Source organism: Oncorhynchus gorbuscha, unplaced genomic scaffold (assembly GCF_021184085.1).
Source record: "Oncorhynchus gorbuscha isolate QuinsamMale2020 ecotype Even-year unplaced genomic scaffold, OgorEven_v1.0 Un_scaffold_579, whole genome shotgun sequence".
NCBI classification, from domain to species: Eukaryota; Metazoa; Chordata; class Actinopteri; order Salmoniformes; family Salmonidae; genus Oncorhynchus; species Oncorhynchus gorbuscha.
Window position 1 is genome coordinate 182244 of NW_025745413.1, and position 72089 is coordinate 254332.

The 72089-nt window shown below is 42.8% G+C and overlaps 2 protein-coding genes across 9 annotated transcripts; both read right to left on the reverse strand.

The window, feature by feature from the left end:
* Positions 1–3137: 3137 nt before the first annotated feature.
* On the reverse strand, positions 3138–7407 carry LOC124018765. Its single transcript, XM_046334117.1, has 2 exons — positions 4649–7407; positions 3138–3283 (listed from the first exon to the last, which is right to left on the reverse strand). Exon 1 carries the CDS (start codon positions 6858–6860, stop codon positions 4824–4826), a length of 2037 nt encoding a protein of 678 aa, XP_046190073.1. The 5' UTR covers positions 6861–7407; the 3' UTR covers positions 3138–3283; positions 4649–4823.
* Positions 7408–25403: 17996 nt separating this feature from the next.
* On the reverse strand, positions 25404–39939 carry LOC124018767 (TOG array regulator of axonemal microtubules protein 1-like). 8 transcript variants are annotated; one of them, XR_006835680.1, is made up of 8 exons: positions 32761–32894; positions 32313–32436; positions 32009–32114; positions 31608–31843; positions 30525–30683; positions 29351–29482; positions 27720–28609; positions 27262–27456 (listed from the first exon to the last, which is right to left on the reverse strand). XR_006835680.1 is itself a non-coding variant. In XM_046334121.1 (7 exons), exons 2-7 carry the CDS (start codon positions 32429–32431, stop codon positions 25970–25972), a joined length of 813 nt encoding a protein of 270 aa, XP_046190077.1. In that variant the 5' UTR covers positions 32432–32436; positions 32761–32894; the 3' UTR covers positions 25404–25969. The 8 variants fall into 8 exon arrangements, 7 of the variants coding, with proteins under 7 accessions (XP_046190077.1, XP_046190080.1, XP_046190079.1 ...); XM_046334121.1 differs by lacking the exons at positions 27262–27456; positions 27720–28609 and adding an exon at positions 25404–26030; XM_046334123.1 differs by lacking the exon at positions 27720–28609 and having other exon boundaries at positions 27319–27456.
* Positions 39940–72089: the final 32150 nt, after the last annotated feature.

Genomic DNA, 72089 nt, shown 5'->3' on the forward strand with positions numbered 1-72089 from the left:
GAGTATGGTAGAAGTTTGTGTCAAGAACTGCCATGCTTTTGGGATTTTCACGCTCAACACTTTTCTCTGAGTACCAACAATGGTCCACCCCCAAGGGGGGGAACTCAATAGGAAGGTGTTCTTAATGTTTTGTTCACTCAGTGTAGATCAATCCCTAGCATATACTTTCATTTGTATGCGTACTGATACTGTAAATACACAAATTATATAAATGTTATCGACAATATATTATAATACCGTAAGCCTCCCTGCTGCAGGGGCATTTCCTCCTACAATTTTGAGCTGATTTTCTTCACTTTAGCAATATTTTGTAACTTTGTTCATTTTCACATTTATTGTGTTTGGAATGGCACTGTTACTACAGGAGATGATGCTATCATAAAGTATTTGATGTAAGTATGTAGGATAATTACCCATAATGTTCACTTACCAGAGCAATTATTGACGCATTCACATGCCATCGGAAACTTGGAACCTCAGAGTTAAAATGAATGTACGTTTTTAGCGTAGATCTTCCTACTGGTTGATGCAAATCAAATCAAATCAAATCAAATTGTATTTGTCACATACACATGGTTAGCAGATGTTAATGCGAGTGTAGCGAAATGCTTGTGCTTCTAGTTCCGACAATGCAGTGATAACCAACAAGTAATCTAACTAACAATTCCAAAACTACTGTCTTATACACAGTGTAAGGGGATAAGGAACATGTACATAAGGATATATGAATGAGTGATGGTACAGAGCAGCATACAGTAGATGGTATCGAGTACAGTATATACATATGAGATGAGTGTGTAGACAAAGTAAACAAAGTGGCAGAGTTAAAGTGGCTAGTGATACATGTGTTACATAAGGATGCAGTCGATGTTGTAGAGTACAGTATATACATATGCATATGAGATGAATAATGTAGGGTAAGTAACATTATATAAGGTAGCATTGTTTAAAGTGGCTAGTGATATATTTACATCATTTCCATCAATTCCCATTATTAAAATGGCTGGAGTTGGGTCAGTGTCAATGACAGTGTGTTGGCAGCAGCCACTCAATGTTAGTGGTGGCTATTTAACAGTCTGATGGCCTTGAGATAGAAGCTGTTTTTGAGTCTCTCGGTCCCAGCTTTGATGCACCTGTACTGACCTCGCCTTCTGGATGATAGCGGGGTGAACAGGCAGTGGTTCGGGTGGTTGATGTCCTTGATGATCTTTATGGCCTTCCTGTAACAATGGGTGGTGTAGGTGTCCTGGAGGGCAGGTAGTTTGCCCCCGGTGATGCGTTGTGCAGTCCTCACTACCCTCTGGAGAGCCTTACGGTTGAGGGCGGAGCAGTTGCCGTACCAGGCGGTGATACAGCCCGCCAGGATGCTCTCGGTTGTGCATCTGTAGAAGTTTGTGAGTGCTTTTGGTGACAAGCCGAATTTTTTCAGCCTCCTGAGGTTGAATAGGCGCTGCTGCGCCTTCTTCACGACGCTGTCAGTGTGAGTGGACCAATTCAGTTTGTCTGTGATGTGTATGCCGAGGAACTTAAAACTAGCTACCCTCTCCACTACTGTTCCATCGATGTGGATAGGGGGTGTTCCCTCTGCTGTTTCCTGAAGTCCACAATCATCTCCTTAGTTTTGTTGACGTTGAGTGTGAGGTTATTTTCCTGACACCACACTCCAAGGGCCCTCACCTCCTCCCTGTAGGCCGTCTCGTCGTTGTTGGTAATCAAGCCTACCACTGTTGTGTCGTCCGCAAACTTGATGATTGAGTTGGAGGCGTGCGTGGCCACGCAGTCGTGGGTGAACAGGGAGTACAGGAGAGGGCTCAGAACGCACCCTTGTGGGGCCCCCGTGTTGAGGATCAGCGGGGAGGAGATGTTGTTGCCTACCCTCACCACCTGGGGGCGGCCCGTCAGGAAGTCCAGTACCCAGTTGCACAGGGCGGGGTCGAGACCCAGGGTCTCGAGCTTGATGACGAGCTTGGAGGGTACTATGGTGTTGAATGCCGAGCTGTAGTCGATGAACAGCATTCTCACATAGGTATTCCTCTTGTCCAGGTGGGTTAGGGCAGTGTGCAGTGTGGTTGAGATTCTGATACTTCACAAGTGGGAAACTTGAAATCATCATTCCATAACGAGTTGAAGGGCCTTCTATGATGTAGGGCAGGTCAATAACCAAATTATTTTACTGTGCCAAGTCGCACACAGACTTTTATGGTCACACAAGTTGCCACCGGTGGATTCAAAACGAGTAGCCTAACAATTATTTACATGGCCCCAGGTACATTTGCAACCAAATTATTTTTCTGTGGAAATCAATAATAGTTGCACACATAGGGTAACAGTCAGCAATTGACAGTGAGCAATGAGCAAGATAAGCATAGACGGGAAGTTGACAATAGCTTATTATTAGTGTATATAAATTGTATTTCTATGGTTGCAGCCCTCAAAGAATTGCATTGAATTGAATTAATCAGATGGAATGATTTAGGGTAGGGTGGGGTACCGCTAGTCATCATTATTTTAATCACCATCTCAATCATTATCATACCATCATAGACTTATTCTTCTGTATCTGAAACGTTTGACCCAAGTTAAACAATTTAAAGGCAATGCTACCAAATACTAATTGAGTGTATGTAAACATCTGACCCATGATGAAGGATATCAAAGCTGAAATAAATATGTTAAACTAGGCAAGTCAGTTAAGAACAAATTCTTATTTTCAATGACGGCCTAGGAACAGTAGGATAACTGCCTGTTCAGGGGCAGAACGACAGATTTGTACATTGTCAGCTCAGGGATATGAACTTGCAACCATTTCGGTTACTAGTCCAACACTCTAAGTGATGATTCTAACTGACCTAAGACAGGGATTTTTTACGAGGATTACATGTCAGGATCTGTGAAAAACTGAGTTTAAATGTATTTGGCTAAGGTGTATGTAAACATCAGACATCAACTGTACCGAGAAGTGCACACTATTCTTATTTTTTTTAATGTATCTTAAAAGTAATATAGTCAACTATACAACTTCTACTACTACTACACTTTATATCATCCAATAATATATAATGAAAAACACTCAACATGTAGAATTAATGCAATTATGTTCATTTCAAATATTTATTTTGAAATATAGATTAGGTGCTCTTCTTTTTATAGCAGGAAGTAAAGGGACTGGAAAAGGCTTTGCCTATAGCTGAAAACATCCTGGAAATGAGCGAACGCTTCCTTGGTTTCTTCTTGGTGGAGCATATACTCTCTGTTCGGCAGGATTCTTGATCATTGACAATTGCTGGAGAAAAAAAATGTAAACATAACATTTTCTTTAACTGACCCTAGTTAGTGTGAAGAATTAGTATTGCATTATTATTATTTAAATTGTAATATTCTACATAATTTACAAATGTAGGGCGGCAGGTAGCCTAGCAGTCTCAATCCGCCTATTTAACGCAGAAGTGTTACATAGGCCCCCCCAGGGCTTAGACTGTTTAGTGCCAAAAAGAGGTGGATAAAAACATGAAAAAATATATATACATATATATAAATATATATATATTCATCAACTAATATCTCTCAGATTTAGGACAGACACTTCAGTTCCATGTTGTGAATCTGTTATTCAATGCGTTTGTATGGGCTAATAGCAGTAAGGCCTTACAAAACCCCTCGACCCAGACAGGGCGTAGACTCTTGTGGGTTAAAAAGCATGATCATTACAAAGGTGCAACTCGTGCTGGAGACAATAAAAGGCCACGCTAAAATGTGCAGTTTTGTCACACCACACAATGCCACAGATGTCTTAGAGACAGAGACTGAGAAAAATAGGAGCAAGGAAAAACGCTGGTTGACTTGTTTCGAGGGAGCGTGCAATTGGCATGCTGACTGCAGGAATGTCCACCAGAGCTGTGGCCAGAGAATTGGATGTTTATTTCTTTACCATAAGCCACCTTCAATGTCGTTTTAGAGAATTTGGCGGTATGTCCAACCGGCCTCACAACCACAGACCACGTATATGGCGTCGTGTTGGCTGTAGGGTTATGGTGTGGGCAGGCATAAGCTACGGACAACGAACACAATTGTATTTATTTTATCAATGGCAATTTGAATGCACTGAGATAACGTCACGAGATCCTTAGGCCCATTGTCGTGCCATTCATCCGCCGCCATCACCTCATGTTTCGGCATGATAATGCATTGCCCCATGTCGGAAGGCCTGCATACTCACCAGACATGTCACCCATTTAGCATGTTTGTGATGCTCTGGATTGACGTGTACAACAGCGTGTTCCAGTTCCCGCCAATATTCAACAGCTTTGCACAGCTATTGAAGAGGAGTGGGACAACATTCCATAGGCCACAATCAACAGCCTGATCAACTCTATGCGAAGGAGAAGTGTCACGCTGCATGAGGCAAATGGTGGTCACACCAGATACTGACTGGTTTTCTGATCCACGCCCCTACCTTTTTTTAAGGTATCTGTGACGAACAGATGCATATCTATATACCCAGTCATGTGAAATCCATAGATAAGGGCCTAATGAATGTATTTCAATTGACTGATTTCCATATATGAACTGTAACTCAATAAAATCTTTGAAATTGTTGCATTTTGTGTTTATATTTTTGTTCAGTACACATTTGAGTGTATTGACTTACCTGTTTCACTGACGGCAGGGGTCTGGTTCTGGGAAGGTGTTGGAGTGCAGTGGTTCTTCTTGTTGACCTTCTTTGTACACTGGGTAACAAACAGTCATTTATACAGTAGGAGAAATTGCACACAAAGGGTATCAGTGTTTACCATCATACTGTATGTAATTAATAAAAATAATCTTTACAATTTGTATTTTGATGACATATGTACCTTTAGATTGAGTCCACAGAGAGCGCTGAATCTTCCTCTCTTCTTTTCCTTTATACCAGTTGTTGGAAGCCCAGAATTACCTACCTCGTCACTGCCAAGTGCATTGTGTGATGACAACTGTGTTATGGAGGGAGGTGAAGAGCTAGCCTCATTGCATTTAGTTAGTAGTTCCCTCGTTAATGATTTGACCAGGGCATCGTCAACTGCAAAATCCGTTGACTTCATTGCAACCTGGAGCATCTTCTCTGACCCGAATTCTTGAAGAAGCCCCATGTAGACAGCCTTGAAAATCTTTTTGATTTTCAGATTCTGGGGGTAGGCTTGAGTTGGTTCAAGGCCTGAGGCGCCACAGAACTCAGACAGAATCCTCTTTGTGAGAACTCTTGATGTTTCACCAATGTCAGAGGATTCCAGTAATGTGATAGGGGTGATCATTGACAGCAATCTAACAATCAGTAAAAGTACCAAAGAGGTGTAGTCATTGCTAGTGGAGTCAAATGATGCATGTGTATCAGAGTCCATGGCTGATGGAGTTGGTGGATGCACAGAGACACTAGACATCTCCAGATCTTTGTTGTCCATCTTGGATTCCACCTCTCCTAAAACTTGAATATCCACAGTTCCACCGTTGTGTGTGCTGCTGCCAGACTGAGAGGGTCTAGGCAATGATTTGGAACTAGACTGACGGCTAGTGGTCATGAGAGCCGGTCTGTCAGAGTCAAGTGTTCCAGCATCAGTTGGGGACAACCCATTGATTATGTTCATCAACTCTGATAATTCTTCTGATGAATTGGAGGCCACAGAACAGGTATCCATGACCTGATTGACCATTATATTGGTGAAAAGGCTCTTTGTGTCACAGAAAACCTGTGAGGAACTAATGGAGATGGAAGAAGAGCTCGGCATAAGCCGACTTGTTTCCTGCAGAGAACCATCAGAGATGATAGTTTGGCAGAAATCGGATCCTTGTGATGGTGGAGGAAGCCAGAAGACAATCTGCTGTAGCAGACGTTTTATTGACTCCGTAGTAAAGGAGTACACAAGGTCAGATGGAAACTCCCTGGATTCTTCAGAAGCATTCAATCCTGTCTTCAGCTTCAAAAGAATAGAGTCAGACACGCTCTTGCCAGCTGGCACAAAAAGAGCCTGGGGGGTGTTGTGACTTTTTATGAGCTCATAAACTTTGTCAGTGAGCTCATGTGAGAAGTTCTGAAGACCGTCCCTGGGGCTGAGTCTCGCAAGTCTTCTTGTAAAAGAAGTGACATCATCTGCAGTGGCTATGTGTTCTGTATCTTCTCTTGGAATGACCTCCATAACAGTGTCAACTATGGCAGAGATGGTTTGCCTTGTGTAATTTGTTGACCCTTGTGAATGAGTTGAGGAGTCACTCATATCAATGACCGAACTCCTAATGATAGGACAATAGATTTCAACAGGCCAGTCATTGGAGACTGGAGTGCCTGGAAGAGAATTTGTAAAATCACTCTGAGACCCTCTGGTCATGGCAGAGGTGATGGACAGGGAGGACTTTGAGGAGGATGGCCGGTGTATCTCGTGTCCATCAGTTCTCACCATGTCAACATCCTCCAACATGGAGCCCACAATGGAACGAGTCAAGAGGCCTTTCTCTGAAGTGCTCATCCTCACTGACATAGACACTCTCCTCTGGATTGTCATCAGAGTCTGACTAATTAAGGCTTTGGAATAATTTACCATGCTGGTCTGGCTGCCTTCATGTTCACTGTAAGTCATTTGTGTAGAAGTAGCTGTTCTGCATATGGATTCGGCATGTTTGGGGGCCTCAACCACATTGTCTAGGAGGACTGGTTGTTGCTGGACAAAAAAATCCTTGACCTTGGTGAACACATTGTTGAACAGGTTAACAGTGCCTGGCCAAATGATCTTTCCTTTCACATTGGCCCCGTTGTGAACACTGACAGGAAGGGTTGAAGCTGACAGGGAGGTCTCTAACTGGCCAGACACTGAAGCATCAGACATTTTGGTCATCTGGGTGAAGCTATTAAGGTCTTTAGTGATGCTTATGACGATGTTGGATGCTGCAGAATTGGTGTGCAGAGAAGAGGTGAACAAAGGTGGAGTTCCACTCTTCTGAAGGATTTTGACATCTCTATCATCACCATCATTTCTGGACTCTGCACAAATGTCTGCACTTCTACCATCAAGGCTGGTATTTACAATGCCAATTCTGATTGAAGGATCCCACCAGCCATATGTGAGGCCTTAGTTTGAAACTCCTCAGTACATAGTTTGTCAAAGGCTGTGGATTTAAGACTTCTAGAGGATGCCTCCTCCTCATCATTGTTGATCTCACCATGCAAATTGTCCTGTGTGTTGACAGCATAGTCATCAACAGATAAATATGATTTGGAGGCGGCAAGGACGTCAATCTGAGAAACAACGGCATCCAAAAGCTTGGACAGGTCTTCTGTATCTCCTTTTAGGCTAGAGAAGCATTCCTCCATGGATTCCTCAGAGTGATACACAGTGAGGATTTGACTAATGACCTCCTTGGTACAGGCTTGAAGGTCCGCTTGGATTTCAAGAGAATCACTATTACAAGTCACCTGAGAATCTAAACTTTCACTAGGAGCCTGTTTGAGAGTGTCATCATGTATTGGTGTAACACCATCGATGACCTTTACATTGTCTTGGCAGGGAATGAGAAACCGCCTCAGCATTTCTCGAAATCTATGATATATAATAGGAGCAGCAGAAAGGGTGCTCACTTTTGAAATTTGGAAATTTTCAGATTCATGTGCCTGCATGGACCGAACAAGAGTCTCCACATCTGTTACAAAAGTGTCCAGCAATTTAGATGCTTCAGAGTCTCCCAGTAAGCTGTTTGTAAAGGGGTTGATAGATCTCAGAGCTTCACTCACTGCCTTTGTAGCCTTTGTCTGGAAAGACACACTGGAGAGTTTCTTCAGATTTATGACTGGAAGACTCTGGGTAGATTCACTGTTGGTGGTGCTGTCCTGCAGACCAAGTGGAAAAGTGAGATGGGAGAGACATTGTTCACTGTCTAACAACTCAGATGGTGAGGGGGAACAAGAACTGGTGAAATCATTCAAGTCAGACATGATGCCATCCACAAATAGAATGGCCTCCAGAGACTCTTCAGAATCACACTCTCCAACAGAAGATGAGAACTTCTCCATCACCTCAGTCTTATACAAGACTAGAACCTGGCTGGCAATCGCTTTTGTGGTGTCAAGGAGGACTTGGTCTTGCAAATACGTTTTGAGAGCCAAGAGAGGTTTTGGGGTCTCACTTTGTCCTTTTTGTTTATTCATAGATGAGGGGGTTATTAAAAGTGGTTTACAAGAAATGGAGTCCGATGTGTCAGCCTCACCATTACTGGAATGATCGAAGTCCAGGCAAAAAGTTGGAACCATTGTGAAAGAATCTTTTGTGCTCTTCACAAATGTACTTGCGAGATCCCCTTTTTCTGGACAGGTAAGACTCCTCTTCAGCATATTTTTCATGTCGTAGTAACAGTCAACAGTGTAAGACCAGATCTTACTCTGATGGTTTTCAAGAAGGATCTGCTCACTCTGTGCAGGAGAGCAGGATGCCCTGATAAACTGGGTAAGATTGTCCATGTCTGAAACAAAGGTACTTACCAACTCAGAGCCCTCAGGGTCAATCATAAGGTCTCTGATCTCACCTATCCTAGGAGTTGGACTAGATGATGTAGTGCCAGAACAACATGATATACAACCCCTGAATCTTTTAACAATCTCCCGGATCGATTCAGTGGCCTTGGTCTGAACCTCCTCAGTGAGTAGTCTGTTCATACTTTGTGTTGACAGACGAAGACTAGATTTGGCACCTTTGATATTGAGGTTGCTCTCTCCTTGTTTTAGCATCTCCTCGGGACTTTTACAAGCTTCAAGCATCTTCATATGGTCAGGAACAACACAAAGCAGTTCCCTCTTGTCGGGATCAATTTCCTCCTTATTGCTGAAGTTCAAAACAGTGCCACTGAGGGCTGTCATGACCTGTCCTGTTAAATGTGTCATATCCACCTCAACACCATCCTCTCTGAGAACAACACTCTGCTCAACACTCTTCCCATTAATATACATCTGAAGTATGTTGGAAACACGAGACACCATCTCCTCAACAACCTTGGTTCTGGAGACACCACCACTGGCAAAAATGACAGGGGACTTTTGGCCAGAGATGGGAGTTTGGATGGCCACAGAGATTATGGAATTGACCTTCTTAGACACTTCTCCAACAATAACCCGGGATAGACTTTGAGTGTCTACCTGGCCCTCTCTTTGGATACAGAGGACATTGTTCAGCGACTCTTTGAAGGAATCCTGGACACCAGTGAGGAGACTGTCCTCAGTGATCCCAAAAAAGTCCCTGAGTGGCTCAGATGATATAGACTCACGATCTCCCTGAGTATTTGGCAACACTGTCTGAGACCTTTGAGAATACAAAGCAAACAATACAGCATTCCATATTCAATAGTAGACACTGAAGTCACATTAATGCATAATTCAATAATCAGTTAAACTGGTCATTAAGAGTAAACTGTTATACAGATAACAAAACATATTTTCAAAAAATGGGTTATGAATAGTTAGGTGAAACCGGTTTCTTTAGGAATGACTGAACATACCCATTACGAGAGGAGCTTGATTTGGCCGTGCAAGACCTTGAGGATTTGCTGCTGCCTCTCTTGTGAACCTTCAGGTTTGTGCTAGAGGATCTCTCTGATTCTGTCAGAGACTTGCCGGATACTGGAGACACATGGCTGTATATCCGTACAAAACGGAAAATTGCAGGGATGATGACCTCCAGGATGGCCTCAGATACAAACCGCACAATCTCCAGGCACATCTCTGCAAGCAATGCCCTCATCACCTGTAGGACCGAAACAGTGTAGGTAGATTACTCATTGCCGGGCTCTGAAAGCAAGCTCCTCGAAGAGATACCAACAATCTCACATATGTTCATGAGAATCATGAAAGTGGCATACATTGGAAAGCATGAAAAGCAGTAGGCTACTAAAAAGCTCTTTGAATGTAACTGTTTGTCATAATGTGGATGATACTGTAGATAGATAAAAGGTTTGTATCTAATTTTCTTGAAACATCTATTAATATATCTATGAATCATTGTAAGGGTTATTAAGGGACTTACAGGGTCCATCCTGCCAATGTTTAACTGCCTCCATTGCCTATAGGAGATAATTAGATGTTTTTAGGACCAAAAAGCACACCAACACACATACAATTTATAAAATCCTCCAGATGACATTGCATTCAAATACTACAATAGAAGTTTGGACATACTCCTCAGTAAGTTTTTCCAGAAACCGGATGATAATCGGGTTGAAAGCATCCGGATTGACTGGCGGGAGGTCAAGAGCCCTGGTCTGACAGGCCCTGGAGACACACTCACTTAGGATCTTTTCATTAGATTGTCCCTCGTGAGATGTCCCCTGAACTGTCATCCCAGAAAATTCCACAGATGTAGAGGGACCTGTGTCCAAAGCAGCATTCACCAAGATAAAGAAGTCAGAAAACATGTAACATTCTAAGGCAAGTATGTATTTGCCAACTTTGTGTACTTTGTGAAGTTAAGTACCCAGGAAAGTATAACATGTCCACTCTGCTATTAGTCCTCTGCTCAATAGATGTCCATACTAAATTACATTTACATGCAAAAGGATTACATTTAGTGAAATTAGAGTTTAATTTATGACCTGCATCTGTATCAGTGATCTGCTCCACTTTGTTTCTCTTGGTCCTCTTGGTCTAAAAAGACAATAGTCAATGATATACACGTAGATACTGTATGAAGCCATTCCAATACAGCCCTTTGAGTAGACCAAGGGTAAGACTGATTGTAGGGCTGTCCCTAACCCCAAAAAATCTTTGTAGACCGAGAGTCATCCTGTTCTAATGTTCAAATGTATTTTTCCATATCAGACACACCCTATGTATTTGAATACAATCACCTACATAGGCACTGAGCTTGTCTGATGCTTTAAGCACACTGTTTGATTAAATAATTAAGACACACAAATGACTCAAGAAAGAGCCCGATGGTGACACTGTATTATTACAGCATAGCAAAGATTAAAAACAGCCGAATCTGTGAAATTGCTTAATTCAACATTTTGACGGTGCATGAGGCTTGGTGCTCACAGAATCAGTAGTCTATTAAACAAATACTCAAACAGGCAACAGAAGCTATATCTGTCTTACTCCTGTATATATGTATACAGTACCAGTCAACAGTTTGGACACACCTACTCATTCAAGGCTTTTCTTTATTTGTACTATTTTCTACATTGTAGAATAGTAGTGAAGACATCACAACTATGAAATAACACATATGGAATCATGTAGGTACCAAAAAGTGTTAAACAAATCAAAATATATTTTATATTTGAGATTCTTCAAAGTAGCCATCCTTTGCCTTGATGGCATTTTTGCACACTCTTGGCATTCTCTCAACCAGCTTCACCTGGAATGCTTTTCCAACAGTCTTGAAGGAGTTCCCACATATGCTAAGAACTTATTGGCTGCTTTTCCTTCACTCTGAGGTCCAATTCATCCCAAAACATCTAAATTGGGTTGAGGTTGGGTGATTGTGGATGTCAGGTCATCTGATGCAGCCCTCCATCACTCTCCTTCTTGGTCAAATAGCCCTTACACAGCCTGGAGATGTGTTGGGTAATTGTCCTGTTTAAAAACAAATGATAGTCCCACTAAACGCAAACCTGATGGCATGGCGTATCACTGCAGGAATACTATGGTAGCCATGCTGGTTAAGTGTGCCTTGAATTCTAAATAAATCACAGACAGTGTCACCAGCAAAGCACCCCCACACCATCACACCTCCTCCATGCTTCATGGTGGGAACCACACATGCGGAGATCATCTGTACGCCTACTCTCACAAAGACATTTTTTGGAATTTGGACTCATCAGACCAAAGGACAGATTTCCACCAGTCTAATGTCCATTGCTCGTGTTTCTTGGCCCAAGCAAGTCTCTTCTTATTATTGGTGTCCTTTAGTAGTGCTTTCTTCGCAGCAATTTGACCATGAAGGCCTGATTCACACAGTCTCCTGCAAACACCATCAAGTTGCAAAAACAGACACATCTCAACGTCAACTGTTCAGAGGAGACTGCGTGACTCAGGCCTTCATGGTCAAATTGCTGCGAAGAAAGCACTACTAAAGGACACCAATAATAAGAAGAGACTTGCTTGGGCCAAGAAACACGAGCAATCGACATTAGACTGGTGGAAATCTGTCCTTTGGTCTGATAACAGTTGACGTTGAGATGTGTCTGTGACTTGAACTCTGTGAAGCATTTATTTGGGCTGCGATGTGAGGTGCAGTTAACTCTAATGAACTTATCCTCTGCAGCCGAGTTAACTCTGGGTCTTCCTTTCCTGTGGCGGTCCTCATGAGAGCCAGTTTCATCATAGCGCTTGATGGTTTTTGCAACTTGATGGTGTCTGCACTTGATGAAACGTTCAAAGTTCTTGAATTTTTCCGGATTGACTGACCTTCATGTCTTAAAGTAATGACGGACTGTTGTTTCTCTTTGCTTATTTGAGCTGTTCTTGCCATCATATGGACTTGGTCTTTTACCAAATAGGGCTATCTTCTGTATACCAACCCTACCGTGTCACAACACAACTGATTGGCTCAAATGCATTAAGAAGGAAAGAAATTCCTTTACTTAATTTTTTTAAACACATGTTAATTCATGAAATGCATTCCAGGTGACTACCTCATGAAGCTGGTTGAGAGAATGCCAAGAGTGTGCAAAGCTGTCATCAAGGCAAAGGGTGACTACTTTGAAGAATCTCAAATGTAAAATAGATTTAGATTTGTTTAACACTTTTTTAATACCTACGTGATTCCATATGTGTTATTTCATAGTTTTGATGTCTTCACTATTATTCTACAATGTAGAAAATAGTAAAAATAAAAGAAAACCCTTTTGACTGGTAATATATATATGGATGGTTCACAAAGCCAAGCACATTTAACAATTAGGCTTTTGATTATAGACCTAATTTAGTTGGGTTTTCCTCTCTCCTCAATTTTATTAGACAATTAGGCTAAGGCAAGGGCTGTTTCCCCGTCTCTGCTGCTGCTGCTGCCTCTCTTCAGCATTGTTCTCAATCCCAATATGCTGGTTAACTTTGCTATTATGCACATAGCAACATAGGAAAGGGCGGCAATTCTAAGGACCACTAAAGATTATGTTTCAGAACCACGGACAGCGACCGTATCCAATGCAAGAGAAAGCGCATTTGTTATAAAATAATATTTGATTTATTAGTGTTGCACCATTATTGTTACATAATATAACCATATACAATTTCAGTATCACGTCTTAGCATGGTGGACTGTGCCATCCCTGTGGCCTTGGCAATGGATTAGTCAACTGAGACAGGCGCGAATCAGACAGGTGTCCATGTGCACCATGAAGAAAAAAAACGTAAGAAATCCCAGTCAACCAACAGCCTATTGACCAAACTGTCGACCAAATGGGGTCAGCCCTAGATTTACTATTAGGAGATAAAAGGGTATTGCATGGGCAATTTACCTTCTTCAGAGCAACATACTGTAGGGGCAGGTTATAGATATGAAAAATATCACAAATATCCACATCTCTGCTCAATCTATTCCCTTACCTTGACTTTATTTCTCTTCATGGCGTCCTGCTCCATCTGAGGCAGGAGATCCTTCTTCACCTTATCCTCATCTTCATCACTCTGATTATCAACAAAATCTCTCTCGGCTGCATCAGTATCAGTGCTCTGTTCAACTGTGGACCTGTTGGCACTGGTCCTCCTCTTGGTCTAAAAAGACAATACAGTCAATGACATAATGTATGTTGCCGTTGCTATACAGGCCTTTGAGAAGAGCTACAGTAAACAATTGGTGATTGAATATTAAGAGATGGAAGTCTGTTGTAAGGACAAATTACCCTCCAACCTCACAACAACATGTTATATGGCATATTGGACAGGTTTAAAGTGTGGACAGGTAAGACCACAGATTTCCCTTTCTCTCCTCATTCTATTCTCTCACCTTAACTTTTCTCCTTGTCACAGCCTTCAGCTCAATCTGAGCAAGGGAATCATTCACTTCACTATCTTCTGAATAGTTTAAACCCAGGATATCATTCTTAATTTTCTGGACTTGACCTTCCAAACTTTGATGATCACGTGGATCATCTTCGTTTAAACTCTGGAAGAAATTAGACCATTCTTTAAATGCTCATTGATATGGACAATAATACCACAGCTAAGAGCTGTTCTTACACATGACACAACGCACAGTTATTATAAACTGTTTACCAACTTAATTAGAAAAGTACAAATAAATGTTTCGTCATACCTGTGGTATATCCATACCCGTGGTACAAGCTCTGATATACCACAGCTTTCAGCCAATCAGCATTCAGGACTCAAAACACCCAGTTTATAATGGCCAATATATACATTTTTGTTACAGAACAGGTTTTAGCTATAAATACACATAGATCCTACTGCCTGATATCAAGATTCGTAATTAATGCGTTATGGAGTCACCTATTATTATCATAATTTCGGTAGAATTATGATAAATAGCCTACTGCTGTTATCTTTGCAAGGATCATATTTCAAATCAAATCAATTTATATATCCCTTCGTACATCAGCTGATATCTCAAAGTGATGTACAGAAACCCAGCCTAAAACCCCAAACAGCAAGCAATGCAGGTGTAGAAGCACGGTTTGACGTATAGGTTATTATAATGCATACATTTTTTTACAATATTAAAAATGATAATATTAGCGCCACATTAACGTTAGCCCACACCTCCACCCAGCTGCCATTACTTGCGGCTCCCCAATCGTCATGTCCTGTAAACCCTGTGGCTCCTGCCTCAGCATAAAAAAAGACGGTGCAGCGGTTCCTGCACCACTGCATGGGGCTTCTCTGTTAGCAATTCATAGGCTTACCTTATTATCCTCCATGGTTAAAGTCTATGGCTGGAGCCTATGTTCCCATCATGTAAAACTTTACCAAGTGATTACCAAAGAGTTAAACTATCGCATTATATACGGTAACTCAGCCAACGTCATAATGTGAATGCAATTTTACGCAATAAAACAACTTCAGGGATGATCTGTCAATCAATGCAATCAGCGACGCAATACTGGATCCCCATACCACTAAAAAGACCACTCGAAACAATAAATACTGGTGTATTAGCTACGTTTCCGTTTTTTTGTACAATAATGTGATAAGACAACAAATAAATAAGTAAACAACAGCCGACACCAATGATGAGCAATTACATAACATTGTAAATAAGAATGTGTTCTTGACTGACCAGCCTCGTTAAATAAGGTTAAATCATTTAATAAAATGAAAATAACAAATCAAATGCAGTAATTTGAGAAGAACGCTTGAGGGCGACTAGTTTTGAATAAACGAGGACAGAAGCAAAATAAACTTCAGAGACAGTTATTACAAATGACATGAGCTAAACATGAATGAACAAGTATGGCATGGATGCAAACTGTAGCCCTGGCTAGCTACTGTGGCTAGCACGTTTGCTAACGTGTTACTCTATAGCTACAACAAGTATTCTAATCTTGAGACAAACGTAACGGTGGCTATTGTTGTCTGTGGTCCTGTAGCTCAGTCGGTACAGCATGGCGCTTGCAATGCAGTAATTATGGGTTCGATTCCTGGGAGCACCCATACATAAAATGTGTACGTGCATGACCATTGCTTCGTCCCACAACAAACTATTGTTTATACAGACGACTCGTTGCAGGAGCTTCTGTACGTAGCCTTGCGTCCTTGGTCAACCAACTCAAAGTAAAATAACGTCTACACTTAACAGCGGCATATTCAGTATCTCTAGGAACAATACTTTGCGGGACGAAGCAAGCATGATCGTCGCTTATACACAGAACGTGCAGTGGTGGAAAAAGTACCCAAATGTCATACTTGACTGAGTCATTTTCTATTAATGTATCTTTACTTTTACTCAAGTTAAAGTCACTCAGTAAAATACTAGAGTCTAAAAGTATTTGGTTTGGTTTTAAGTATCAAACATGTAATTGGATAAAATATACTTATAAACCTATAAATCATTTCAAATTCCTTATATCAATAAGCAAACCAGACGGCATCATATTCTTTTTTTTCTTTCATTTATGGATAGCCATGGGCTCCAACACTGACATCATTGACAAATTAAGCAGATATAGAGTAGAATGTTAGATCAGAACATTGTGCAAGGTTATTGTCCATTGTGCCAATGAAGCTGTTCATATGCTACACCCTCGACAAAACAAAGGAGATGATTGTGGACTTCAGGAAACAGCAGAGGGAGCACCCCCCCTATTCACATCAACAGGACAGTAGTGGAGAAGTGGAACGTTTTAAGTTCCTCGGCGTACACATCACGGACACATTGAAATGGTCCACCCACACAGACCGCATGGTGAAGAAGGCACAACAGTGCCTCTTCAACCTCAGGAGGCTTGTCGCCAAGAACGGCCACAAACCTTTACAGATGCACAATCGAGAGCATCCTGTCAGGCTGTATCATCGCCTGGTACAGCAACGGCACAACGTATCACCGGGGAAAAACTACCTGCCCTCCAGGACACTTACACCACCCGATGTCACAGGAAGGCAAAAAAGACCATCAAGGATAACAACCACCCGAGCCACTGCCTGTTCCCCCTGCTATCATCCAGAAGGCGAGGTCAATACAGCTGCATCAAAGCTGGGACCGAGAGACTGAAAAACAGCTTCTATCTCAAGGCCATCAGACCGTTAACCAGCCATCACTAACATAGAGTTGCTGCTGCCAACATACTGACTCAATCTCTAGCCACTTAAATAGTTACAAATATGATGTAATAAATGCATCACTAGTCACTGTTATGCAGGTGAATGAGGACCCAAAAGGGACTTTACAGAAACAGAGTTTATTCCAAGTCAAAACAGGAATACTGAAACCCTCTAGTCAGTAGAGGGGAACAACTGAAGATGCGACCACAGACTGCAGGTCGCTTCGGAAAGGTGCAGGCCGTAGCTGATCTAGACACCTGCTCACACACAGCATCTGAAGAAGGCAAAAAACATGACAGGACGGAACGAGGACATAGAACAGCAAACATCAAACAAGGATCCGACAAGGACAGAAGCGGAAAACAGAGGGAGAAATAGGGACTCTAATCAGAGGGCAAAATAGGGGACAGGGGGTGAAAGAGTAAATGAGGTAGTTAGGAGAATGAGGAACAGCTGGGAGCAGGAACGGAACGATAGAGAGAGCGAGAGAGGGAGAGAGGGAGGGGGAGAGAGAGGGATAGAAAGAGGGAAAGAACCTAATAAGACCAGCAGAGGGAAACGAATAGAAGGGGAAGCACAGGGACAAGACATGATAATCAATGACAAAACATGACAGTACCCCCCCACTCACCGAGCGCCTCCTGGCGCACTCGAGGAGGAACCCTGGCGGCAACGGAGGAAATCATCAATCAACGAACGGTCCAGCACGTCCCGAGATGGAACCCAACTCCTCTCCTCAGGACCGTAACCCTCCCAATCCACTAAGTACTGGTGACCACGTCCCCGAGAACGCATGTCCATGATCTTCCGTACCTTGTAAATAGGTGCGCCCTCGACAAGGACGGAGGGAGGGGGGGGAGACGAACGGGGGCGCGAAGAAAAGGCTTGACACAGGAGACATGGAAGACAGGGTGGACGCGACGAAGATGTCGCGGAAGAAGCAGTCGCACAGCGACAGGATTGACGACCTGAGAGACACGGAACGGACCAATGAACCGCGGAGTCAACTTGCGAGAAGCTGTCGTAAGGGGAAGGTTACGAGTGGAAAGCCACACTCTCTGACCGCGACAATACCTAGGACTCTTAATCCTACGTTTATTGGCGGCTCTCACAGTCTGCGCCCAGTAACGGCAAAGTGCAGACCTGACCCTCCTCCAGGTGCGCTCACAACGTTGGACAAAAGCCTGAGCGGAGGGAACGCTGGACTCGGCGAGCTGGGACGAGAACAGAGGAGGCTGGTACCCAAGACTACTCTGAAACGGAGATAGCCCGGTAGCAGACGAAGGAAGCGAGTTGTGAGCGTATTCTGCCCAGGGGAGCTGTTCTGCCCAAGACGCAGGGTTTCGAAAAGAAAGGCTGCGTAATATGCGACCAATCGTCTGATTGGCCCTTTCTGCTTGACCGTTAGACTGGGGATGAAAACCGGAAGAGAGACTGACGGAAGCACCAATCAAACAACAGAACTCCCTCCAAAACTGTGACGTGAATTGCGGGCCTCTGTCTGAAACGGCGTCTAACGGGAGGCCATGAATTCTGAACACATTCTCAATGATGATTTGTGCCGTCTCCTTAGCGGAAGGAAGCTTAGCGAGGGGAATGAAATGTGCCGCCTTAGAGAACCTATCGACAACCGTAAGAATCACAGTCTTCCCCGCAGACGAAGGCAGACCGGTAATAAAGTCTAAGGCGATGTGAGACCATGGTCGAGAGGGAATGGGAAGCGGTCTGAGACGACCGGCAGGAGGAGAGTTACCTGACTTAGTCTGCGCGCAGTCCGAACAAGCAGCCACGAAACGGCGCGTGTCACGCTCCTGAGTAGGCCACCAAAACCGCTGGCGAATAGAAGCAAGCGTACCCCGAACGCCGGGGTGGCCAGCTAACTTGGCAGAGTGAGCCCACTGAAGAACAGCCAGACGAGTAGAGACAGGAACGAAAAGAAGGTTACTAGGACAAGCGCGCGGCGACGCAGTGTGAGTGAGTGCTTGCTTTACCTGTCTCTCAATTCCCCAGACAGTCAACCCGACAACACGCCCTTCAGGGAGAATCCCCTCGGGGTCGGTAGAAGCCACAGAAGAACTAAAGAGACGGGATAAGGCATCAGGCTTGGTGTTCTTATTTCGCGGGTGATAAGAAATCACGAACTCGAAACGAGCGAAACACAACGCCCAACGAGCTTGACGTGCATTGAGTCGTTTGGCAGAACGGATGTACTCAAGGTTCTTATGGTCAGTCCAAACGACAAAAGGGACGGTCGCCCCCTCCAACCACTGTCGCCATTCGCCTAGGGCTAAGCGGATGGCGAGCAGTTCGCGGTTACCCACATCATAGTTGCGTTCCGATGGCGACAGGCGATGAGAAAAATAAGCGCAAGGATGGACCTTATCGTCAGAATGGAAGCGCTGGTACAGAATGGCTCCCACGCCCACCTCTGAAGCGTCAACCTCGACAATGAATTGTTTAGTGACGTCAGGAGTAACAAGGATAGGAGCGGATGTAAAACGCTTCTTGAGGAGATCAAAAGCTCCCTGGGCGGAACCGGACCACTTAAAGCACGTCTTGACAGAAGTAAGAGCTGTGAGAGGGGCAGCCACTTGACCGAAATTACGAATGAAACGCCGATAGAAATTAGCGAAACCGAGAAAGCGCTGCAACTCGACACGTGACTTAGGAACGGGCCAATCGCTGACAGCCTGGACCTTAGCGGGATCCATCTGAATGCCTTCAGCGGAAATAACAGAACCGAGAAATGTGACAGAGGAGACATGAAAGGCGCACTTCTCAAGCTTCACGTAGAGACAATTCTCTAAAAGGCGCTGGAGTACACGTCGAACGTGCTGAACATGAATCTCGAGTGACGGAGAAAGAATCAGGATATCGTCAAGGTAAACGAAAACAAAGATGTTCAGCATGTCTCTCAGTACATCATTAACTAATGCCTGAAAGACAGCTGGAGCATTAGCGAGACCGAACGGCAGAACCCGGTATTCAAAATGCCCTAACGGAGTGTTAAACGCCGTTTTCCACTCGTCCCCCTCTCTGATGCGCACGAGATGGTAAGCGTTACGAAGGTCCAACTTAGTAAAGAACCTGGCTCCCTGCAGAATCTCGAAGGCTGACGACATAAGGGGAAGCGGATAACGATTCTTAACCGTTATGTCATTCAGCCCTCGATAATCCATGCAGGGGCGCAGAGTACCGTCCTTCTTCTTAACAAAAAAAACCCCGCTCCGGCGGGAGAGGAAGAAGGCACCACGGTACCGGCGTCGAGAGAAACAGACAGATAATCCTCGAGAGCCTTACGTTCGGGAGCCGACAGAGAGTATAGTCTACCCCGAGGGGGAGTGGTCCCCGGAAGGAGATCAATACAACAATCATACGACCGGTGAGGAGGAAGGGAGTTGGCTCTGGACCAACTGAAGACCGTGCGCAGATCATGATATTCCTCCGGCACTCCTGTCAAATCACCAGGTTCCTCCTGAGAAGAGGGGACAGAAGAAACAGGAGGGATAGCAGACATTAAACACTTCACATGACAAGAAACGTTCCAGGATAGGATAGAATTACTAGACCAATTAATAGAAGGATTATGACATACTAGCCAGGGATGACCCAAAACAACAGGTGTAAAAGGTGAACGAAAAATCAAAAAGGAAATGGTCTCACTGTGGTTACCAGATACTGTGAGGGTTAAAGGTAGTGTCTCACATCTGATACTGGGGAGAAGACTACCATCTAAGGCGAACATGGGCGTGGGCTCCCCTAACTGTCTGAGAGGAATGTCATGTTTCCGAGCCCATGCTTCGTCCATAAAACAACCCTCAGCCCCAGAGTCTATCAAGGCACTGCAGGAAGCTGCCGAACCGGTCCAGCGTAGATGGACCGACAACGTAGTACAGGATCTTGATGGAGAGACCTGAGTAGTAGCGCTCACCAGTAGCCCTCCGCTTACTGATGAGCTCTGGCCTTTTACTGGACATGAAATGACAAAATGTCCAGCAGAACCGCAATAGAGGCAAAGGTGGTTGGTGATTCTCCGTTCCCTCTCCTTAGTCGAGATGCGAATACCTCCCAGCTGCATGGGCTCAGTCTCTGAGCCGGTGGGAGGAGATGGTTGAGATGCAGAGAGGGGGAACACCGTTAACGCGAGCTCTCTTCCACGAGCTCGGTGACGAAGATCTACCCGTCGTTCTATGCGGATGGCGAGTGCAATCAAAGAGTCCACGCTGGAAGGAACCTCCCGGGAGAGAATCTCATCTTTAACCTCAGCGTGGAGTCCCTCCAGAAAACGAGCGAGCAACGCCGGCTCGTTCCAGTCACTGGAGGCAGCAAGAGTGCGAAACTCTATAGAGTAATCCGTTATGGATCGATCACCTTGACATAGGGAAGCCAGGGCCCTGGAAGCCTCCTTCCCAAAAACTGAACGATCAAAAACCCGTATCATCTCCTCTTTAAAGTTCTGATAATCGTTAGTACACTCAGCCCTTGCCTCCCAGATAGCTGTGCCCCACTCCCGAGCCCGACCAGTAAGGAGTGATATGACGTAGGCGATCCGAGCTCTCTCTAGAGTATGTGTTGGGCTGGAGAGAGAACACAATATCACACTGGGTGAGAAAGGAGCGGCACTCAGTGGGCTGCCCAGAGTAACATGGTGGGTTATTAACCCTAGGTTCCGGAGACTCGGAAGACCAGGAAGTAGCTGGTGGCACGAGACGAAGACTCTGAAACTGTCCTGAGAGGTCGGAGACCTGAGCGGCCAGGGTCTCAACGGCATGACGAGCAGCAGACAATTCCTGCTCGTGTCTGCCGAGCATAGCTCCCTGGATCTCAACGGCAGTGTTGCGAGAATCCGTAGTCGCTGGGTCCATTCTTGGTCGGATCCTTCTGTTATGCAGGTGAATGAGGACCCAAAAGCGACTTTACAGAAACAGAGTTTATTCCAAGTCAAAACAGGAATACTGAAACCCTCTAGTCAGTAGAGGGGAACAACTGAAGATGCGACCACAGACTGCAGGTCGCTTCGGGAAGGCGCAGGCCGTAGCTGATCCAATTTGTAAGTCGCTCTGGATAAGAGCGTCTGCTAAATGACTTAAATGTAAATGTAAATCTAGACACCTGCTCACACGCAGCATCTGAAGAAGGCAAAAAACATGACAGGACGGAACGAGGACATAGAACAGCAAACATCAAACAAGGATCCGACAAGGACAGAAGCGGAAAACAGGGAGAAATAGGGACTCTAATCAGAGGGCAAAATAGGGGACAGGTGTGAAAGAGTAAATGAGGTAGTTAGGAGAATGAGGAACAGCTGGGAGCAGGAACGGAACGATAGAGAGAGAGCGAGAGAGGGAGAGAGGGAGGGGGAGAGAGAGGGATAGAAAGAGGGAAAGAACCTAATAAGACCAGCAGAGGGAAACAAATAGAAGGGGAAGCACAGGGACAAGACATGATAATCAATGACAAAACATGACAGTCACTTTAAACAATGCCACTTTATATAATGTTTACATACCTTATATTACTCATCTCATATGTATATACTGTACTCTATACCATCTACTGCATCTTGCCTATGCCGTTTGGCCATTGCTCATCCATATATTTATATGTACATATTCTTATTCATTCCTTAACACTTGTGTGTATGAGGTAGTTGTGAAATTGTTAGATTACTTGTTAGATATTACTGCACGGTCGGAACTAGAAGCACAAGCATTTCGCTACACTCGCATTAACATCTGCTAACCATGTGTATGTGATTTGATTGAATGTTTTCCCCATAAAACCTACCACTGCTTTGATTTCTAATTTGATCATTATTGGTTTATGCTGTGTTAAAATGTGTGTTTAAGCAATAAACAAACTTAAAAAAGAAAAACTCCTGGTTGTAAACTGACTGCAGTAGCTATGTTTTTGGTATCGCTCATGTCATACTGCATGTCATTCCTCAACTGTCTGGATTTTACATTCATTTTGGACCTCCACAAAACTGACACACTAAATCAACAAACTGTTTTTGTACATATTCAAGTAGCGATTCATAACATACAAATACAATCAGTACATGGCTTTCCATTAATTTCTTAAACTCATTGCAAATTAAATGGAATTCAACTATGCTATAATCCCACTGAATCATGAATAAGCCTCATTCAGATGATTTTATATGGTCCTTTACACACCAGCTCCGTGGGAAAATTGGATCCTGGCCAAAGGCACAAGTTCATTCAAAAAGTGTGAGACATCTAGGATGAGTTTTTGACAATATTAATGTCAACTGCCATATGTTGATGTACATGTCCAACTAGTTTCCTCCTATTTTCAGACTACTGATGCCAGACTAGTGTTTTATCATGTGGCCACAGATACTCCCCTATTCTGTCAGTGGTTCCAGATCTACAACAGACAACTGTGTGCGAATAGCATACAGTATTGAGCAACAGAGAAGTAAAATTCCATTGTTATGATAAAATCATAATAATTTTGTCTTGTGCCGTCCCAAACAAAGTACAATAAAATGAAATTGAAATGAAAGCTAAAGGGCATATGCAGTAGGGTTGATAAAGGTCAAGATACGTTTGACTGGGACTAATGGAAGCATAGGATGTTTGGTAACATTTGGCATCCTAAACTTGTTTACATGTGACAAAGTAGGCTACAGGACCATATAGTGCTTCTACCCAAGTAGTGGCCCATCATGTCTTTAGGAGCTAGTCTTTTTCATTTTTTTCCAACCAGGCATTAACCAAGAGATATAGCTAGAATGTTAAGGAGTGATATTAGGGCCAACATAAACTGAATTTCAAGTTCAACATCAGATCGCTCCATAGACTCTAGTGTGCCTGGTTTGGCCAAAGATTACTACACATTGTGGCCCTCCAGAAAAATAGTAAACACTCTTTGAAGTCTATGACTTCCTCCCTATAGGCTGTCTCATCGTCGTTGGTGATCAGGCCCTACCACAATCGTGTCATTGGCAAACTTAATGATGGTGTTGGAGCCGCAGGTAAACATGGAGTACAGGAAGGGACTAAGCAGGCACCCCTGAGGGGTCCCCGTGTTGAGGGTCAGCATGGAGGATATGATGTTGCCTACCCTCACCACCTGGGACGGCCTGTCAGGAAGTCCAGGATCCAGTTACAAATTGTTGCCTACCCTCACCACCTGGGGGCGGCTCATTAGGAAATGGCAGGATCCAGACGCAACTGGTTTCAAGTGGGAACTCATGTGATCTCCGACTGCTAGCGAGTGGACTAACTGGGAATCAGACAAGGGAATATTTACATCAATGTATGGATAGATACTTCAGCTTTCTTCTCATGTGTATATCCTGTCAAACGATAAACGTTGCACAAACCCCGCACTTTTAAAATGTCTCTGTTCCTATGGAAATGTGCACATGTTTAGAGAGAGTAATTGGTTACATATTTCATGTCGAACCTAGACTTTCAAATCTCTTATTCCCCAACAACTGACAATTGGGACCTCCCCCCTATCTCGGGCTCTATAATAGTCACATTGTTTCTGACGCTTATCAGAATCCCACAGTTCTTAGCTTTCTAACAGTACTTAACTGTCGTTCTGCCCCTGAGCAAGGGAGTTAACCCACTGGTCCCCGGGCGCCGATGACGTGAATGTCGATTAAGGCAGACCCCGCACATCTCTGATTCAGAGTGGTCGGGTTAAATGCGTAAGACACATTTTAGTTGAATACATTCAGTTGTACAACTGACTAGGTATTCCCCTTTCCCTAAGCATGTTTCTGTAAGGACTGAAATGTACTTTATGAGGGCAGTATACAATATTATGCATCGTTTATAAAATGCCACCAGAGGGCGTCAGAGTTGAACAGGTTAAGAACAGCTATGGCTACAGACAAACAGGTATTCGTTGGTAATAGTACTTTAAGGAATGAGCAGCAAGGCAGCATGATTTCAACAAGCACTTCACCTGTCATTGCAATACAATTCTAACTAGGCCTCTACACAGACAGCAGTAGAGCTAAGTATTTCTTTCCCCCCCCAAGAAACACAAAGTTCTACGTAACAAATACCCAGAGTTTTTAATCCAAACCATGAAAGCAGAAACCCCACCTCTAAGGAATACCTAGGATAGGATAAGTAATCCTTCTCACTCCCCCCTTTAAGATTTAGATGTACTATTGTAAAGTGACTGTTCCACTGGACGCCATAAGGTGAATGCACCAATTTGTAAGTCGCTCTGGATAAGAGCGTCTGCTAAATGACTTAAATGTAAATGTAAATGAAACAGTGTTTTTACTATGAGGAGAAAACAACCTTTTGTGTCTAAGACACCAAAACCAGTTTGACTTAGGGTAATATATTAACATTCTTCAGGTTAAGATCTGAAGAGTTCAAAAGAGTTAATAAGTTAACACTGTAGGATGCTGTTTTGTATAGCGTATTAGACTTGGAGGGCTATAGTTGTTTTCTCCAAGGCACAGGTATGGAACAAAACATGCAAGGAGGACTAAAATGAACTTCAAAATATCAAGGAAGTGGGATTCAAACATGTGTTAAATCATACAGAAATATGCATGCCAGAGGGACCATTTGAAACAAAATAGTAAAATCATTTCTTTGTGGGAAGCATTACATACATTTTTGTGTGACATACAAATCTGCCGTTTCAATGAAAATACAGTACTACATTCAAAAACCCATCTCGTAAAATTTTATTAGGGTTATTAGTCATAATTTGCAGGAATAGAAAGGTTCATGTTCCCTTAAAGAGTTCAAGTATGCCCCATAACTAACTCCAAACTGCAATAGTGAGTGAAACTCGTCTATAGTTGATGCCTAATAGTCGTGCTGGTTTGCAGCATATGGATTCTCCATAATGTGTCAACATGTGCCACTGCAGAAAACCCACTCAAACGTGCGTCTGTAAAACACGAGTAGCAGCAGTGAAAAGATCAAATTTCAGTACAAATAGGATCAATTGAGCATGTCACACCTGAAGAAAGGTCTCTCACGATGGCCGTCTTCGACACTCTGCCAGCTGACATCCAAGCAGGTGGGTAACACTTAGAGAGCACTCTGACAGGTGCCGTTTGTCATGACATCTTAGCAGAACCTTTCAACTGGCCAGTGTTAAGAAGCTACGGTTTGCATTTGTTTACATCCTGATCCTCTTTTTTCCCTTTCCAAAGGATGTTGCTGTGGTCATCCCGGATGTCACTCAACACGTCACCAAGGACGTGCCACTGGATGTTCCATGCAGAGCTTAGGAAAGGGGCAGTCCAGCGATTATTTTGCAGGCTTTGGAGGGCAGTGTGCTGCTGCGCCTGCCACAAGGAAGAGGAGGAACAATATTAATTATTCATCAGACCTTCAGAAATGGGATTGAACCATAGACCATTAAATTATTTCCATTATAATTGGACTCAATTCTGCTTTTCTTCTGTTTACTACTTAATTTCAGAATTTCTATAAACTTTCACTTTGTAAGTGTGGAGTAGGTTGTGTAAATAAGTGGGAAACATCACAATTTTAATGCTTTGAATAATTGACTTTGTACATTAAAAAAATACATGTATTATTTGACAACAAAACCAGAGGGCGCTCAACCAAAGTTGAGAGTTGAGGTGCAACCAAAAATGTGATAATCATCATAGAAAAGGAAAAAGCGCAACTCTTGCTCACTATAAAAAAATGCATTGTTTGATTCAGGCAAGGTTAAAATATTAATGTTTCGGCCTAGTCTATAATGATATGCAAGTTGTGTTTGCCCAGTAAAAGGGTGACCCAGACTAACCCTGGTTCTTGAGGGTTGAAGACAGTGAAAAATGATCATTAAGTAAATGGGACTTTTCAATTATTGAATAAAAATCTTTAATGAACATGAATTTAAATACAATTGACTTGAGGATCAGAGCAGGCAGGCTGACTGGCTAGCGCTGAAAGCCCTCTGCCTCTAACTCTGTGCGGTTCATCTCAACCAAGAGGTTGTGTGGGTTGTCTTTCTCTCTGTGGGTGTGAATCACTATGACCTCTCCCTCTACCTGCCATTTGGCTGATCAGAAGCCTTCTGCTCTTTCTTGCTCACATCCTCTATCTAACACCTCTTCCACCTCCTCTTTCTGGCTGTGTTCGACTGAGGTCACTCGTTCTCTCTCCCTGGGTGTTGGATAGTTCCTCCTCCTCTGTGTCTTTGTGATGGTGGAGGGAGTTAACCTGTTCCGGCTTCCTCTAAGGGGGTATATCGTAATCTCTTTCGGTGTGTTGAGGGGTTCAGTGGAGGGAGTCTGAAATTCAATCTCTAGCGATGAGTGTGGGGTCTGTCAAATCAAATCAAATGTATTTTTATAGCCCTTTGTACATCAGCTGATATCTCAAAGTGCTGTACAGAAACCCAGCCTAAAACCCCAAACAGCAGGCAATGCAGGTGTAGAAGCACGGTGGCTAGGGAAAAACTCCCTAGAAAGGCCAAAACCTAGGAAGAAACCTAGAGAGGAATCAGGCTATGAGGGGTGGCCAGTCCTCCTCTGGCTGTGCCGGGTGGAGATTATAACAGAACATGGCCAAGATGTTCAAATGTTCATAAATGACCAGCATGGTCAAATAATAATAAACACAATTAGTTGTCGGGGGTGAAGCAAGTCAGCACCTTAGGAGTAAATGTCAGTTGGCTTTTCATAGCCGATCATTAAGAGTATCTCTACCACTCCTGCTGTCTCTAGAGAGTTCAGGAATGGTCCTCGGGCTCAGGTCCTCCGAGAGAAAGAGAGAAAGAGAGAATTAGAGAGAGCATACTCAAATTCACACAGGACACCGGATAAGACAGGAGAAGTACTCCAGATATAACAAACTGACCCTAGCCCCCCGACACAAACTACTGCAGCATAAATACTGGAGGCTGAGACAGGAGGGGTCAGGAGACACTGTGGCCCCATCTGATGATACCCCCGGACAGGGCCAAACAGGAAGGATATAACCCCACACCACTAGAGGGATATCTTCAACCACCAACTTACCATCCTGAGACAAGGCCGAGTATAGCCCACAAAGATCTCCGCCACGGCACAACCCAAAAAGGAAGATCACGTCAGTGACTCAACCTACTCAAGTGACGCACTCCTCCTAAGGACTGCATGGAAGAGCACCAGTAAGAAAATTGATATACAACATCCCCACTAAAAATGTTTAAATGCTCAGGAATTTCTACAAAATATGCACACATTTATATATAACATGGCTCTAAACTATGAAACGAGCTCACGAATTGTAAAACGTCCACGTACTGTAATATACATCCACAATTGTTTTAGTTTTGGATGTTATGATGATATTCCCTGGAGGTCGGGGCCCATAGGGCAGATGCCCTGCGTGCCCATTCGGTAATCTGGCCCTGATCATCAAGTTAAACCACAGGTATTGTTGTTACACATCCTCACACTGTCTTGGAGGATAAAACTGAGACTGTAGCCAGCTTCCATTTTACCAAATTTTATTGTCCAAAGAATGTTCCCATAGTCCAGAAGTATTGGATGAAAATCCACAATGTTGGTGCTATACAGGAGCACTGACCAATCTGTCTCCAAAAGAGGACTGCTGGTTTTGAGGATGGTGTGGAGGTCAGTGGTTGATGATCTGAGCACCCCCTGAGATGGTGAGTATGGTTTCAGTAGACCACTATTGAGCTGGTAGATCAGATAGGAGCTTCGAGGAAAGGTAATTTAGTGCTTTGAATGTGGTTCATATGCAGTTTAAAGATGCATTTACATGGGGGTTGGATGATAGTGTCAAATTTCTTAGAATGAGAGAAAATATTGGAGTTTGGGGACTGGAGGGGATAATAGTCAAGTTGGGAAATGTGCAAATATTTACATACAATATAGTCAAGTTGGGGATGATTCAGATATTCCTGTTGAAAAAAACAGAAAGATATAATCTTACAGTATTGTAACGTTCTGGGTGTAGTGGGTGAGAAGTCAGGCGCAGGAAGCAGAGAGTTCAGGGTAGTGCTAATTTAATGTACAAAACGGCGAACATAAGCCAACCCCACGAAAACACAGGGCGTACAACAAAACAGCGCCCCAAACACGGGGACTTAAACTGTCTAGCTAAACCCACAAAATGGGAAACACGTAACCCACAGAAGTGCACACAAGTTACACAAAACAATCCCGCACAAAGAGCAGGCGGGCCGGCTGGCTAATAAAGCCCAACTAATCAGCAAATACACAACAGGTGTAACCAATAAACAGACAAGGAGGGGGAGGAAAGAATCAGTGGCAGCTAGTAGGCCGGTGATGACGACCGCCGAGCGCCACCCGAACGGGTAGGGGAGCCACCTTCGGTAAGAGTTGTGACAAGTATATTAAATTCATCCCTTTGGGCCAAAACTGGTTGAATAAACTTTTCCACCTCATTTCAACAACAAGAAAATCTATGTGATGACGGTAAATCAACGCTGAAAACTCAATTGGATTTTTTTTACCCAACTTTTAACCAGCATTTTTGGTTGATTTCACATTTTGGTTGAGTTCCCAAATTTAAATCAAAACTAGACATTGATCTGATGTCTGTGCCCAGTGGGATTGGATTTCTGTAATCATATCAGCTCATTTGTTACACTTCTTCTAATCATCCAGAGAGAATGTACCTTTCTTTGAGGTTAACCTTTGAGATGACCTCCCTCAGGGATTCTCTCTCTTTCCTCGGAGCGAATTTGTCCCACATTTTAGGAAAGTCGCCATTGGTGGCCATGTTGCTCAAGATATTGCGACCATGATGCCTGTGGACAAAAGATATGAATATCATCTCAAACGTGCAACATATCAAATCATTTCTGCTGTCTGTGATTAAAAACAGTACTCAATTAATGGCAACCTGAGAAAAAAATAAGACATACATTAGGTAGAATTTGCAAGAGGGTCAGTTTGAGCAATGTACCGCATGACCGGATCTACAAATCATCTCAACAATATAACAACTGGGTTCTAACCTTTCGTTATTATGAAAATCTTAGCGAATCTGCACAACACTTGGCTCAGACCATTGTGATCAAGTAGGGTTGTCTTCATTAGGCACCAAACAGATGGAAGGAAACTGAATCAGGTACTGACTATTTGGACTCATTTACATTTGTAATTTTTACCCCAATTTCGTGGTATCCAATAGGTATTTACAATCTTGTCCCATTGCTGCAACTCCCGTAAGGACTCTGGAGAGGCGAAGGTCGAGAGCCATGCGTCCTCCGAAACACAACCCCAGCCAAGCCGCACTGCTTCTTGACACAATGCCCGCTTAACCTGGAAGCACCAATGTGTCGGAGGAAACACCATACACCTGGCGACCATGTCAGCGTGCATTGCACCCCGCCCACCACAGGAGGTCGCTAGTTGGCGATGGGAGAAGAACATCCCTCCCTGCCAAACTTCCCGGCTAAGCTTTTGGCTTTTTAACTTTCAAACCCACATGGGGGCCTGGACTTGGATTTTCCTATGCCACGTAGCACTTATTTGTGTTTATAATTTTTCCTTTTTGTTTTCAATTACTATTCCCCTCCAAGAGAACCTGTGGTTGTTTTGGAATACCTAAAATCCGCAATTCAATCCATGGCACCTTTTAGCATAGATGCTGTAGACAGACGACAATGTGGCTTTTAAAGTCAATTTCAATTTGTATTCGTGGTAAACGCTGCAGATGTTGACTCAAGACTAAATTACCTTTAAAAGCTGCATTGTCGGCGATCTAGTGCTATAGCGAGCCATGGATTGAATGTCGGCCTTAACTGTTATGTTGAAGCAAGCTACTTTACAGGAGGAACTTCCCACCTGACTTCCTGTGAAGGGTCCACAGCCAGTTTACTGACGGCAATCAAGAAACGGTCAGTGAGGTCTTTCTTCCCCGACAGGAGACGAGCCGTCCCCATGACCTCAGCCAGTCTCTCCAGGTGCTGAGCAGTGCAGCTCCTCACCGCAGCGTTACGGTGGCTAAGGAAGGAAAAACAGAGCACATCAGTTACATGTCATAGAGATACATGAGTTAGGAGATGAATGATAATGGATTGTATTGATGAAGTCTCATTGATGGATGAAAATGTTCGGTAAGACTTTATATTAAGGTCCCTTAATATACCATTTATAAACTGTTTGTAAATCATTTACTTACCATTTATGAATCATTATTCCTACCTTTGTAAATGTCAATATGAAATCTATAAATAGTTATTTACACATTTAAAAACGCCATTTTAAATGATTTGTTCATGATTTATCAGATAATTAATAAGGTGTTTGATCATAGTATGTTCACAATTTGTAAATGATTAATAATGTACTACTAATGTACTATAAACCAGTTATAAAGGAGTTACTGTCAAGGCATTTGTTAATGGTTGATTAATGGTTTGACTCACCATTTATATACATATTTATAAATGTATTTATAAATGTCACAAATGGTGTATTTATTAATGAGTGCATTTATGAATGTGAGTACATGTACTTACGAATACCTCAGTGCCTCACTAATAGCCCCTAATCTAAAGTGTTCACTATATATACTTTAAATGACTTGTTACTCCCCAAAGGCTAGCACACATCAGTAGACAGTACCTCTCCACCAAGGGCTAAAAATAATCTAAATAACGCAATGGTAAAATAAGAAGTACACAACACAAGGAAGTATAAGACATAACAAAAAAATTTGATTCCATTCAAATGTGACGTCTAGCGTTGGGGTGAGTTGCTGCCGGAAGTGTTGTGGAATAACCTAGCATGCTGATGAAAAAGGCAGTTAATTCAAAACTAGCACTATTTCAATATTCTCAATTTTGAGGCTTGGATAATGGGATAATTAGTGGAAGTCCGGATCTACCCCTTAGTGAGTGTTAATTGACCCCTCTCCCTCTTTACCTCAGCCCACCGACCAGCAGGGCATTCATGACACGTGTAGGGGTGCAGCTATGCACCATGTGACCCAGGGCAAAGTTGGCGCCCTGCCGGATGAAGGCGTTGGCCTCGCTGGCTTTGTGCAGCAGCACGCGTGCCGTCCCCTCCACCTCACTGTCCATGGCCCTCTGGAGGTGGACGTACATGTCACCCAGTGTGGCCATGGCAGCACAGGACACTGCAGAGCGCAGGTTCTTCACCTGAATCATAATAACACGCACATGACCAGCTATTAATGTTGAGCAGAACAACCCACGAACATCAGAAACATGACACAATAATTTGACTTGTTCTCCAAATGTTGTTCTCCAAAGAAAGCAAATTTGTGCAGATGAATGAATAGGGCAGTGAATGAATACAGCTACCTCATTTATAATGGCAAGGCAGATATCATGGAGTTTAGGCATCAGTATGTCCATGTGGTTCTGAGCCATCACACGGAGAAAGGTCAAGCCCTCGATCTTCTTCTCCCTGCAATTCAGTGAAAGAAACGTAAGCATTTTCCACAACATTTTCCAAAAACATTATAATGATGTTCATCAATTAGGACTCTGGTCTCTTAATTTCAGAAGTTTCTACGCTCTGTAGCTCAAATCTACTTTTCCAAGGACACTACACTGTGCTTCCTTTAGCCTAGCTCCATTGGTCTTGTCTACAGTGAATGCTCACCAGTCATCAGAGGCAGAGTGGAGCAGCTTGAAGGTCTTAGTCAGGGCCTGCTCTGGGTTGGACAGGGGCTGCAATCTGGCCTGGTTCTTAATTTGACCCTTTGGCTCACTGGCTGCCATCTTGTCTATGGGTTGACAGCAGACATCTATCTCTCTATGAACTGTATGTATTTATTTATTTATGTATTTACTAATTTCCATATCTGTTTGTAGCTTTTAACACTAGTTCATTATTATATAATTTTTAATTTAGCACATATATTTTTGGTGCTCTCCCTGCTCAGAAACAGGGTCCAATTAGCCTTGACAGGCAAATCAAGTGTGGAAAAATATCTTATCCTTGGGCTAAAGCCATGTGTCCCTTCCCTTCCTACTGTCTTTCTATCACTCTACCTAGCTTCATCTCCCTGTCTTATTTACATTCATGTGAATACATGAGAGGGACTGACCTGAGCCGGTGGCAGGCTAAGGAACCTTATAGGCCGAGTCTGTCTGCTCCTGGGCTTGGTAGGAGGGGGAGCAGGCCTGGGTGGGCTGTCAAGCGACTTGACCGGGGTCCCGACATCCAAGTAGTCACGGAGCTCCGCAGGGGTGTTCATATCCACTGAGCTCAGGCTTCCCAGAGAGCTGGTGGCTATTTCCCCCGTGGACATGGCCGAGCCCAAACTTCTCCTGCCCATGGCCTTCACCTCATGTACCACCTTTGGTGTAGACCAGAAAAGAATGCTCCCATCATAGAAATACATATAGAACTAGTATATACATAAACTAATACAGAGGGATCCTGTATTCTAGGATCTATTCTATCATGCTGTTTAAACCGAAACCCCCTGTATTTAGCCTCGTTATTGTTATGTCATTGTGTTACTTTAATTATTATTACTTTTTACTTTAGTTTATTTTGTAAATATTTTCTTAACTCTTCTTGAACTGCACTGTTGGTTTCACGGTAAAGGTCTACACTTGTTGTGTTCGGCACATGTGATTGATTTGATTTTAAGACATGGAACCACTATCTGTTTTGGCAATATATCAGTCCAAGTATAATTCTAAACTGCAAATTTTCACATTTACAATAAATTCAAAGTCCATGCTACCTTCCAGTCCTCCTCCTTCAGGTGAGCCTCGATGTCTCTCACCTCCTCCATCAGGTCAATGGGTCCGTTGTTGTCAGCACAGCCCTGGTCCGACTGGACTTTCAGGGCATTGACTCCCCGCCTGCCTTTCTTCTTCTTGCCCCTCTTGGAAGGAGCTGCAGTGGGAGGGACGGGAACAGGCCACACGCTACTGCTGCTGAATGACTTATTTACCTGGATGGACTCCAGAGAGTGAGATCCGGGTCGAACTTGGGCTCCGTCCACCCCCACCACATTCTTCAGTGGGGCCAGAGCTATGGGCTCAAGCCTTCGTGGCAAAGGCCTCGGTGGAGCTTTCGGCCTCGGAATACACTGAATAGAGGGGACGAAGTGGTGCGCGAAGGTGCTGCCAACACCGATGAGAGCAGTCCGGACATAATTCTCATGGATAGCACTTATCTTTCTTTGCTTTGCTTCCATGGCCTCTCTCTCAGCTCTCTGCATCTGCAGAAGTCTGGCATCACTGATGAAGCCACGATGGCCCTCTGCGATTGGGTAGCTCTCCTGATAGCCCTGGATCACAATGGTACAGTATGAAATGTATAGCAGAAGTGAAGGCAAAATAGTTTCTACAGTGTGTCATGAAAAACTTTTAAGCTAAAGATTTTATGGATGTAGGCCTACTGTATGTCTATGAAACCACAAAATAAACAGTGATATTTTTGGAAAAACGTTTGAAAAACTGATGAGCCTTACAAAACTTGAAAACTTGTTCTGGTCATCCCGTTGGTTTAAAGCCATGTTTTGCTTCCTCAGGTTTTCGATGACGCTCTTCATCTGTGAGTTCTCCTTCTGGAGTTTGTCAAACTCACTTGATTTTCTCCCTCGATAAGCCATTGATGATAAATATTAACACTCTCAAAATAAGAACTTAACCTATCTCTGTGAGAGATCTATCATGAAATGAAATTTTGGTTGTCAGATGGAACCAGCAATGATATCATGGCAAGGCTTCCGTTACATTGTGATGTCATAATGGGGTCTGTTTACAGTGCTGAGCACATCAGCACATGGTGAACATTAATGAAAGCTTTTTGATTCCCATATATATAAACTCAGCAAAAAAAAAAAACGTTTTTAGGACCCTGTCTTTCAAAGATAATTTGTAAAAATCCAAGCAACTTCACAGATCTTCATTGTAAAGGGTTTAAACATTGTTTCCCATGTTTCCCACGCACAATCCCTACATCAGTGCTCAGACTTTCCGCAATAAGCTGAGAGGCTGAACTGAGGGCTTGTAGGCCTGTTGAAGGCAGGTCCTCATTAGACATCACCGGCAACAGCGTCGCCTATGGGCACAAACCCACCGTCGCTGGACCAGAAAGGACTGCCAAAAAGTGCTCTTCGCTGACGAGTCGTGGTTTCGTCTCACCAGGGGTGATGGTCAGATTTACGTTTATCGTTGAAGGAATGAGCATTACGCCGAGGCCTGTACTCTGGAGCGATATCGATTTGGAAGTGGAGGGTCCGTCATGGTCTGACGCAGTGTGTCACAGCTTCATCGGACTAAGCTTGTTGTCATTGCAGGCAGTCTCAACGCTGTGTATTACAGGGAAGACATCCTCCTCCCTCATGTGGTACACTTCCTGCAGGCTCATCCTGACATGACCCTCCAGCATGACAATGCCACCAGCCATACTGCTCGTTCTGTGCATGATTTCCTGCAAGACAGGAATATCGGTGTTCTGCCATGGTCAGCGAAGAGCCCAGATCTCAATCCCATTGAGCACATCTGGGACCTGTTGGATCGGAGGGTGAGAGCGAGGGCCATTCCCCCCAGAAATGTCTGGGAACTTGCAGGTACCTAGTTGGAAGAGTGGGGTAACACGGTACAGCAAGAACTGGCAAATCTGGTGCAGTCCATGAGGAGACGCACTGCAGTACTTAATGCAGTTGATGGCCACAACAGATACTGACTGTTACTTTTGATTTTGACCATTGATTTTGATTATTCCATTTCTGTTAGTCAAATTTCTGTGGAACTGGTTCAGTTTATGTCTCAGAAAATAAACGCAATTGACAGTGAGAGGACATTTCTTTTTTTGCTGAGTTATATATATATAGACACTGTATACAGTTGAAGTCAGAAGTTTACATACACCTTAGCCAAATACATTTAAACTCAAGTTTTTAACAATTCCTGAAATTTAATCCTAGTAAAAATCCCCTGTTTTAGGTCAGTTAGGATCACCACTTTATTTTAAGAATGTGAAATGTCAGAATAATAGAGAGATTTATTTATTTCAGCTTGTATTTCTTTCATCACATTCCCAGTGGGTCAGAAGTTTACATACACTCAATTAGTATTTGGTAGCATTGCCTTTAAATTGTTTAACTTGGGTCAAACGTTACGGGTAGCCTTCCAAACGCTTCCCACAATAAGTTGTGTGAATTTTGGCCCATTCCTCCTGACAGAGCTGGTGTAACTGAGACAGGTTTGTAGGCCTTCTTGCTCGCACATGCTTTCTCAGTTCTGCCCACACATTTTCTATAGGATTGAGGTCAGGGCTTTGTGATGGCCACTCCAATACCTTGCCTTTGTTGTCCAAACTTTTTATGGCTGCAGGGGCCGTATTGAGTAGCTTGGATGAAAAGGTGCCCATTGTAAACGGCCAGCTCCTCAGTCTCAGTTCCTAATATATGCATAGTATTATTAGTATTGGATAGAAAACACTCTAAAGTTTCCAAAACTGTCCAAATATTGTCTGTGAGTATAACAGAACTGATATTGCAGGCAAAACTCTGAGGAAAATCAAAACAGGAAGTGGCTTCTATTTTGAAAACTCCATATTCCATAGGCGCCCTTTGCTCAATTTAAAGGGATATCAACCAGATTCCCTTTCCTATCGCTTCCTCATGGTGTCAACAGTCTTCAGACATAGTTTCAGGCTTTTATTTTGAAAAATGAGCCAGAAAGATAACATCGCCTCAAGTGGTCACATGAGTTTTGCTTGCGCAACAGAGTTTGGACAGCTATTGCTTTTCCCTCGCCTACTGTGAAAGACATTTGCGGTTGATATATTATCGATTATATATTTTAAAAACAACCTGGGGATTGATTATAAAAAACGTTTGACATGTTTCTGTGGACATTATGGAAACTATTTGGAATTTGTCTGCGTTGTCGTGACCGCTCTTTCCTGTGGATTTCTGAACATAATGCGCCAAACAAACGGAGGTATTTTGGATATAAAAATAATGTTATGGAACAAAAAGAACATTTGTTGTGTAACTAGGAGTCTGGTGAGTGAAAACATCCGAAGATCAAAGGTAAACGATTAATTTAATTGCTTTTCTGATTTTCGTGACCGAGCTACTTGATGCTAAGTGTACTTAATATTTTATCGAGCGATCGATAAACTTACACAAACACTTGGATTGTTTTAACTGTAAAGCATAATTTCAAAATCTGACATGACCTGTGGAATAACAAAAGGCTAAACTGTGTTTTCCTATATTGCACTTGTGATTTCATGAATATAAATATTTTTTAGTCATGTTTATTGAATGTAGCGCTATGCTATTCAGCGGTTGTTGATGACACTGATCCCGTTAACGGGATTGCAGCCATAATGTCACGTTCTGACCATCGTTCGTATGTGTTTTCCTTGTTTTTGTGTTGGTCAGGACGTGAGCTGGGTGGGCATTCTATGTTGTGTGTCTGGTTTGTCTATTTCTATGTTTGGCCTGATATGGTTTTCAATCAGAGGCAGGTCAGGTTAGTCATTGTCTCCGATTGGGAACCATATTAAGGTAGCCTGTTTTGTGTTGGGTTTTGTGGGTGATTGTTCCTGTCTCTGTGTTTTCACCAGATAGGACTGGTTAGGTTTTCACTTTTCTTGTTTTGTTTAGTCTGTTCATGTATAGTGTCTTTATAAATTAAACATGAATAACCACCACGCTGATTTTTGGTCCGCCTCTCTTTCACCAGAAGAAAACCCTTACACATAACAAGTTAATACCTTCTCTTAACATGTATGGCCCCAAAACATAATCAAGCAGCTGACCAATTACGCAGGACTTTAGTTCGAAGTTAACTGAGATGAATCAACTGGAACATGTCAAGACCTGACCCTCAGAGCCTACCTTCTATTGACCCTGTTGACTCATCAGTAGGAAAGATTTGTTTCTCTTTTGGTCCATTCAACAACAGAGCGATACGATCCTTGTTTCAGCAGGATGTTGTATCTATACCTTATGTCATGCCTTATTGGAATGGATTTATTGATAATATCTGTTGGAAAAAAGTTTGGATGTTGCCACAAACATACCTACTTGTTAACAAAATTAAGGAAGTTTCCTTTAAAATTATTCATAAATATTATCCTGCCAACCACTATATGAAGAAGTTTAAGGAAAACATCAACTCAAATTGCTCCTTTTGTAATGACCACCCAGAAACAGTTGTGCATCTTTTTTGGCATTGTATGCATGTAAGAAAACTGTGGCAAGACATCAGTAGGTTTATAATTGAACACATTTATGAAGATTTTACACTATTGTGGAGAGATGTACTGTTTGGATTCTTTACATGCAATAGAAATAAGCGGAATCATTTTTATGTAATTAATTTCATTATTCTTTTGGCCAAATTTCATATACACAAATGTAAATTTACAAACAGAAATCCACATTTTCATATCCTACAAAAAGAAATTGAACTGTATTTTAAGACAGTTAAATGCTCTACTAACAAAAAAAGCTGTTAGAATTGTAAGTATATGCATGTCCCTTAAGGTCCTTGTGTAATTGTAATGTGATATTTTACCCCCTAGCTCGATTGTCCATTGTTTGTAATCTATGTATGCTTGTGTTCCCTCATGTGCTTTATGTATTGATTTGTTGTTAAAAAAAAATAAATAAATAAAAAATATATTTAAAAAAAAAAAAAAAAAAAAAGAGATTAATCAACTGGATTAATCAACTTTCTTTATTTCTGAAGTGAAACTATCCTCCGCATTGGAGTATCTCTACAAGTTCAAGTTTAACAAGTATTTCAGTTGTTTTACCGTCCCATGAAGAAGTGCGGCAGGCATGTAAGGATCCTACAGCCATGAGGAAACAGCCCATAGGAATGAACCTGGGTCGGTGCAGCTTCGCCCCAAAATGGCTGACCACAGCCAGGAACAGCAGGTTACCTGCAAGAAACCACAACACTGCAGTAGTCAGGAATAGCAAATTATAAACACTGTTATTTTTTAAAACTAAAAATGGCATATCAGTTTGGATACTAGTCTGCAACAACATAGCATCAAATAAAACAATGTTAGGGGTTTGACAGAGTCATGGACAAACGCCAGTCAACCAATTAATAGGAACAACTATAAAACTGGACAGTATTGAGAGCAGACTCTGATTGAACCACAAAAAAAATGGATCATAGTCTGTATCTGGTTTTTACTACATGAATTCTCAAGCAACTCAATGTTATTGTTGAAACCCATCTCAAAGCTGCCGTCTATGAGTCCGATGAGAGAGCTGGACAGGTCAAAGTGTCTCTCTGAGTGATGGCACTCTTCATGTAGGTCCCTGCCAGAGCTTTGGTGAAGGAGGCGAACTACAGGGCCACGATGAACTGCTGACAAACACAAGAGAGAGAACATTAGTGTGTGTTTGTCCGTGTGTATGTGCATGCGTGGATGCGTGTGCAGACAGAGTACATGTGTAGCTGAGGTGGCCTGCAATAGTAAAAAGAACAGACACATGTTTACGTCTGCAAAGTTCTGCCTCTTTCTTTATTTTGAAGAATATTTTTTTTCTCTTGTTCAATTGTCTATTTTCTTGTTAGTACTTTGAAAATATTCACATCAAACAAGTGAATTACACAACATAAATGCACTTTACCTAAAGCAGAATTCAAAAATGTTCCACAAATAACCCTGTCTTAGTGTACGGTTTCACATGAAAACCACAATGTATTTCACATTCATACAATAGAAACACCTATATATGAAACCATAAATAACTGAATGTTTCTCTATATACCGCTACCTCTATAGAAAAGTGACAACAATACATTCAGCTTTAAGATAGTGGCACCTCCAGAAAATCGTCTCTCTCTCACTGTATGCACTAAAAGTCCACCAGACTGAGCGTGCTCGGCCACTTTACCAGCTAGTGAGCACAATTTTACACAAAACAACCAATAACATGTAAAACCAACTCAGAAATCCCAAACAAATGGATTCTTGAGAAAAAATCTCCTAGACAAAATCCAGTACAAGTCAGCTACTCAGTAAACATAGTCTTTGTGACTTGTAAATGTTTTTTTTACCTCAACTAGCATCAAGCTAACATACTCAATGTAAATCACGTTCTTCTCACTCAGTTCGACACAAAGCCAAAACAAAACCTTTCCTAACGTGATAATATCTGGACAAAGTTGTTAAATAGCATGGTATTACATATTGTGTATATATTTGAACGTTTAAAGTTCTGTTACATACCTGTAATAGTAAAAGAACAGACACATTTACCTCGGTAAAGTTCTGGTCCTTATTCTGCAGAATGGTGAGCGCTTGGCCAAAACTTGCTGTTTCTCCTGCTACAACAGTGCAACAGCGCCATCTATTGGCCTGATGGCTGGTACTGTATATATTGTGGTAATGCAAATATGGTACAATCCAAGGGTGCAAAGCTTTTGGAGACTTACCCAGAAAGACTCACAGCTTTAATCGCTGCCAAAGGTGATTCTAACATGTATTGTGAATACTTATGTAAATGAGATATTTCTGTATTTAATTTTCAATACATTTGAAGAAAAAAAACATTTAAAACATGTTTTCACTTTGTCATTATGTCTGTAGCTGGGTGAGATGATAAAAAAACTATAATTTAATCCATTTGGAATTCAGGCTGTAGGAAAACAAAATGAGGAATACGTTAAGGGGTATGAACACTTTCTGAAGGCACTGTATATCTGCAAGAAAGTGATAAATGAGCGACTCTTTGAAAGGGGGTCATATACAGTGCCTTGCGAAAGTATTCTGCCCCCTTGAACTTTGCGACCTTTTGCCACATTTCAGGCTTCAAACATAAAGATATAAAACTGTATTTTTTTGTGACGAATCAACAACAAGTGGGACACAATCATGAAGTGGAACGACATTTATTGGATATTTCAAACTTTTTTAACAAATCAAAAACTGAAAAATTGGGCGTGCAAAATTATTCAGCCCCTTTACCTTCAGTGCCGCAAACTCTCTCCAGAAGTTCAGTGAGGATCTCTGAATGATCCAATGTTGACCTAAATGACTAATGATGATAAATACAATCCACCTGTGTGTAATCAAGTCTCCGTATAAATGCACCTGCACTGTGATAGTCTCAGAGGTCCGTTAAAAGCGCAGAGAGCATCATGAAGAACAAGAAACACACCAGGCAGGTCCGAGATACTGTTGTGAAGAAGTTTAAAGCCGGATTTGGATACAAAAAGATTTCCCAAGCTTTAAACATCCTAATGAGCACTGTGCAAGCGATAATATTGAAATGGAAGGAGTATCAGACCATTGCAAATCTACCAAGACCTGGCCGTCCCTCTACACTTTCAGCTCATACAAGGAGAAGACTGATCAGAGATGCAGCCAAGAGGCCCATGATCACTCTGGATGAACTGCAGAGATCTACAGCTGAGGTGGGAGACTCTGTCCATAGGACAACAATCAGTCGTATATTGCACAAATCTGGCCTTTATGCAAGAGTGGCAAGAAGAAAGCCATTTCTTAAAGATATCCATAAAAAGTGTAGTTTAAAGTTTGCCACAAGCCACCTGGGAGACACACCAAACATGTGGAAGAAGGTGCTCTGGTCAGATGAAACCAAAATTGAACTTTTTGGCAACAATGCAAAACGTTATGTTTGGCGTAAAAGCAACACAGCTCATCACCCTGAATACACCATCCCCACTGTCAAACATGGTGGTGGCAGCATCATGGTTTGGGCCTGCTTTTCTTCAGCAGGGACAGGGAAGATGGTTAAAATTGATGGGAAGATGGATGGAGCCAAATACAGGACCATTCTGGATGAAAACCTGATGGAGTCTGCAAAAGACCTGAGACTGGGACAGAGATTTGTCTTCCAACAAGACAATGATCCAAAACATAAAGCAAAATCTACAATGGAATGTTTCAAAAATAAACATATCCAGGTGTTAGAATGGCCAAGTCAAAGTCCAGACCTGAATCCAATCGAGAATCTGTTGAAAGAACTGAAAACTGCTGTTCACAAATGCTCTCCATTCAACCTCACTGAGCTCGAGCTGTTTTGCAAGGAGGAATGGGAAAAAAATTCAGTCTCTCGATGTGCAAAACTGATAGAGACATACCCCAAGCGACTTACAGCTGTAATCGCAGCAAAAGGTGGCGCTACAAAGTATTAACTTAAGGGGGCTGAATAATTTTGCACGGCCAACTTTTCAGTTTTTGATTTTGGTAGAAAAGTTTGAAATATCCAATAAATGTCGTTCCACTTCATGATTGTGTCCCATTTGTTGTTGATTCTTCACAAAAAAATACAGTTTTATATCTTTATGTTTGAATCCTGAAATGTGGCAAAAGGTCGCAAAGTTCAAGGGGGCCGAATACTTTCGCAAGGCACTGTATACACTGCCTTATTAAAAATACAAATAAATGCTATCATGCTATAATCGGCATAGTTTCTCAGACCAAATCTTCATTCTGGTTTAAACAAAGCAATCTGATCATGCTCCAGTAAAATACACGCTACAGGGAATAAAAAAAAAGGCTTCTGCAAAGCACATATACATTGTCCAATCAACATCCACACATTGATTTCATTCTTCGGGTCTTTATTCAAACACAAACACACGTGGAATAAAATGATCTTTCAGTGTCTTGTTGCAGGTTGTGCAATGTTCGAAAGTGTGTGAGCGATTAGCATTAATGTTTGTGTATGTGTGTGGGGTCAAGTTTGGACGGTCGAAATCCCATGTAATGAGAAACGAGGCCTAGGAGGCAAAAAGACTGAAGGAGAAGACTCCCACAAGAACTCTATGCTGCCACATTCACTTCAAATGTTACATCTTTCGATTTGTAAATGATAGGGAATACATCTGCAAATAATTTAAACTGATTATTCAAACTACACTGTACAGCTTTTGTGTGTCTGTGCATCATAGGTACAACAGTAAGCAATTCCGTTCTCAAATGTCTGTTTATTGTGAGAAACAAAAGGAAAAACACCTGTTAGACGATTACAATGCGGACTGTCATGCATTTTTACTATTACCAACAAGACAACGAAGTGATACGTGTCATGGAGACTAAAAACGGATAATTTCCAAACACCAAAAGTTCCCACGCTGAACGATATTGTTTACTACACTATTATGCATACAATCCAAGTCATACGTTTATTGTCATTCATACTCTTATTTTTAACCGAATATCTTTTCAAAAGTGTCCATTGTGTCAATTCAGAGCTTGGAAAAATATTGGAATAATGTGCTTAAGGGGACTGACACTCAAGCCGCACAACAGGATAACACAACAACCACATTTTCAATTGACAATCATTGCTTTAAATGGATGTGGTTGATATATTTGTATAGGCATATATAAACAATGTATTTAACTTGTAAACCAAGGTTGGATTAGTTGGTCTAAGCAACATGCACCTGGATAATCGCGTCATGAATCTGGCTCCTACATCCTCATATACACATTATGACATAATAAAGAGTTTAATGTTTCACGAAATAAAGACAGAGATAAAAAAACAATTAGGCAACAACAAATACAATCCCTTTTAGACAATTTCCTGGGTAAAACGTTCCACTGTAATAGTGAAGGTGTAAACGTGGCAGTAGAAAATCTTAACAGTATATTTGACCTCTCAGCTTCCCTATCAAATCTAAAAATCTCAAATAAAAAACTGAAGAAAATTAACAATAATGACAAATGGTTTGATGAAGAATGCAAAAATCTAAGAAAGAAATTGAGAAACCTGTCCAACCAAAAACATAGAGACCCGGAAAACCTGAGTCTACGCCTTCACTATGGTGAATCACTAAAACAATACACTACGGAAAAAGAAGGAACAGCATGTAGGAAATCAGCTCAATGTAATTGAAGAATCCATAGACTCTAACCACTTCTGGGAAAATTGGAAAACACTAAACAAACAACAACACAAAGAATTATCTATCCAAAATGGAGATGTATGGGTAAACCACTTCTCCAATCTTTTTGGTTCTATAACAAAGAATAAAGAGCAAAAACATATACATGATCAAATACAGATCTTAGAATCAACTATTAAAGACTACCAGAACCCACTGGATTCTCCAATTACATTGAATGAGTTACAGGACAAAATAAAAACCCTCCAACCCAAAAAGGCCTGTGGTGTCGATGGTATCCTCAATGAAATGATCAAATATACAGACAACAAATTCCAATTGGCTATACTAAAACTCTTTAACATCATACTTAGCTCTGGCATCTTCCCCAATATTTGGAACCAAGGACTGATCACCCCAATCCACAAAAGTGGAGACAAATTTGACCCCAATAACTACCGTGGAATATGTGTCAACAGTAACCTTGGGAAAATCCTCTGCATTATTATGAACAGCAGACTCGTACATTTCCTCAATGAAAACAATGTACTGAGCAAATGTCAAATTGGCTTTTTACTAAATTACCGTACAACAGACCATGTATTCACCCTGCACACCCTAATTGACAACCAAACAAACCAAAACAAAGGCAAAGTCTTCTCATGCTTTGTTGATTTCAAAAAAGCCTTCGACTCAATCTGGCATGAGGGTCTGCTATACAAACTGATGGAAAGTGGTGTTGGGGGTAAAACATATGACATTATAAAATCCATGTACACAAACAACAAGTGTGCGGTTAAAATTGGCAAAAAACACACACATTTCTTCACACAGGGTCGTGGGGTTAGACAGGGATGCAGCTTAAGCCCCATCCTCTTCAACATATATATCAACGAATTGGCGCGGGCACTAGAAAAGTCTGCAGCACCCGGCCTCCCCCTGCTAGAATCCGAAGTCAAATGTCTGCTGTTTGCTGATGATCTGGTGCTTCTGTCACCAACCAAGGAGGGCCTACAGCAGCACCTCGATCATATGCACAGATTCTGTCAGACCTGGGCCCTGACAGTAAATCTCAGTAAGACCAAAATAATGGTGTTCCAAAAAAGGTCCAGACACCAGGACCACAAATTCAAATTCCATCTAGACACTGTTGCCCTAGAGCACACAAAAAACTATACATACCTTGGCCTAAACATCACCGCCACAGGTAACTTCCACAAAGCTGTGAACGATCTGAGAGACAAGGCAAGAAGGGCATTCTATGCCATCAAAAGAAACATAAATTTCAACATAACAATTAGGATTTGGCTAAAAATACTTGAATCAGTCATAGAGCCCATTGCCCTTTATGGTTGTGAGGTCTGGGGTCCGCTCACCAACCAAGACTTCACAAAATGGGACAAACACCAAATTGAGACTCTGCACGCAGAATTCTGCAAAAATATCCTCCGTGTACAACGTAAAACACCAAATAATGCATGCAGAGCAGAATTAGGCCGATACCCACTAATTATCAAAATCCAGAAAAGAGCCATTAAATTCTACAACCACCTAAAAGGAAGCGATTCACAAACCTTCCATAACAAAGCCATCACCTACAGAGAGATGAACCCGGAGAAGAGTCCCTAAGCAAGCTGGTCCTGGGGCTCTGTTCACAAACACAAACACACCCTACAGAGCCCCAGGACAACAGCACAATTAGACCCAACCAAATCATGAGAAAACAAAAAGATAATTACTTAACACATTGGAAAGAATTAACAAAAAAACAGAGCAAACTAGAATGCTATTTGGCCCTACACAGAGAGTACACAGCGGCAGAATACCTGACCACTGTGACTGACCCAAAATTAAGGAAAGCTTTGACTATGTACAGACTCAGTGAGCATAGCCTTGCTATTGAGAAAGGCCGCCGTAGGCAGACATGGCTCTCAAGAGAAGACAGGCTATGTGCTCACTGCCCACAAAATGAGGTGGAAACTGAGCTGCACTTCCTAACCTCCTGCCCAATGTATGACCATATTAGAGATACATATTTCCCCCAGATCACACAGATCCACAAAGAATTCGAAAACAAATCCAATTTTGAAAAACTCCCATATCTACTGGGTGGAATTCCACAGTGTGCCATCACAGCAGCAAGATTTGTGACCTGTTGCCACAAGAAAAGGGCAACCAGTGAAGAACAAACACATTGTAAATACAACCCATATTTATGCTTATTTATTTTATCTTGTGTCCTTTAACTATTTGTACATTGTATATATATATATATATATATATATATATATATATATATATATATATATATATATATATATATATATATAATATGACATTTGTAATGTCTTTACTGTTTTGAAACTTCTGTATGTGTAATGTTTACTGTTCATTTTTGTTGTTTTTCACCTTATATATTCACTTTGTATGTTGTCTACCTCACTTGCTTTGGCAATGTTAACACATGTTTCCCATGCCAATAAAGCCCTTGAATTGAATTGAATTGATAAACATTCTATTTTGTGCCAAACATCGCCTACAACTCAATTCTAAGTGCAGCATATTGGAGGACTCCAGCCATTGATCATTCGCAACTTTAAGTATTTCCTGTTATCTCTAGAGCATCTCGTATATCTATAGTGCTGCATTTCTTCCCCATCTTACCATGGATAGGGTTTGGTGCATTCCAGAGTTCACTTATGGTCCCACAAAGGTAATCTTAGGAGAAATTCATTTTAGCATACTGTAAATGCCTGTGCATAATGTGCATAACAAAGCATCATTATTTTCATGATCTTCAAAGGAATTCTGTAGAAGCAGCCTTTATTTTCAGACTCTGCAGGCTTGCTGGGAGGAAACATATTACAATAAACAGGTAAGATTCATCCCACAAAAACATAAACAACAGAAAGAGAGTTGTATTTCAAGACAGTTTAGAGAAGGTGGTCATAATAGTTCTTCCTATCACTTGCAAATTGTGAGGCATGAGCAGTTGTGAAATGTTGCGAGAGGCCCTTCTGAAAGCACATGATATGGTATTTCGTGGCACGGTCTCACACCTTACCTCATCTTGCAGAAGAAGCTCATGGTCCATTATCTGCTGCTCCAGAGTCAAGGCCAGGTCCCGCCCCATGTCACCACGGAGCGCATGAGCAACTGGCTGGTGTCTCAGTGCAAAAAATCCCTTCGGGAGAGGTGAGTACCACGTCAGCACTCACCTTCACTGCCATTCCCTGCCACCAGCAGCACTCCAGGGGGTGTGGGTAAAATAAACAACAGAAAAATCAGAAGCCAGGAAAGTTGAATTGCTCTGTGTTTTATTTGAAGGGTGTGGAATGAAACCCTGGAGGAGGGAAACGACCTCGCTTGGCTGGTAAGAGAATGAGAGTTAGAGACATACTACAAGTTAGTGAGCTCTACTAGCCTTTCAACAACGAGTTAGCACAGCAGAATAGATCTGTTGTGAAATTACACTAATGGGACTTCCTGTTTCATACTTCAGGCCTGGGAAGTAAACACTTGCCTAAAAATGATGAACATAGAGCACGTGGCTTTCTGCAAGCTCCGCCCCTCCATGCACCCCACCTCGCCAGCTGACATGTGAGTTCCATGTACTGCCCTGCATATGACTTGATCCATTTATCTACACATCTGGAACTACAGAGCACCCAATCCTTATAAGTGGGATGGCCGTGGGCATGGTGGCGGCCGTAGTGGAGAAGCTCTCCTGCATGTTAAAGGACCCTTCCCATCACATCCCTTTCTCCCGGGCTGCTGCTTTTGACTCTGTGCGGTCGATCCTCGGGAGAATCAGTCAGTCCTTCTCCACCGATGACCTGCAGAGCCCTTTTTATATGAGCTCTGTCTGTGCCTTTGTGGCGGACGAGGTGCAGAGCTGCTTCCAGCCCCCTGCAGCCACCCTACCAGTCCCCCCTGTCCTCGCAGTGGCCATTTCCACCACACTACCAGCTGACATCCAAGCAGGTGAGTAGCAATGATAGAGAACACTCTGACAGATGCCTGTTCTGATGACATCTTGGTGCCTTGTAGTACTAGAGCTCATCAGCTGTTGTCACCCATAATATAGACCCGGCTTCTTCCCACCTGGAGGTTGAGGACATCACCCCTAACACAGAGGCAGATAAGGCCTCCTCGCACCTGGAGGTTGAGGACATCACCACTAACACAGAGGCAGACCCGGCAACTTCCCACCTGAATGTGGTGGACATCACCCCTAATACAGAGGCAGATCCGGGTTCTTCCCACCTGAATGTGGTGGACATCACCCCTAACACAGAGGCAGACCCGGCATCTTCCCACCTGCAGGTTCAAGACATCACCACAAACACAGAGGCAGACCCGGCATCTTCCCACCTGGAGGTTCAAGACATCACCACTAACACAGAGGCAGACCCGGCAACTTCCCACCTGAATGTGGTGGACATCACCCCTAATACAGAGGCAGATCCGGGTTCTTCCCACCTGAATGTGGTGGACATCACCCCTAACACAGAGGCAGACCCGGCATCTTCCCACCTGCAGGTTCAAGACATCACCACAAACACAGAGGCAGACCCGGCATCTTCCCACCTGCAGGTTCAAGACATCACCACTAACACAGAGGCAGACCCGGCATCTTCCCACCTGGAGGTTCAAGACATCACCACTAACACAGAGGCAGATCCGGCTTCTTCCCACCTGAATGTGGTGGACATCACCCCTAATACAGAGGCAGATCTGGGTTCTTCCCACCTGAATGTTGTGGACATAACCACTAACACAGAGGCAGATCCGGCTTCTTCCCACCTGGAGGTTCAAGACATCACCACTAACACAGAGGCAGATCCGGCTTCTTCCCACCTGGAGGTTCAAGACATCACTACTAACACAGACGCAGATCCGGCTTCTTCCCACCTGGAGGTTCAAGACATCACCACTAACACAGAGGCAGATCTGGCTTCTTCCCACCTGGAGGTTCAAGACATCACCACTAACACAGAGGCAGATCCGGCTTCTTCCCACCTGGAGGTTCAAGACATCACCACTAACACAGAGGCAGATCCGGCTTCTTCCCACCTGGAGGTTCAAGACATCATCACTAACACAGAGGCAGACCCGACTTCTCCCAACCTGAATGTGGTGGACATCCCCCCTAATACAGAGGCAGAGCCCATCTCTTCCCTGTGGACTCTCACGATGGCCATCTTCGCCACTCTGTCAGCTGACATCCAAGCAGGTGAGTAACACTTAGAGAGCACTCTGACAGGTATCGTTTGTCATGACATCTTAGTAGAACCTTTCAGCTGGCCAGTGTTAAGAAGCTACGGTTTGCATTTGTTCACATTCTGTTCCTATTTTTTCCCTTTCCAGCGGATGTTGCTGTGGTCATCCCTGATGTCACCCCACACGTCACCAAGGATGTGACACTGGATGTTCCATGCAGAGCTAGGAAAGGGGCAGTCCTGCGATTATTTTGCAGGCTTTGGAGGGCAGTGTGCTGCTGCGCCTGCCACAAGGAAGAGGAGGAACAATATTAATTATTCATCACACCTGCAGAAAAGGGATTGAACCATAGACCATTAAATTATTCGCATTTTAATTGAACTCAATTCTGCTTTTCTTCTGTTTACTACTTAATTTCAGAACTTTCTATAAACTTTCACTTTGCAAGTGTGGAGTAGGTTGTGTAAATAAGTGGGATTACACCCCAATTTAATGCTTTGAATAATTTACTTTGTCCATTTAAAAAAATATGTATTATTTCACAACAAAAAAACGGAGGGCGCTCAACCAACGTTGAGTTGAGGTGCAACCAAAAATTTGAATCATCATAGAAAAGGAAAAAGCCCAACTCTTGCTCACTATAAAAAAATGCATTGTTTTATTCAAGCAAGGTTAAAAGATTAACTTTTCGGCCTAGTCTATGATGATATGCAAGTTGTGTTTGCCCAGTAAAAGGGTGACCCAGACTCACCCTGGTTTTTGAGGGTTGAAGACAGTGAAAAATGATCATTAAGTAAATGGGAATTTTCAATTATTGAATAAAAATCTTTACTGAACATGAATTTAAATACAATTGACTTGAGGATTAGAGCAGGCAGGCTGACTGGCTAGCCCTGAAAGCCCTCTGCCCCTACCTCTGTGTGGTTCATCTCAACCAAGAGCTTGTGTGGGTTGTCTTTCTCTCTGTGGGTGTGAATCACTATGACCTCTCCCTCTGCCTGCCATTTGGCTGCTCAGAAGCCTTCTGCTCTTTCTTGCTCACATGAACAGGAGGAATGGCCTCTGGGGTAACCTACTCCTCTATCTAACGCCTCTTCCACCTCCTCTTTCTGACTGTATTCGACTGAGGTCACTCGTTCTCTCTCCCTGGGTGTTGGATATTTCCTCCTCCTCTATGTCTTTGTGAGTTTGGAGGGAGTTATCCTGTTCCGGCTCCCTCAAAGGGTGTGCATCGTAAAGTTTTTCGGTGTGTTGAGGGGTTCAGTGGTTTTGGTGGGAGTCTGAAGTTCGATCTCTAGCGATGAGTGTATGGGCTGTCCCGTGGTGGTGTCCCACTCCCTTCTAAGGAGGAGCCACTGAGTCATGTGATGAGGCCAAGGAAGATCACTCTGCAAGAACGGGATAGGACACATCACAACACTGCTGCTCATTCATATTCAAACACACCTCAGAGTACAGACACAAACATGGACGCCTCCCCCGCACACACACATTCTTCCCCCACATGTATTGATCCCCCACCTCAAACATGTTGAGTCAATTCCAGATGCTGGAATGGTGCTGGAATGCAGGTGCAGTAGGGCCTAGTATGTAATGATGTGATACCATGTGTACCCCATATCCTGTGTTTGTGTTGATGTTTTTAAAATGTTATTTAACTGTTATTTAAACAGGGAGGCACACTGAGATTAAACATCCCCTGTAAAAGCTGTAAAAGTTCAAGTCATATTGAACAACTACCAGAGAGAACCTTCTCTACATAGGAATTGCATACCATATTTTTTCCAACATCAAAATAATACTTTATTATCAATCAGCAATTACTTATCTAGATAAGACCTCAACAAGGCCCCAGTTAATGGTTGAAAATAACTTATTTCAGTGCCAATGAGTTACACTGAGTGTATAAAACATTAAGAACACCTGCTCTTTCCATGACATATGCTGACCAGGTGAATCCAGGTTAACGCTATAATCCCTTATGGATGTCACTAGTTAAATCCACTTAAATCAGTATAGATAAAGAGGAGGAGACAGGTTAAAGAAAATATTGTAAGGCTTGAGACAAATGAGACATGGATTGTGTATGTGTGTCATTCAGAGGGTGAATGGGCTAGACCAAATATTTAAGTCCCTTTGAACAGAGTATGGTAGAAGTTTGTGTCAAGAACTGCCATGCTGTTGGGATTTTCACGCTCAACACTTTTCTCTGAGTATCAACAATGGTCCACCCCCAAGGGGGGAACTCAATAGGAAGGTGTTCTTAATGTTTTGTTCACACAGTGTAGATCAATCCCTAGCATATACTTTCATTTGTATGCGTACTGATACTGTAAATACACACATTATATAAATGTTATCTACAATATATTATAATACCGTAAGGGGCATTTCCTCCTACAATTTTGAGCTGATTTTCTTCACTTTAGCAATATTTTGTAACTTTGTTCATTTTTACATTTATTGTGTTTGGAATGGCACTGTTACTACAGGAGATGGTGCTATCATAAAGTATTTGATGTAAGTATGTAGGATAATTACCCATAATGCTCACTGACTGAACATTCAAAATTACCAGAGCAATTATTGACGCATTCACATGCCATCGGAAACTTGGAACCTCAGAGTTCAAATGAATGTATGTTTTTAGCATAGAGCTTCCTACTGGTTGATTCTGATACTTCACAAGTGGGAAACTTGAAATCATCATTCCATAACGAGTTGAAGGGCCTTCTATGATGTAGGGCAGGTCAGTAAACCAAATTATTTTACTGTGCCAAGTCGCACACAGACTTTTATGGTCACACAAGTTGCCACCGGTGGATTCAAAACCAGTAGCCTAACAATTATTTACATGGCCCAAGGTACATTTGCAACCAAATTATTTTTCTGTGAGAAATCAATAATAGTTGCACACATAGGGTAACAGTCAGCAATTGACAGTGAGCAATGAGCAAGATAAGCATAGACGGGAAGTTGACAATAGCTTATTATTAGTGTAAATAAATTGTATTTCTATGGTTGCAGCCCTCAAAGATTGAATTGCATTGAATGCAATTAATCAGATCGAATGATTTAGGGTAGGGTGGGATACCGCTAGTCATCATTATTTTAATCACCATCTCAATCATTATCGTACCATCATAGACTTATTCTTCTGTATCTGAGACGTTTGACCCAAGTTAAACAATTTAAAGGCAATGCTACCAAATACTAATTGAGTGTATGTAAACATCTGACCCATGATAAAGGATATAAAAGCTGAAATAAATATTTTTAACTAGGCAAGTCAGTTAAGAACAAATTCTTATTTTCAATGACGGCATAGGAACAGTAGGTTAACTGCCTGTTCAGGGGCAGAACGACAGATTTGTACATTGTCAGCTCAGGGATATGAACTTGCAACCATTTCGGTTACTAGTCCAACACTCTAAGTGATGATTCTAACTGACCTAAGACAGGGATTTTTTACGAGGATTACATGTCAGGATCTGTGAAAAACTGAGTTTAAATTTATTTGGCTAAGGTGTATGTAAACATCAGACATCAACTGTACCGAGAAGTGCACACTATTCTTATTTTTTTTTAAATGTATCTTAAAAGTAATATAGTCAACTATACAACTTCTACTACTACTACACTTTATATCATCCAATAATATATCATGAAAAACACTCAACATGTAGAATTAATGCAATTATGTTAATTTCAAATATTTATTTTGAAATATAGATTAGGTGCTCTTCTTTTTATAGCAGGAAGTAAAGGGACTGGAAAAGGCTTTGCCTATAGCTGAAAACATCCTGGAAATGAGCGAACGCTTCCCTGGTTTCTTCTTGGTGGAGCATATACTCTCTGTTCGGCAGGATTCTTGATCATTGACAATTGCTGGAGAAAAAACATGTAAACATAACATTTTCTTTAACTGACCCTAGTTAGTGTGAAGAATTATTAGTATTGCATTATTATTATTTAAATTGTAATATTCTACATAATTTACAAATGTAGGGCGGCAGGTAGCCTAGCAGTCTCAATCCGCCTATTTAACGCAGAAGTGTTACATAGGCCCCCCCAGGGCTTAGACTGTTTAGTGCCAAAAAGAGGTGGATAAAAACATGAAAAAGATATATATACATATATATATATATATTCATCAACTAATATCTCTCAGATTTAGGACAGACACTTCAGTTCCATGTTGTGAATCTGTTATTCAATGCGTTTGTATGGGCTAATAGCAGTAAGGCCTTACAAAACCCCTCGACCCAGACAGGGCGTAGACTCTTGTGGGTTAAAAAGCATGATCATTACAAAGGTGCAACTCGTGCTGGAGACAATAAAAGGCCACGCTAAAATGTGCAGTTTTGTCACACCACACAATGCCACAGATGTCTTAGAGACAAGGAAAAACGCTGGTTGACTTGTTTCGAGGGAGCGTGCAATTGGCATGCTGACTCCACCAGAGCTCTGGCCAGAGAATTTGATGTTTATTTCTTTACCATAAGCCGCCTTCAATGTCGTTTTAGAGAATTTGGCGGTATGTCCAACCGGCCTCACAACCACAGACCACGTATATGGCGTCGTGTTGGCTGTAGGGTTATGGTGTGGGCAGGCATAAGCTACGGACAACGAACACAATTGTATTTTATCAATGGCAATTTGAATGCACTGAGATAACGTCACGAGATCCTTAGGCCCATTGTCGTGCCATTCATCCGCCGCCATCACCTCATGTTTCAGCATGATAATGCATTGCCCCATGTCGGAAGGCCTGCATACTCACTAGACATGTCACCCATTTAGCATGTTTGTGATGCTCTGGATTGACGTGTACAACAGCGTGTTCCAGTTCCCACCAATATTCAACAACTTTGCACAGCTATTGAAGAGGTGTGGGACAACATTCCATAGGCCACAATCAACAGCCTGATCAACTCTATGCGAAGGAGAAGTGTCATGCTGCATGAGGCAAATGGTGGTCACACCAGATACTGACTGGTTTTCTGATCCACACCCCTACCTTTTTTTAAGGTATCTGTGACGAACAGCTAGCCCCCGAATAGCAGCACTGTAGAAACTATTACACTCAACGGAACGACTTGATTAGTGTAGTGTCAACAACGCAGCCACTGCCAGCTAGCCTACAAAGTCAACAACGCAGCCACTGCCAGCTAGCCTACTTCAGCAGTACTGTATCATTTTAATCATTTTAGTCAATAAGATTCTTGCTACGTAAGCTTAACTTTCTGAACATTCGAGACGTGTAGTCCACTTGTCATTCCAATCTCCTTGCATTAGCGTTGCCTCTTCTGTAGCCTGTCAACTATGTGTCTGTCTATCCCTGTTCTCTCCTCTCTGCACAGACCATACAAACGCTCCACACCGCGTGGCTGCTGCCACCCTAATCTGGTGGTCCCAGCGCGCACGACCCACGTGGAGTTCCAGGTCTCCGGTAGCCTCTGGAACTGCCGATCTGCAGCCAACAAGGCAGAGTTCATCTCAGCCTATGCCTCCCTCCAGTCCCTCGACTTCTTGGCACTGACAGAAACATGGATCACCACAGATAACACTGCTACTCCTACTGCTCTCTCTTCGTCCGCCCACGTGTTCTCGCACACCCCGAGAGCTTCTGGTCAGCGGGGTGGTGGCATCGGGATCCTTATCTCTCCCAAGTGGTCATTCTCTCTTTCTCCCCTTACCCATCTGTCTATCGCCTCCTTTGAATGTCATGCTGTCACAGTTACCAGCCCTTTCAAGCTTAACATCCTTATCATTTATCGCCCTCCAGGTCCCCTCGGAGAGTTCATCAATGAGCTTGATGCCTTGATAAGCTCCTTTCCTGAGGACAGCTCACCTCTCACAGTTCTGGGCGACTTTAACCTCCCCACATCTAAATTTGACTCATTCCTCTCTGCCTCCTTCTTTCCACTCCTCTCCTCTTTTGACCTCACCCTCTCACCTTCCCCCCCCCTACTCACAAGGCAGGCAATACGCTCGACCTCATCTTTACTAGATGCTGTTCTTCCACTAACCTCATTGCAACTCCCCTCCAAGTCTCCGACCACTACCTTGTATCCTTTTCCCTCTCGCTCTCATCCAACACTTCCCACACTGCCCCTACTCGGATGGTATCGCGCCGTCCCAACCTTCGCTCTCTCTCCCCCGCTACTCTCTCCTCTTCCATCCTATCATCTCTTCCCTCTGCTCAAACCTTCTCCAACCTATCTCCTGATTCTGCCTCCTCAACCCTCCTCTCATCCTTTGACTCTCTATGTCCCCTATCTTCCAGGCCGGCTCGGTCCTCCCCTCCCGCTCCGTGGCTTGATGACTCATTGCGAGCTCACAGAACAGGGCTCCGGGCAGCCGAGCGGAAATGGAGGAAAACTCGCCTCCCTGCGGACCTGGCATCCTTTCACTCCCTCCTCTCTACATTTTCCTCCTCTGTCTCTGCTGCTAAAGCCACTTTCTACCACTCTAAATTCCAAGCATCTGCCTCTAACCCTAGGAAGCTCTTTGCCACCTTCTCCTCCCTCCTGAATCCTCCCCCCCCCCTCCTCCCTCTCTGCAGATGACTTCGTCAACCATTTGGAAAAAAAAGGTCGACGACATCCGATCCTCGTTTGCTAAGTCAAACGACACCGCTGGTTCTGCTCACACTGCCCTACCCTGTGCTCTGACCTCTTTCTCCCCTCTCTCTCCAGATGAAATCTCGCGTCTTGTGACGGCCGGCCGCCCAACAACCTGCCCGCTCGACCCTATCCCCTCCTCTCTTCTCCAGACCATTTCCGGAGACCTTCTCCCTTACCTCACCTCGCTCATCAACTTATCCCTGACCGCTGGCTACGTCCCTTCCGTCTTCAAGAGAGCGAGAGTTGCACCCCTTCTGAAAAAACCTACACTCGATCCCTCCGATGTCAACAACTACAGACCAGTATCCCTTCTTTCTTTTCTCTCCAAAACTCTTGAACGTGCCGTCCTTGGTCAGCTCTCCCGCTATCTCTCTCAGAATGACCTTCTTGATCCAAATCAGTCAGGTTACAAGACTAGTCATTCAACTGAGACTGCTCTTCTCTGTATCACGGAGGCGCTCCGCACCGCTAAAGCTAACTCTCTCTCCTCTGCTCTCATCCTTCTAGACCTATCGGCTGCCTTCGATACTGTGAACCATCAGATCCTCCTCTCCACCCTCTCCGAGTTGGGCATCTCCGGCGCGGCCCACGCTTGGATTGCGTCCTACCTGACAGGTCGCTCCTACCAGGTGGCGTGGCGAGAATCTGTCTCCTCACCACGCGCTCTCACCACTGGTGTCCCCCAGGGCTCTGTTCTAGGCCCTCTCCTATTCTCGCTATACACCAAGTCACTTGGCTCTGTCATAACCTCACATGGTCTCTCCTATCATTGCTATGCAGACGACACACAATTAATCTTCTCCTTTCCCCCTTCTGATGACCAGGTGGCGAATCGCATCTCTGCATGTCTGGCAGACATATCAGTGTGGATGACGGATCACCACCTCAAGCTGAACTTCGGCAAGACGGAGCTGCTCTTCCTCCCGGGGAAGGACTGCCCGTTCCATGATCTCGCCATCACGGTTGACAACTCCATTGTGTCCTCCTCCCAGATCGCTAAGAACCTTGGCGTGATCCTGGACAACACCCTGTCGTTCTCAACTAACATCAAGGCGGTGGCCCGTTCCTGTAGGTTCATGCTCTACAACATCCGCAGAGTACGACCCTGCCTCACACAGGAAGCGGCACAGGTCCTAATCCAGGCACTTGTCATCTCCCGTCTGGATTACTGCAACTCGCTGTTGGCTGGGCTCCCTGCCTGTGCCATTAAACCCCTACAACTCATCCAGAACGCCGCAGCCCGTCTAGTGTTCAACCTTCCCAAGTTCTCTCACGTCACCCTGCTCCTCCGCTCTCTCCACTGGCTTCCAGTTGAAGCTCGCATCCGCTACAAGACCATGGTGCTTGCCTACGGAGCTGTGAGGGGAACGGCACCTCAGTACCTCCAGGCTCTGATCAGGCCCTACACCCAAATAAGGGCACTGCGTTCATCCACCTCTGGCCTGCTCGCCTCCCTACCACTGAGGAAGTATAGTTCCCGCTCAGCCCAGTCAAAACTGTTCGCTGCTCTGGCTCCCCAATGGTGGAACAAATTCCCTCACGACGCCAGGAGAGCGGAGTCAATCACCACCTTCCGGAGACACCTGAAACTCCACCTCTTTAAGGAATACCTAGGATAGGATAAAGTAATCCTTCTCACCCCCCCCCCCTTAAAATATTTAGATGCACTATTGTAAAGTGGTTGTTCCACTGGATGTCATAAGGTGAATGCACCAATTTGTAAGTCGCTCTGGATAAGAGCGTCTGCTAAATGACTTAAATGTAAATGTAAATGAACAGATGCATATCTATATACCCAGTCATGTGAAATCCATAGATAAGGGCCTAATGAATGTATTTCAATTGACTGATTTCCATATATGAACTGTAACTCAATAAATCTTTGAAATTGTTGCATGTTGTGTTTATATTTTTGTTCAGTACACATTTGAGTGTATTGACTTACCTGTTTCACTGACGGCAGGGGTCTGGTTCTGGGAAGGTGTTGGAGTGCAGTGGTTCTTCTTGTTGACCTTCTTTGTACACTGGGTAACAAACAGTCATTTATACAGTAGGAGAAATTGCACACAAAGGGTATCAGTGTTTACCATCATACTGTATGTAATTAATAAAAATAATCTTTACAATTTGTATTTTGATGACATATGTACCTTTGGATTGAGTCCACAGAGAGCGCTGAATCTTCCTCTCTTCTTTTCCTTTATACCAGTTGTTGGAAGCCCAGAATTACCTACCTCGTCACTGCCAAGTGCATTGTGTGATGACAACTGTGTCATGGAGGGAGGTGAAGAGCTAGCCTCATTGCATTTAGTTAGTAGTTCCCTCGTTAATGATTTGACCAGGGCATCGTCAAATGCATAATCCGTTGACTTCATTGCAACCTGGAGCATCTTCTCTGACCCGAATTCTTGAAGAAGCCCCATGTAGACAGCCTTGAAAATCTTTTTGATTTTCAGATTTTGGGGGTAGGCTTGAGTTGGTTCAAGGCCTGAGGTGCCACAGAACTCAGACAGAATCCTCTTTGTGAGAACTCTTGATGTTTCACCAATGTCAGAGGATTCCAGTAATGTGATAGGGGTGATCATTGACAGCAATCTAACAATCAGTAAAAGTACCAAAGAGGTGTAGTCATTGCTAGTGGAGTCAAATGATGCATGTGTATCAGAGTCCATGGCTGATGGAGTTGATGGATGCACAGAGACACTAGACATCTCCAGATCTTTGTTGTCCATCTTGGATTCCACCTCTCCTAAAACTTGAATATCCACAGTTCCACCGTTGTGTGTGCTGCTGCCAGACAGAGAGGGTCTAGGCAATGATTTGGAACTAGACTGACGGCTAGTGGTCATGAGAGCCGGTCTGTCAGAGTCAAGTGTTCCAGCATCAGTTGGGGACAACCCATTGATTATGTTCATCAACTCTGATAATTCTTCTGATGAATTGGAGACCACCGAACAGGTATCCATGACCTGATTGACCATTATATTGGTGAAAAGGCTCTTTGTGTCACAGAAAACCTGTGAGGAACTAATGGAGATGGAAGAAGAGCTCGGCATAAGCCGACTTGTTTCCTGCAGAGAACCATCAGAGATGATAGTTTGGCAGAAATCGGATCCTTGTGATGGTGGAGGAAGCCAGAAGACAATCTGCTGTAGCAGACGTTTTATTGACTCCGTAGTAAAGGAGTACACAAGGTCAGATGGAAACTCCTGGATTCTTCAGAAGCATTCAATCCTGTCTTCAGCTTCAAAAGAATAGAGTCAGACACGCTCTTGCCAGCTGGCACAAAAAGAGCCTGGGGGGTGTTGTGACTTTTTATGAGCTCATAAACTTTGTCAGTGAGCTCATGTGAGAAGTTCTGAAGACCGTCCCTGGGGCTGAGTCTCGTAAGTCTTCTTGTAAAAGAAGTGACATCATCTGCAGTGGCTATGTGTTCTGTATCTTCTCTTGGAATGACCTCCATAACAGTGTCAACTATGGCAGAGATGGTTTGCCTTGTGTAATTTGTTGACCCTTGTAAAATAGTTGAGGAGTCACTCATATCAATGACCGAACTCCTAATGATAGGACAATAGATTTCAACAGGCCAGTCATTGGGGACTGGAGTGCCTGGAAGAGAATTTGTAAAATCACTCTGAGACCCTCTGGTCATGGCAGAGGTGATGGACAGGGAGGACTTTGAGGAGGATGGCCGGTGTATCTCGTGTCCATCAGTTCTCACCATGTCAACATCCTCCAACATGGAGCCCACAATGGAACGAGTCAAGAGGCCTTTCTCTGAAGTGCTCATCCTCTCTGACATAGACACTCTCCTCTGGATTGTCATCAGAGTCTGACTAATTAAGGCTTTGGAATAATTTACCATGCTGGTCTGGCTGCCTTCATGTTCACTGTAAGTCATTTGTGTAGAAGTAGCTGTTCTGCATATGGATTTGGCATGTTTGGGGGCCTCAACCACATTGTCTAGGAGGACCGGTTGTTGCTGGGCAAAAAAATCCTTGACCTTGGTGAACACATTGTTGAACAGGTTAACAGTGCCTGGCCAAATGATCTTTCCTTTCACATTGGCCCCGTTGTGAACACTGACAGGAAGGGTTGAAGCTGACAGGGAGGTCTCTAACTGGCCAGACACTGAAGCATCAGACATTTTGGTCATCTGGGTGAAGCTATTAAGGTCTTTAGTGATGCTTATGACGATGTTGGATGCTGCAGAATTGGTGTGCAGAGAAGAGGTGAACAAAGGTGGAGTTCCACTCTTCTGAAGGATTTTGACATCTCTATCATCACCATCATTTCTGGACTCTGCACAAATGTCTGCACTTCTACCATCAAGGCTGATATTTACAATGCCAATTAACCCTGATTGAAGGATCCCACCAGCCATATGTGAGGCTATAGTTTGAAACTCCTCAGTACATAGTTTGTCAAAGGCTGTGGATTTAAGACTTCTAGAGGATGCCTCCTCCTCATCATTGTTGATCTCACCATGCAAATTGTCCTGTGTATTGACAGCATAGTCATCAACAGATAAATATGATTTGGAGGCGGCAAGGACGTCAATCTGAGAAACAACGGCATCCAAAAGCTTGGACAGGTCTTCTGTATCTCCTTTTAGGCTAGAGAAGCATTCCTCCATGGATTCCTCAGAGTGATACACAGTGAGGATTTGACTAATGACCTCCTTGGTACAGGCTTGAAGGTCCGCTTGGATTTCAGGAGAATCACTATTACAAGTCACCTGAGAATCTAAACTTTCACTAAGAGCCTGTTTGAGAGTGTCATCATGTATTGGTGTAACACCATCGATGACCTTTACATTGTCTTGGCAGGGAATGAGAAACCGCCTCAGCATTTCTCGAAATCTATGATATATAATACGAGCAGCAGAAAGGGTGCTCACTTTTGAAATTTGGAAATTTTCAGATTCATGTGCCTGCATGGACCGAACAAGAGTCTCCACATCTGTTACAAAAGTGTCCAGCAATTTAGATGCTTCAGAGTCTCCCAGTAAGCTGTTTGTAAAGGGGTTGATAGATCTCAGAGCTTCACTCACTGCCTTTGTAGCCTTTGTCTGGAAAGACACACTGGAGAGTTTCTTCATATTTATAACTGGAAGACTCTGGGTAGATTCACTGTTGGTGGTGCTGTCCTGCAGACCAAGTGGAAAAGTGAGATGGGAGAGACATTGTTCACTGTCTAACAACTCAGATGGTGAGGGGGAACAAGAACTGGTGAAATCATTCAAGTCAGACATGATGCCATCCACAAATAGAATGGCCTCCAGAGACTCTTCAGAATCACACTCTCCAACAGAAGATTAGAACTTCTCCATCACCTCAGTCTTATACAAGACTAGAACCTGGCTGGCAATCGCTTTTGTGGTGTCAAGGAGGACTTGGTCTTGCAAATACTTTTTGAGAGCCAAGAGAGGTTTTGGGGTCTCACTTTGTCCTTTTTGTTTATTCATAGATGAGGGGGTTATTAAAAGTGGTTTACAAGAAATGGAGTCCGATGTGTCAGCCTCACCATTACTGGAATGATCGAAGTCCAGGCAAAAAGTTGGAATCATTGTGAAAGAATCTTTTGTGCTCTTCACAAATGTACTTGCGAGATCCCCTTTTTCTGGACAGGTAAGACTCCTCTTCAGCATATTTTTAATGTCGTAGTAACAGCCAACAGTGTAAGACCAGATCTTACTCTGATGGTTTTCAAGAAGGATCTGCTCACTCTGTGCAGGAGAGCAGGATGCCCTGATAAACTGGGTAAGATTGTCCATGTCTGAAACAAAGGTACTTACCAACTCAGAGCCCTCAGGGTCAATCATAAGGTCTCTGATCTCACCTATCCTAGGAGTTGGACTAGATGATGTAGTGCCAGAACAACATGATATACAACCCCTGAATCTTTTAACAATCTCCCGGATCGATTCAGTGGCCTTGGTCTGAACCTCCTCAGTGAGTAGTCTGTTCATACTTTGTGTTGACAGACGAAGACTAGATTTGGCACCTTTGATATTGAGGTTGCTCTCTCCTTGTTTTAGCATCTCCTCGGGACTTTTACAAGCTTCAAGCATCGTCATATGGTCAGCAACAACACAAAGCAGTTCCCTCTTGTCGGGATCAATTTCCTCCTTATTGCTGAAGTTCAAAACAGTGCCACTGAGGGCTGTCATGACCTGTCCTGTTAAATGTGTGATAGAGGAAAATATAGTTTAGATGATCAATTATGTATACTTTAATGATTAGAACCATTCATGCTAATACTATTATGTTATGATTTGAAAAGTATGGGTTCTTAATTGTACTGTTACTGAAAATGTAAGCAGAAATGAATTGTGTCTGTGTCTCCTGGGAAAGTTTTAAAGCAGAGATAAGATAGTACTTCAAACAGATAAGAATGTTTTGGTTGGATTCCATTAGCAGAGAGAAGTATATCCTTCAGGCAGGTTGGAATGTAGTTTATGAGGGGAGTGAAACTATCTCCAGGACCGAATACTACGCCATTGTAAGACTGGGAGAGGGGGTGTAACTGATGACGTCATTTTATGTCTTCTTCAGATTTAAAATGTAATGTTCTTTGTATTTTGGGTCAGTACTCATCAAGAATAAATGCTGAACTTGTTTTTTAAGACTGGTCTCTTGCTAATTCATGCAAATGATAAACTTACAACTTATCATGAATTAGAAATGAGTGCGAATTTAATTGGTTTTGGCAATAAAACATAAGGGAATTTAAAATTCCTCTATCAATTTGGTCCTTCGAAGCCGGATCTAAATATCTTTATCTGTTATCTGAAGGTAATATGCTGAAAATCGTGCACGGACGAGTTTGACTCGTTTTACTAAAGACCTGACCTCTGAATTGAGGGTAATTTAAACAGGCCTGCGTATTATCACAGAGAACAGAGAGAGTGACTAGATACAATGAACATTGCTTTCCCAGTCGGCGATAAGGTCAGTATGTTTTATTCTTGATTAAGGGGGAATGATTTAAATTATCATAGAGTGATTTAAGTTGTTCTCAGTTTAAAAGTCAACTCTACAAATAGGCTATGCTTGGAGCGACATTGTAGTTCAAAGTCCTATAGAGAACAGGGATTACTGTATAGTCCTACAGTGATCACTGTATACGGGTGAAAACTAATGTCAGATTGAGCGATGAATGGACGGGGGGGGTCTTTCCGGGTTTTTAGTAGTCGGTGTTCTTGATAGTGAAAAGTGATCGTGTGGTTGAGGTTCCGTGGGAAGAAACGGAACAGGTGATTTTATGCCATCAGCTTTCAAGAATAGACACTGCAGGATTGGTTTTGGGACTGGCCTCGGTCCATTTGTTTTCGGTCAACTTTACAAGTAGGCTATGTTTGGAGCGACATAGTTTAAGTTAAAAGTCCTAAAGGAACAAGGATTACTGTATACGGGTGAGTTAAATGTCAGATTGAACAATGTATCCAGCGGAGAGACGGAACAAGTGACCCCATAGATATATAGATCTTGGAAATAGACACTGCAGGTTGGTGGTCCTTATTTTTTAGATTATGGGGAACAATTGAGTTGCTTTTCCATTGGTCATTTTCAATCAACTCTACAGATTAAGCTATATTTGGGGCGATATTTTAAGTTCAAAGTCCTATAGGAACAGTGATCGCTGTATACGGGTGAAAACTAGTATCAGATTGAACAACGAGTGGACGGAGACTCTTGAGACTCGGTCTATTTGTCTTCGGTCAACCCTACAAGTAGGCTGATTTGGAGCGACAATCTTAGCAAAAGTCCTAAAGGAACAGTAATGTATCGTATACGGGTGAGACTTAATGTCAGACTTTAGTAGATGAGGATCCCAATAAAAGAGATATTAACCATAAGGTGTTAATTATTGGAATTACTAGGCGTAAGTAGATAAGGATTCCAATAAAGAGAAATTAACATAAAGGGTTGGAGATTGGAATTATTTTGGGGCAGGAATGTATTATAATGGGTAGTAACCCTTCTAAACTGCTTTCTGAAGAGACTGAAGATTACCGTTATATGAAACAAAAAAGATAGAAGGAATGTAGATTTCTGTCCTAAATGGGGAAAATGGTATGGTTTTGACGGACGCCTAGATGTCGAAAAGTTAGAATTCCTGGTAAAACAAATACAAAAGTAATGCATTGGATAATAATGTTATCGGGTTAATTGTATCTAAAGGTAGCATGGTCATTTAAGTAAACATATCCGTAGACGATGTTTAAAACTTATGATTAATGATTTGAGTCAAAGGGGAATTATCATTAGGTTTAGTTATAATTCACTTATTGAGTTTCTGATTCGAATTAGCATTAGGGAATGATAGTTAGGGGTGAGGTGGCTCACTTTAGAGGCCTCCTGGGATTATAACTTTGGGGAGAGATAAGCTTTAAAAAGGTCTGCAAATTATACACATGGAACAACTGTTAGAACTGTTTGTTTAGTGCAAGGGTATTTTAAAGAGACAGGCTCACATATGGAACCTTATGAGATGGTTTTTTTATGGGTTTGAATTATACAGGTGACTATTTCTATTCAAAAGATAAAGGCCTAATATGGTATGACCTTTTGACCTTATCATGACTCATCATGAGCTCCCAAGGTCTGATCAGCCTCGGGGGAGAGTCATTTGTATAATGAATGGGGTCATATTGAGTTACTAGTATTAAGGTAAATTCATTAGAAATGAAGCAGTTTTGGTTGAGGGTTAGAATTACTGTTTGAACCGCAAATGAGAAAGTGGTTCAGGATTCTGTCTTATAACATTAGCTGTGAAGTTTTTTGAATGGGCTATTAGGGATTTGGTATTGTAACAGAGAGAAAGTCATATTTATCATTGAGAATAAATAGGGGAAGATAACATATTTAGAGCCAACAGGGCAGGGAAGAAATTGAGATATTTTTTTTGGTTTTAACACTCGGTTACAGGAGTGTCAAAAGACGGGAGACATTACCTGTGTAATAGGGGAGCTAAAATGTTATAACTGTAACCAAAACGGACATTTCGCCAAGGAATGCAGGGCTCCATGTGGATATTGTAAAAAAAAGGGGCATCAAGAGCCGCTTTTGTAAACAAAAGCCACAGAGAAAAGGGGGCAAAAAGGGAAATAGAGAGAGACGCCCTAAATCTGACTCGGACAGCGAGGAAGATAAATCCTGACTAGAGACTGACGCTGCTATAATAGTCAGGAATGAAGTAGTGGACTGGTACAGCGAAAAAGACAGTGACTGTAGTAATTGTGCTTCAGACCTCAACAATCTAGATCAAATTGGCGCAGAGACGGAGGTATTTGAATTAGCAACAGTAGACCTCGCTCTTGCTCAGGAAGAAAAACCTTTTTTGACACTTGCAGTTATGGGGAAGAGAATAAAATTTCTGTGTGATACGGGGGCGTGCAGGACAGCCATATGTAGTGAGGATGCACCACCAGGGATTCATCCCTCAGGGGATAAGATAATTGTTCGTTCTGCGTCTGGCCATCACTGTGTAGAGAGACTCTCGACTCCCATAACGCTCAGACATGAAATGACTGAGGGGGAGGCGACGGTCCCAGTACTCATATCAAAGTTGTGTCCTGTGAATCTATTGGGGAGAGATGTCATGAAACTCTTGAATATTGCCATAACGCCTACAGACAAAGGTATGAAAGCTCAGGTGGTTAAAGATAACGTGGTAATCTGTGGGGAAGGAGAACCAAATTATTGGTATAGTCAAGATCTATTGAGGGGAGGGTTAACAGACATACCCAAAGCATTGATAGAACTGACAGATGATATAAAATTAGGACTAACTAAAATGTCGCCAGATGACTTGCACTGCACACTGTGGTATAACAGACACCCCGGCCCCGACCTGATATATGAGAGGACACTTCTGAGAACCACTGAGCGAACCATTGGTCTAAAATGGCTTTACTATGACTTAACTCATGCAGCCGTGGAGGTAGAACTGCCTACTCATATCCAGGCCTTGTACAGAGAAAAATGGTGCCCCCATGTGGCCCTAGCTAAAGAAGACACTGAGCAGTGGAAAGATATGGGATACTGGGTGTCGAAGGGAAAACAACTGACAGACTGGGTAACGGGGGAGGGAGGTTTGCAACATAGCCCCTCCACTGATAGATACAGACGAAAACTGAACTGGAGAGCAAATTGTGCCCCCGCAGTGTACATTAGTGATAGTGTGGGAGGGTTCTGAGAAGCAGAATACCTTTTGACAGTAGAACAGGAAGACGATTTAAAAGAGATACCCGAACATCTGTGGTCTTAAGGTCCCGGAGATGTGGGATTAATTAAGGGAGTAACGCCGGTGCAAGTGGTTCCTAAATCAGATTATAGACCTTACCAAAAACAATACCCAGTTGAAGCCTGGGAATGCTTACTTTACTGTGATAGACCTGGCCAATGCATTTTTTAGTATTCCACTACATCCAGACAGTCAGGGGTGGTTTGGATTTACTTTTTTGGGTCAGAAATGGGCGTATAGCCGCCTAGTCCAAGGCTATCTCGAGAGCCCCACTATCTATTGTCAGGCTATCACTAGAAATCTCTGAAAATTCGACCCTCCACGGGGAAGTCAAATTTTGACATATGTGGATGATATCCTGTTGTCTAACTCCTCACAGGAGGCCTGTAAAGAGGATACTCTTGCTCTGTTCCTCTTCTTAGCTGACCAAGGTCACAAAGTTAATAAGAGGAAGTTACAGCTCTGGCAGAGACAAGTTATCTATTTAGGGCACACCATAACTAAGGAAGGGAGGACTCTCAATTCAACGAGGAAGACAGCCATTTTAGAAGCACCCAAACCATTGAACAAAAAGCAGATGATGAGTTTCTTGGGAATGATTAACTACTGTAGAGCATGGGTCCCACACTTTGCATTGCATACAGGGTTACTTAGTAAATTGATCTATGGTAAGGCTATGACAGCGAGAGATAAGATAATATGGACAAAAGAGGCGGAAGAACAGTATGTGGCGATTAAACAGCTATTGATATCTGACACTGTTCTGGCATTCCCTAGGTATGACCGTGAATTCACACAGACTGTGGATTGCAGGGAGGGGTTCATGACATCAGTGTTGACTCAGAGACATGGAGGGAAGAGTAAACCAGTGGCTTACTATTCCTCCCGTCTCGATGAGGTGAGACAAGCAATGCCCCTGTGTTTACAGTCTGTGGTGGCTGCAGCACGAGCTGTGGAGGACTCAGCCTCTGTAGTACTATACCATGTTTTGACACTGAGGGTCCCACATGCCGTCTCAATTTTGTTATTGGAACATAAAATGGCATACATGTCACCTGCTAGACATTTGTCTTGTATGATCATTCTGTTAAATATGCCAAATTGAACAATTGAGCGTTGTACTACTTTGAACCCCTCCACTCTAATTCCGATTACACGATTGTGTAGCGGAGACGGAGAAAATGGTTCTCCCCAGGGCAGATCTGACTGATATGCCTTTGACAGATGCAGAAGTAACTATGTTTGTTGATGGATCTTCTAGAAAGAATCCAGATGGCTCAAATGCTACTGGATATGCGGTAGTGACCCTCACTAAGGTGCTGGAAGCTGAAGCTTTACCAAATAATTACTCTGCTCAACAAGCTGAAATTGTGGCCCTTACCAGGGCTTGTATATTAGGAAAGGGTAAATGCATAACGATACATACTGATAGCGCTTATGCATTTAACACTGTTCATGTATTCGCAGCACAGTGGAGAAACAGGGGCATAACCACAGCAGGTAAATAACCACAGCAGGTAAACCCATCACTCACGCGCAACTAATCTTGAATTTACTAGAGGCAATTCTACTACCAAAAAAATTAGCCATTTGTAAATGCGAGGCACATACTAAGGGCATGGATAGCGTCAGTATTGGGAATAGACGGGCAGATGAGGAAGCGAAGAGAGTGGGGGGGAAACCACACTCACACATAGACTCACACTTAAAGGAGGAAGTTCATATCGACACCAAAATACTGAGGGAAAGTCAGCTTAGAGCCCCCGTTAAGGAAGTTACTAAATGGGTCAGAATGGGAGCTGTAGATAGAGGAGGTATTTGGCATAAAGGGAATCTACCTGTTTTACCTAAGTCACTGTTTAAATATGCTGCTGTATTGATACATGGGCAAAGCCATGTATCAACAGGGGGGATGGTAGGAATGGTTAAACAGCACTTTGTAGCATATGGAATAACTAACTATTTTAAAAACTTTTGCTCACGGTGTACTATATTGAATTAACTAAGAGTGAAAACAAGAAGTGGTGTTTAACAATAATTGATAAATATACCAAATGGGTAGAAGTGTTTCCTACATCCTCAGCAGACGCAGAAACAGTGGCTAGAGCATTATGTCAGGAGATAAGTCCGCGATTTGGATTACCAGAAGTAATTGAGCATATAGGTCAGAAATTGGATATAAATATGAAGAAACATAGTTCTTATCACCCCCAAAGCGCTGGCCTTATCGAGAACATGAATCGATCGGTAAAAGGTTGATTAAGGAAAACACACCTAAGTACTGGAATGAACGGGATAAAATGCCTGCCCATAGTGTTAATGACTATTAGAATAACCCCTGATAGGGAGGGGCTATCTCCATTTGAGAAGGTTTTTGGTAGACCCTATAGAATGCCCCAATTAGGGCGATTGGAGGAAGCAAATGTAGAAATAGAAAGCAGTATGGTGGAACACATGAGGAGGTTGTTCATTAATCAAACACGTATGTCAAAAGTTTTATGCCCAGCAGGAGAATTAGAGGGAGGTGGCACACGAGATTCAACCAGGAGACTGGATCTGGATCCAATCATTGAAGAAAAAAACTGGAAGCAGCCTCGGTGGGAGGGACCATTCCAAGTACTACTGGTAACTGCCTTCGCTGTGAGATTAGCCGAAAGAGCTACCTGGGTACATGTCACACATTGTAAGGGGGAGAGTCACACTAGCACTGTCGAGCGGTCACAGGAAGTAGGAGAGGAACCGTGACCCATATGGAACGGGGGTCAAACTCCTTCTGAAGATTCCCTATACCTGACCTTTCCCCAGCTGTGAGCGTTCATAGAAGTGAAGTGATGGCTTGGCCTCTGGCTGTTGATATGTTCTCGGGGAGAGGGTGGGGCTTCACGTGCGCACTGACCGTCCTGAGCTGTTTTATTGTGGGGGCCATATTCCTGATTCACCATGATCCCCCGGAAAGTGCCAAAGAGGATAATTTGACTCATGTGCTAGATGAGGGAAATGGGATGTTACCTAAGATTCTCTGAAGGTCACTGAAACAAAATAGTAAGGAAGTGAGGGTGGAATTGGGCAAGGATCTCTCAGTAGAATTTTGTGTAGATCAATTGGGGTCATTCACCCCTTGGCAGTCTAGAACCATGGGACTCTATGGGAAGTATTTGTGTAAATCACCGTGTAAGTCGTGGAGCCAGGTCATAGCTCACACTGAAAGAGATGGCCATGTAAACCCATACACTCAATTTGGGACCAGGTGGAGTATAGTAACGGTTGTCGTTTTGGACTGTGTTCCCGAACAGAGGAAGTATTGTATAAAGGTGCGAATTAACATTAAGGCGGTCAATACTCAGGATCTCGGGTTATGGTATGTGGGCTTCGACCAGTTTTCAACTGACACTATGGTACCGTTCCAGGTGGCAGAAGTTAGAGTTGATAAGGAGAATATGATTGGCCGAAGTTCAACCAATCCCTCTAACACAACGGCTATTCTTAGTGTAATCATCCAGGGTAAAGGAGCAGTACGAATAGTTCAGACCAAGGACCTTAAAGAAGTTATAGAGGTGGAGACTGGTTTTGGGGAGTCCAACTTATGGTTGGAATGGATTCAATATACGGCCAGATCAGTGGCCAAAGTAGAATGCTACACATGTGCGAACGCTAAGCCACAGTTAACAACTATCCCTTTCCCACTGAACGGAATTAATTCCCCTAAGGGAATGGCATGTATGGTAAAGCTGTTCATGAAAGCAGGAATGCCAAGTAATGATAGCTGTATTGATTTACACTATTTACATCCCCAGGTTCCATTTAAATCAAGACTTCCTCCCTTTACCGTGACGAGAGGAGAATATTACTGTTTGGCCAGATACAGTACACACGGGAAATACGTGGGGGAAGTTGGTACCTGCAATGTCATATCCACCTCAACATGATGGTGTTGAGGTGTCATATCCACCTCAACACCATCCTCTCTGAGAACAACACTCTGCTCAACACTCTTCCCATTAATATACATCTGAAGTATGTTGGAAACGCGAGACACCATCTCCTCAACAACCTTGGTTCTGTAGACACCACCACTGGCAAAAATGACAGGGGACATTTGGCCAGAGATGGGAGTTTGGATGGCCACAGAGATTATGGAATTGACCTTCTTAGACACTTCTCCAACAATAACCCGGGATAGACTTTGAGTGTCTACCTGGCCCTCTCTTTGGATACAGAGGACATTGTTCAGCGACTCTTTGAAGGAATCCTGGACACCAGTGAGGAGACTGTCCTCAGTGATCCCAAAAAGTCCCTGAGTGGCTCAGATGATATAGACTCACGATCTCCTGAGTATTTGGCAACACTGTCTGAGACCTTTGAGAATACAAAGCAAACAATACAGCATTCCATATTCAATAGTAGACACTGAAGTCACATTAATGCATAATTCAATAATCAGTTAAACTGGTCATTAAGAGTAAACTGTTATACAGATAACAAAACATATTTTCAAAAAATGGGTTATGAATAGTTAGGTGAAACCGGTTTCTTTAGGAATGACTGAACATACCCATTACGAGAGGAGCTTGATTTGGCCGTGCAAGACCTTGAGGATTTGCTGCTGCCTCTCTTGTGAACCTTCAGGTTTGTGCTAGAGGATCTCTCTGATTCTGTCAGAGACTTGCCGGATACTGGAGACACATGGCTGTATATCTGTACAAAAAGGAAAATTGCAGGGATGATGACCTCCAGGATGGCCTCAGATACAAACCGCACAATCTCCAGGCACATCTCTGCAAGCAATGCCCTCATCACCTGTAGGACCGAAACAGTGTAGGTAGATTACTCATTGCCGGGCTCTGAAACCAAGCTCCTCGAAGAGATACCAACAATCTCACATATGTTCATGAGAATCATGAAAGTGGCATACATTGGAAAGCATGAAAAGCAGTAGGCTACTAAAAAGCTCTTTGAATGTAACTGTTTGTCATAATGTGGATGATACTGTAGATAGATAAAAGGTTTGTATCTAATTTTCTATTAATATATATATGAATCATTGTCAGGGTTATTAAGGGACTTACAGGGTCCATCCTGCCAATGTTTAACTGCCTCCATTGCCTATAGGAGATAATTAGATGTTTTTAGCACCAAAAAGCACACCAACACACATACAATTTATAAAATCATCCAGATGACATTGCATTCAAATACTACAATAGAAGTTTGGACATACTCCTCAGTAAGTTTTTCCAGAAACCGGATGATAATCGGGTTGAAAGCATCCGGATTGACTGGCGGGAGGTCAAGAGCCCTGGTCTGACAGGCCCTGGAGACACACTCACTTAGGATCTTTTCATTAGATTGTCCCTCGTGAGATGTCCCCTGAACTGTCATCCCAGAAAATTCCACAGATGTAGAGGGACCTGTGTCCAAAGCAGCATTCACCAAGGTAAAGAAGTCAGAAAACATGTAACATTCTAAGGCAAGTATGTATTAGCCAACTTTGTGTACTTTGTGAAGTTAAGTACCCAAAAAAGTATAACATGTGCACTCTGCTATTAGTCCTCTGCTCAATAGATGTCCATACTAAATTACATTTACATGCAAAAGGATTACATTCAGTGAAATTAGAGTTTAATTTATGACCTGCATCTGTATCAGTGATCTGCTCCACTTTGTTTCTCTTGGTCCTCTTGGTCTAAAAAGACAATAGTCAATGATATACACGTAGATACTGTATGAAGCCATTCCAATACAGCCCTTTGAGTAGAGCAAGGGTAAGACTGATTGTAGGGCTGTCCCTAACCCCAAAAAATCTTTGTAGACCGAGAGTCATCCTGTTCTAATGTTAAAATGTATTTTTCCATATCAGTCACACCCTATGTATTTGAATACAATCACCTACATAGGCACTGAGCTTGTCTGATGCTTTAAGCACACTGTTTGATTAAATAATTAAGACACACAAATGACTCAAGAAAGAGCCCGATGGTGACACTGTATTATTACAGCATAGCAAAGATTAAAAACAGCCGAATCTGTGAAATTGCTTAATTCAACATTTTGCCGGTGCATGAGGCTTGGTGCTCACAGAATCAGTAGTCTATTAAACAAATACTCAAACAGGCAACAGAAGCTATATCCGTCTTACTCCTGTATATATGTATACAGTACCAGTCAAAAGTTTGGACACCCCTACTCATTCAAGACTTTTCTTTATTTGTACTATTTTCTACATTGTAGAATAGTAGTGAAGACATCACAACTATGAAATAACACATATGGAATCATGTAGGTACCAAAAAGTGTTAAACAAATCAAAATATATTTTATATTTGAGATTCTTCAAAGTAGCCATCCTTTGCCTTGATGGCATTTTTGCACACTCTTGGCATTCTCTCAACCAGCTTCACCTGGAATGCTTTTCCAACAGTCTTGAAGGAGTTCCCACATATGCTAAGAACTTATTGGCTGCT

Excerpts from the sequence above, each read along its gene's own strand:
- LOC124018765 (XM_046334117.1), bottom strand. The coding sequence starts at position 6,860 with ATGACCAAAATGTCTGATGCTTCAGTGTCTGGCCAGTTAGAGACCTCC.
- LOC124018767 (XM_046334118.1), bottom strand. The coding sequence starts at position 34,284 with ATGGCTTATCGAGGGAGAAAATCAAGTGAGTTTGACAAACTCCAGAAG. Across the intron at positions 33,961-34,143 it reads AGAACAAGTTTTCAAGTTTT|GGCTATCAGGAGAGCTACCC; the intron begins GTAAGGCTCATC and ends ATTGTGATCCAG. Across the intron at positions 33,013-33,408 it reads TGAAGGAGGAGGACTGGAAG|GTGGTACATGAGGTGAAGGC; the intron begins GTAGCATGGACT and ends TCTACACCAAAG.